The sequence below is a fragment of the Mesoplodon bidens genome (assembly GCF_964165515.1).
Source record: "Mesoplodon bidens genome assembly, chromosome: 6".
Taxonomy (NCBI): Eukaryota; Metazoa; Chordata; class Mammalia; order Artiodactyla; family Ziphiidae; genus Mesoplodon; species Mesoplodon bidens.
Window position 1 is genome coordinate 90,156,200 of NC_138162.1, and position 72,089 is coordinate 90,228,288.

The 72,089-nt window shown below is 41.6% G+C and overlaps 1 pseudogene across 1 annotated transcript; it reads left to right on the top strand.

Annotated features, from left to right (window-relative positions):
• Nucleotides 1-19,651: 19,651 nt before the first annotated feature.
• LOC308619306 (spermatogenesis-associated protein 31D1-like) lies at nt 19,652-53,774 on the top strand (annotated as a pseudogene). Its single transcript has 8 exons — nt 19,652-19,667; nt 32,092-32,342; nt 33,376-33,383; nt 34,045-34,210; nt 38,083-38,163; nt 38,506-38,610; nt 38,890-39,010; nt 49,362-53,774. The product of its transcript is annotated as a spermatogenesis-associated protein 31D1-like (transcript).
• Nucleotides 53,775-72,089: the final 18,315 nt, after the last annotated feature.

Here is a 72,089-nt window from a genome sequence, read left to right on the forward strand (position 1 = left end):
CCTTGTGTGTTATTTGTTGTTTTTGCCTTGCTGCTTTTAATATGTTTTCTTTGTATTTAATTTTTGACAGTTTGATTAATATGTGTCTTGGCATATTTCTCCTTGGATTTATTCTGTATGGGACTCTCTGTGCCTCCTGGACTTGACTGACTATTTCCATTCCCATATTAGGAAAGTTTTCAACTATAATCTCTTCAAATATTTTCTCAGTCCCTTTCTTTTTCTCTTCTTCTTCTGGAACCCCTATAATTCGAATGTTGGTGCGTTTAATGTTGTCCCAGAGGTCTCTGAGACTGTCCTCTGTTCTTTTCATTCTTTTTTCTTTATTTTGCTCTGCAGCAGTTATTTCCACTATTTTATCTTCCACCTCACTTATCCGTTCTTCTGCCTCAGTTATTCTGCTATTGATCCCACTAGAGTATTTTTCATTTCATTTATTGTGTTTTTAATCGTTGCTTGATTCATCTTTAGTTCTTCTAGGTCCTTGTTAACTGTTTCTTGCATTTTGTCTATTCTATTTCCAAGATTTTGGATCATCTTTACTATCATTATTCTGAATTATTTTTCAGGTAGATGGCCTATTTCCTCTTCATTTGTTAGGTCTGGTGGGTTTTTATCTTGCTCCTTCTCCTGCTGTGTGTTTTTCTGTCTTCTAATTTTGCTTATCTTACTGTGTTTGGGGTATCCTTTTTGCAGGCTGCAGGTTTGTAGTTCCCATTGTTTTTGGTGTCTGTCCCCAGTGGGTAAGGCTGGTTTAGTGGGTTGTGTAGGCTTCCTGGTGGAGGGGACTAGTGCCTGTGTTCTGGTGGATGAGGCTGGATCTTGTCTTTCTGGTGGGCAAGTCCACGTCTGATGGTGTGTTTTGGGGTGTCTGTGGACTTTTTATGATTTTAGGCAGCCTCTCTGCTAGTGCGTGGCGTTGTGTTCCTGTCTTGATAGTTGTTTGGCATAGGGTGTCTAGCACTGTAGCTTGCTGGTCGTTGAGTGAAGCTGGGTGCTGGTGTTGAGATGGAGATCTCTGGAAGATTTTCGCCATTTGATATTATGTGGAGCTGGGAGGTCTCTTGTGGACCAGTGTCCTGAAGTTGGCTCTCCCACGTCAGAGGCACAGCACTGACTCCTGGCTGCAGTGCCAAGAACCTTTCATCCACACGGCTCCTCAATTTGGGATGATTCGTTGTCTATTCATGTATTCCACACATGCAGGGTACATCAAGTTGATTGTGGAGCTTTAATCCGCTGCTTCTGAGGCTGCTGGGAGAGATTTCCCTTCCTCTTCTTTGTTCTCACAGCTCCCGGGTCTCAGCTTTGGATTTGGCCCCGTCTCTCCGTGTAGGTCGCCGGAGGGCATCTGTTCTTCGCTCAGACAGGACAGGGTTAAAGGAGCAGCCGCTTCAGGGACTCTGGCTCACTCAGGCCACGGGGGAGGGAGGGGTACGGAGTGTGGGGCGAGCCTGCGGCGGCAGAGGCCAGCGTGACGTTGCACCCGCCCGAGGTGCACCGTGCGTTCTCCCAGGGAAGCCATCCGTGGATCCCGGGACCCCGGCAGTGACGGGCTGCACAGGCTCCCCGGAAGGGGGGCGTGGACAGTGACTTGTGCTCGCACACAGGCCTCGTGGCGGCGGCAGCAGCCCCAGCGTCCCACGCCCGTCTCTGGGGTCCGCGCTTTCAGCCGCAGCTTGCGCCCATCTCCACTGATAGGGTTTTGATATGAGTCTGAAAGCAATTGATTTATCATGGTCTCTGTGCAGTCAAACCTCTCTGCTAATGAAAATCTGTATTTGCAGCCACTCCCCAACGCTAGCATCACTGCCTCAGCTCCACCTCAGATCATCAGGCGTTAGATTCTCATACGGAGCGGGCAACCTAGATCCCTCACATGTGTAGTTCACAGCAGGGTTTGAGCTCCTATGAGAATCTAATGCTGCCACTGATCTGACAGGAGGCGGAGCTCAGGCAGTAATGCGAGCCATGGGGAGCGGCTGTAAATACAGATGAAGCTTTGCTCACCCGCCCGCCTCTCTCCTCCTGCTGTGTGGCCTGGTTCCTAACAGGCCACGGAGCGGTACTGGTCCATGGCCCGGGGGTTGGGGCTTTATAAGATATAGCTAGAAACTACAGGGGTCTGTAATGCCAGCCAGGGTTGGAGCAACTTAGAATGCATTTAGTAGTTGCTTTGTGTGCCAGAGGTCTTTTAGATTGCAGACCCTGAGCTTTAGCTTTTTTGGTATTATTTAATTTACAAACAAGTCTAGCCCTCTGCCTTGGGAATAGCAAACACAAAGGAAGAATTGGATTCAGTAGTGTTTGCTTCCATATAACCTAACCAAACATAAGATGCCTTATTCTGATGCACTGCTTCCTTCTCGTTTTCCTAAAAAGATTCATGAACCCTCTGCCAATATGATAAGTGTTGGGGGAAATGAGTTTCTGAATTGTCATTCTAGGAATTGCCTTTTGCAGCTGAAACTTCACCACTTAGTCAAGCCTTCCCCTACCATCTGCTCAGCTCCAAAACTGCTGCAGAGGTTGAGAGGATCTGCTTAAATTACAAAGAATCATATCTATGATAGAAATTCCATGCCATGAAATCTTCTCTTATTTTCCCAGCTTGTCTGACACTGGCTCCAGAGGACCACACTTTTAGGATCACCAGGGTACTATCGCAAGGTATCAGGTCTTCAAAGGCAGCCTTTCATCAACAGATGATCGTTTCCAAATATTCATTGGAACTAACCTCATAATCCAAACTTGCAAACTCATCTTGTCCCCAGCTCTGGGCCAAACACGTCTGAGCGAATTTAAGGAAATCTCCATCAGTTTTGATGGCTTAATATCATCTTAGTCTGTTGGTATTTGTGGAAGTGACTAACCGGGCACACAGCAGGCATTGTCCTTCAGGTCTAATTGTCAGACTCTTCCCCAGTTTTTGTGAGTAAACCTGTCTTACGCCATTTTTCTAGAGCCTACATGCCTATCTTTTCTCCGTGTGCTCAAGCTGTTAGTTTAGCAAGGGCTGAAGTTCTTTATTATCAGTTCAGCCCTTGTAAAGGCCTGTGTATGTCTTTGATGCTTGCTTACATGTCTCTCTAACATTTATTCCTTCATTTGTCCACTCACTCATTCATTCAATATGTTCATTTATTAGACAGTTTTTGCCAGTTTGTTAATGCTGGTCATGGCAATTCGAAATGTCTCAGGTCATGCTCCCTAGAAGCAGAGATTGATGTGGGTATTCTTAGCAAGCCATTTAATCCTGAGGGAATGTTGTAAATGTGGTGGGGAAACAGAATAGGGCAGGGGAAGAAGCTAAGCTATGATGTGATTTCATGGGACACTCTGGAGAGTGAATGGTACCATACAAGTTATTCTCCCCATTGGCAAGGGGGCTGGGCTGTTACAACCCTGCTATCGGTCACTGGTTGGCTATGGACCACCCTTGGGTATGAGTAGAGGCTAATGTGAGCTCGCAAGCACCGCCAGACAGTTCTGTCAGGCAAGGACAGTTTCTCTGGGAGGCTTGGAGTGTGAGCCATGCACTCATGACATCTGAGACACGATAATGACAAAGTGGATCTAGGTGGAGCACCAATGGTATCTGCATCACAGTGATACCTGATATTGAGTCTATGAGTGACTCCATAGAAATGGGTCATTGTAAAACAACGTGGAGATGGAGTGATAGAGCTATGCACATAAGGAGCACATAAACCAAGCTAGGTGTGAGTACGTGGGGGGATGGAATAGGGGTGAGATGGAGGAGAAAATTTGCTCAAGGAAAATTTCCCCAAGACAAATGATTCATAAATTGAGGCCTGAAGGGTAATAAGATGGTTGATGGAAGAGGGAGGAAATTTCCACCAGAGAGCATGAGCATGAACATTGGTAAATAGGGCTGCATTACGACTTTTGTGTGCCTTAAGCACTTTAGCCTCTCCTGAGCCCCCTCCTCCATAAAAAATATTAAAAATTGTATGCTATGACTATACTGATATAAATATCAATATAATCCAGGTTGGATTATATTTATTTTTTCTTTAGATTCTAAAAGAGATTGAAACATTTTCATAGTCCCCTAAAGGTACCTTGACCCTGTGCTTCTTATGCCTAAATGGACGTGTGGGCCCTGTCAGTGAAGGTAGGAACATGTGGGAAGGCAATCCTGAATAGATCAGTGCTGCTGGATGCTAAGTGTGCAGCTGTTTCTGTCTCCTGGCCTTTGCTCCCATCTGCTGCCTGCCTGCATTTCAACTAACCCTTATCACCGCCTTCCCCTAAGACCATGCTCTCCTGAGACTGGACTGGGTTGGATAGTGTCTCCCCCAAATTAATATCCACTCAGAACCTTAGAATGTCATTATTTAGAGATAGGATCTTTTCAGATGTAATTAGTCAAATTCACGTGAACATCTTAGAATAGATTGAGCCTATAATCCAAGGACTGGTGTTCTTATAAGAAGAGATGACACAGAGAGAGGAAGACCATGGATGTTTGAGGCAGAGATTAGAACAATGCAGCTACAAGACAAGGAATACCAAGAATTGCCTGCAATTATCAGAAGCTAGGCGAGAGGCATGGAACAGATTCTTCCCTAGAGCCCTTAGAGGGAGCCTGGCCCTGCTGACACCTTGCTGTTGAATTTCTGGTCTCCAGACTGCAAAAGAATAAATTTATGTTGTTTTAGCCACCCAACTGTGTCATGGTGGAACTTAGTTATGGTAATCCTAGGAATCTGGTGTAGACGGTCTCTGTAGAATGTCTCACCTGAATCTCAGGTGTTCCTGGTTATGAGTGGGCACAGTCGGGCCCTGATTCGTCACCTCTTTTCCCCATTACTTTCTGAAGTAGCTGTCCACTTTCCAGCACTGATAGTTAGTCCCTGAGTACTGAAGAGCAAGGAGATGAGTGGACAGACCAGAGAAGTTGCTAAGCTAGCTTTTGTTTCACTGGGCAGTTTCCTTCATTTACTCATTGTATCACACTTACTTTCAGCAGTGCTGGTTGCTGGAAGAAAAGGGAGCATTGTTTTCAAAGTTTCAAAGAAAAATGTTCGCTTTGGGGGGCAGGAGGAGGAAAGGAAGCTAGGTACAGTAAATGTACTGTTTAATATTTTTCTTTTATCCCTAATTCCAAAAAGCCTGTCCAAAAAAAAAAAAAAACAGGCTTTCCCAGTTTCCTAGCCATTTAACAAAAAACTTAATGTGTAAAAAAATTGTTACATGTGTAATACATGTAAATGTGAGGATAACATGCTGCAACATCTCATAAACTATGTGCTACTGGAGGGGAGGGGCCACATCTTTCTCTTCTTAATGCTCAGAGTCTGGCACAGTACCTGGAACATCATAATCCTCCAGTAAATGTTTGCTGAATGAATTAATCTGCCATACATTCATTCCCAAGGTGATTTAGCTCATTGGGGTCATGGGGCAGATGTCCCTCATTGCATCACATGCACAAGACCTAAGGTTGCATCTTTTTTTGTGTGTGTGATAAATTTATTTATTTATTTATTATTTATTTTTGGCTGTGTTGGGTCTTCATTGCTGCGCACAGGCTTTCTCTAGTTGAGGTGAGTGGGGGCTACTCTTCATTGTGGTGTGTGGGCTTCTCATTGCGGTGGCTTCTCTTGTTGTGGAGCACAGACTGTAGGCGCACAGGCTTCAGCAGTTGTGGCACACAGGCTCAGTAGTTGTGGCTCGTGGGCTCTAGAGCACAGGCTCAATAGTTATGGTGCATGGGCTTAGTTGCTCCGCAGCATGTGGGATCTTCCTGGACCAGGGCTCGAACCCGTGTCCCCTGCATTGGCAGGTGGATTCTTAACCACTGTGCCACCAGGGAAGTCCCGTAAGGTTGCATCTTTTAGATGGGACAACAATTTTTTTGGTGCAAGTGTATGAATGAATAGCTATATTGTCTAGATATTACCTCCAAACAAGCTCACAAGATCAAATACTCTCCACTTACATGTCAGTATGCTCGACAAAGGTACTGTCCTTTATATACAGTAATACTAGTACAAAATTATAATTTTACAATGGAAATTTTTTGTTTATGATTGAAAACACATCATTTTTAGCAGGTTTACTGGATATGGAGAGTAATTTTAACATTTATGGAGTGTCTATTATGAACCAGGACTACGGTAAGCACTGTATATGCAATATCTCCTTCAGTCATCACAACTTACCTATGAGGTTATTATTATCACCACTTTACTGGGAAGAAAACTTACATTAGACAAATTAATTAATTAGCCCATAAATTTGCAGAGCTGGGGTTCAGATAGTTGTTTTTCTAACTGCAAAATGATTTGCTGTTGAATCTCAAGCTTTATTGTACTAAAAAACATCTAGGGGAGTTTAACAAAAATACAGATTCTTAGGTCTTACTACTAGAGAACCAACAAGTCTAAGGTAGGCTCAAGTATCTATATCTTTAAGTATCACCCAGGTGACTTGGATGCAAGTGGCCCATGGGCCACACTTTGAGAAACACTGCTTTGTACTATAAGATGTCAAATACACAGTGTGAATTATTCTTTTTTATGTAATGTCTTTGATTTAACATAATTTTCCCCCTTGTGGCTGTCTAGTTTTTCCAGCATTATTTATTGTAATGGCCATTCTTTCCTCACTTCTTGTAGTTTCATTTTTGTCATAAATCAAGTGTCCATATATATGGGTTCTGAACATGACCCTCCTGTTTTATTTTTTCTGTATAATTCTTATCATCCATTGTAAACACTCTTGGAGAAATTACACTGTAGACCAAAGGGTAAGAAACATTGGAAAACCTCATGGATCTTTTTGTGACTGGACACAATACCTGTAAAATTTAGAGATGGCCATTTGCAAAGCAATGCCCAGCATTTCCTGGAATCCTCATTTAAATGTATCTATTTGGTCTACCAAGTACAATTTCTAGTATTTTTAGAAATCTGTCTACAGTTCAGTAACACTCAGGAATTACTCTTTTTCCCTCTCCATATTTGTAGCTCTCACTCCGCAAGACCTCTTTTACCAAATAAGCATTACAACATTTGGGAAAGAAGTCATCTTTTTTTAAAAATTAAAATTTGTATGGAAACACAAAAGACCCCAAATAGCCAAAGCAATCCTGAGAAAGAAAAATGGAGCTGAAGTCAGGCTCCCTGACTTCAGACTATACTACAAAGGTACAGTCATCAAAACAGTATGGTACTGGCACAAAAACAGATATATAGATAAATGGAACACGATAGAAAGCCCAGAAAGAAACTCATGCACCTATGGTCAATTAATCTACAACAAAGGAGACAAGACTATACACTGGAGAAAAGACAGTCTCTTTAATAAATGGTGCTGGGAAAACTGGACAGCTACATGTAAAATAAAGAAATTAGGGGAATTCCCTGGCAGTCCAGTGGTTAGGAGTCAACACTTTCAGTCACAGGGCCCGGGTTCAATCCCTGGTCATGGAACTAAGATCCTGAAAGCCATGCCATGTGAACAAAGAAAGAAAGAAAGAAAGAAATTAGAACATTCTCTAACACCACACACAAAAATAAACTCAAAATGAATCAAAGGCCTAAATGTAAGGCCAGACACTATAAAACTCTTAGAGGAAAACATAGAACACTCTTTTACATAAATCACAACAATATCTTTTTTGATCCACCTCCTAGAGCAATGAAAATAAAAATAAAAATAAACAAATGGGACCTAATTCAACTTAAAAGCTTCTGCATGGCAAAGGAAACCATAAACAAAATGAAAAGACAACCCACAGAATGGGAGAAAATATTTACAAATGATCCAACTGACAAGGGATTAATCTCCAAAATTTACGAACAGCTCATGCAGCTCTATGTAAAAAAAAAAAAAAAAAACCCCGACAAACAACCTAATTAAAAAATGGGCAGAAGATCTAAATAGACATTTCTCCAAAGAAGACATACAGATGGCCAAAAAGTACATGAAAAGATGCTCAACATCACTAATTATCAGAGAAATGCAAATCAAAACTACAGTGAGGTATCACCTCACACTGGTCAGAATGGCCATCACCAAAAGTCTGCAAACAGGGACTTCCCTGGTGGCCCAGTGGTTAAGACTTGTGCTCCCAATGCAGGGGACCTTGGTTCAATCCCTGATCAGGGAACTAGATCCTGCATGCTGCAACTAAGAGCCTGCATGACGCAACTAAAAGAGCCTGCACACCGCAACTAAAAGATCCCATATACCGTAAGGAAGATCCTGCATGTGGCAACTAAGGCCCAGCACAGCCAAATAAATAAATAAATATTTTTTAAGAAAAGCCTACAAACAATAAATGCTGGAGAGGGTGTAGAGAAAAGGGAACCCTGTTGCACTGTTGGTGAGAATGTAAATTGGTACAGCCACTGTGGAGATCAGTGTGGAGATTCCTTAAAAAACAAAAAATAGAACTACCATATCATCCAGCAATCCCACTCCTGGGCATTTATCTGGAGAAAACCATAATTTGAAAAGATACACGCACTCCAATGTTTACTGCAGCACTATTTACAATAGCTAAGACATGGAAGCAACCTAAATGTCCATCAACAGTGGAATGGACAAAAGATGTAGTACATATATACAATGGAATACTACTCAGTCATAAAAAAGAACAAAATAATGCCATTTGCAGCAACATGTATGGACCTAGAGATTATCATACTAAGTAAATCAGATAGAGAAAGACAAATATCATATGATATCCCTCATATGTGGAATCTAATTAAAAATGATATAAATAAACTTATTGACAAAACGGAAAAAGACTCAGAAATTTCGAAAATAAACATGGTTACCAAAGGGGAAACATGGAGAGGAGGGACAAATTAGGAACTTGAGATTAACATACACGCACTACTATATATAAACTAGATAACCAACAAGGCCCTACTGTATAGCACAGGGAACTCTACTCAGTATTCTGTAATAACCTATATGGGAAAAGAATCTGAAAAAGAATGAATGTATGTATATGATAACTGAATCACTTTGCTGTACACCTGAAACTAACACAACATTGTAAATCAACTATACTCCAATAAAATTTTAAAAATTAATATTAAATTTAATATACATACGTTTTAATGTATCTGAAAACATGCATTATATTTCTTGAAAACATACATTACATTTCTTGAATGATCAGCCCATAATCCTCATTTTGAAAAGCTGAAAACTATAAGGCAACCATGATTATATTATCTGAAAACAAAGTAGCAGTCCTGTTTTGCCCCCAGCTACTCTCCTTTCTCTTCCCATCTATAACAATGTTACATGCTCTTCATTTCCCATTTAATCTTTAACCACTGTTATTTGCCCTCTGCCCTCACTACTCCAATTGATCACCTTCAACTTTGTGTCTTCAAAAGTTATCTTTTATTAAGAGCATCTTATTTTACATTCAAATGTCATTAGGAAAGAAAGATAAAATATAGACATAGTAGTATTTACCTCTCAGGTGTTCTGCTTTTGAACAAAATTTTCCCCCTCATGGCAATTTTCTGTTGCCTCAGATAGGGTGCCTATTGTAAATTTAGCTTCATTTAATTTGATTTATAAATGAGAAAAACAACAGATTATACATATTTGCCCACTGAAACATAAGGCTTTCCTTTAAATTTGATTTGATGCCAACATGTAATTTTGATATGCTGTCAAGCAAACTCTTAAAACCATCTTTTCTTTTTATAGTACTATATGATACAGGCTAAAAAGACAGCGTTTATGATGAATTGCAGGTGAGGAAACTGAGGCATAGAGATATGAAATTATTTAGCTAAAACCATGAAGGAAATTGTATAAACAACCCAGATTCCACTGTATTGCTTTTCAGTGAGTTCCAAGGTTCAAGGCAGTTACCCAGCTGGATCCCCAAGAAGGGCAAAAGCTTCCCATTAGAAGTGGTTCAGGGGGCTTCCCTGGTGGCGCAGTGGTTAAGAATCCGCCTGCCAATGCAGAGGACGCGGGTTCGAGCCCTGGTCTGGGAAGATCCCACATGCCATGGAGCAGCTAAGCCCATGTGCCACAATTACTGAGCCTGTGCTCTAGAGCCCATGAGCCACAACTACTGAGCCCACGTGCCACAACTGCTGAAGCCCATGCACCTAGAGCCTGTGCTCCACAACAAATGAAGCCACCGCAATGAGAAGCCCGTGCACCGCAATGACGGGTAGCCCCTGCTCGCCACAACCAGAGAAAAGCCCGCATGCAGCAACGAAGACCCAACGCAGCCAAAAATAGATAAATAAAATAAAAATAAATAAATTTATTTAAAAAAAAAAAGAAGAAGTGGTTCAGGCTTACAACACCCAAGTTTATATGTGCATCTACAATTGTGGATAGTCAGGTGATGGTCCAGCTGGTCACAGGAAATGTGTAGGCTAAATGAATAGCTGCTATTCAAATGATTACAGTATGGCCAACTCAAATTCTGAACACTAATACCTCAATAACACAGTAAGAGTTTTTTCCAGTACGGGGGATTGGGGGTGTGTGATAAACACAGACTGGGCTGTGTTACATAGTGTATATCCTTTCTCCATTCTCTGTCAGTGAAAACCTCAATGACTAAGCATTGAAATCATTTCAGTTGTTTTGTAGTCAACCACACAGCTCATGGGAACTCAACAGATGATTTAATTGATAGTCACTTGAAGAGAAGCAAATGGATTTGCAGACCTAAGAAATCAGCCACGTCACTAATGGAAGAAGTTCATGGGCTTTCTTCCTTCTACACAGAGTCTAGTTTATATTTGAGCATAATTAGTTGAAATTTTCCTCCAGTAGTGTATGCAGTTCTCCCAGTGATATGCTGATTACGCTTGTATTTTCCCTGTGCTAGCACAGTCATATTTTATCACTTTATTGGAAATAAGAGTCAGGCGATTAGCAATGTTAATTGCTAATTGAAGTTGATATTTTCTTGGACAGCCACATTCTTGACAGGCCAATGGGCAGTGCTGAAGAAAAGGATGGTGAGCCTAACTGAAGGTAGAATAGGAGTTCCTTTTGAAAATGTTTCTCATGTTCCCCTGATAATAAAAGTTACCTAGACTGTTGGTTAAACATTCAGAATTCCTGGTTTCTCCTTTGGGAACACTGATTCAGAAGGGTTGGGATATGTCCCTAGGATATGTACTTTAACAGCCGTGTGATTCTTGCCATTAGGGAAGTGTGGGAAACACTGTCCTATCAAGTATGATTTTGAAAAAGTGATCAGAGACAGGGAGTCCCTGATTCCCAAATATCCCATATCATTTCCATGAGGGTATTTCTCTCTTTCTTAGTACTTTCCCAAACCTTTGTTCTGTACCTCCCACTAACTGCCATTCAGTCCCATGTGGGGGGGTTGTTCCTACCTTAGATTTAACATGTCCTCATCGCTTCATGTCAGCCTACAATTTCCATCCCATGTCAAGTCATTCCCTTTCCATGAACTCTCAGTCACAGTGGTACAGAACTATTTGCTTTTCCATGCCTATCCTAAGCTCTTCAAACCTTTTGACTTTTTTCCCATTCTGTTTTCTCCATAGGATGCCTTCTCTCACTATTTTGCCCTTTGCACTTTTATTTCTTCTTGAAGAACTCAAATGTCAATTCCTTCGAAGTCTTCTTCAGCTTCCCCAAGCAGAGTTAATTCTTGCCTCTGTGCTCTCATAGCACTTTGGATTTCTCTTATCTATAATGAATGTTGTGTTGTAATTATTTGTTTACTCATCTGCTTCAGTAGGCAGCATGGATAGGGACAATGTCTTTATCTTTGTATTACAGTGCTGAGCAGAGTGCCAGGTACATAGTAGGAATTTTATAAATATTTGCTGAATGAACTTTAGACTTTTAATAACTATATATGGAATTATTATTATCAAATAAAAGATATAAATGAATTTATTTATAGAAGTCCAGCTATTCATTCATTCATCCATTCATCTAGACAAGTATCTATTGAACCACTATTATATGCTAAGCACTAGTGATTCAGTGATAAGCAAAAAATAGACATGATCTTTGCCTTCATGGAGCTTTGAGTAGAGAGAAATATATTAATAAAATAACTATGTAATGAATAAAAGATTTGCTACTGTGAAAAATATGGGGATAGGCACGTGGGGGCAATGAAAGCCTATAATGGAGGGTGGTGGTTACAATGGATCTGAGTGCTGATAGTGAAAGGAATTGTCTAGGGAGAAAGCAGATTGAAGACTTTTCCAGGCTCAGGAAAAAGCCTGTTCAAAGGCCCTGGGGAAGGAGGGAGAGTGGTAAGAATGAGGGACTGAAAGATGGATGGTATGTCTGGAGCAGAGAGGGAAAGTGGGCTTATAGCCAGAGAAGAGGCTGTCACCTAGAGCATATGGGTTTTCATGGGCCTGTTAAGAAGTTTTGTCTTTATTTTAAATGCAGTGGGAAACCAGTAGAAAAACAGTGATTTTGGTAAGTGTGTTATTGCACTTTTGTGGGGATTTGTACTGGCCAAATGATGATCTGCTTTACTATTTATTTTGACTATGCAGAATTCTTCAGAACAGGAAGCATGTCTTGTATTTCTTAGTATTCCCAGAATCTAGCACTATACAATAGAGTGGGTAACCAAGTGATGTTTGTTTCTTATTTCAGATTCTTGAGAGTGAGACATTATGTAAACATACTTAGAAAGAAACTTAGTTAACCAAATCCATTGGATAGCTTATCACGACATAATGATTTGTCTTAAAATTGTGAAAAACATGTTTGATATGGTGAATGGACAGCTGATTATCCACTAGTATCTTAATCAACAAAGCCTGTTTTTTAAGTGGTTTGGGAAACCGATAGTCAGGGTTCTTCCCATTTCCAATAAAGTTATTTTATCACTCATGATGCTGGAAGTTTTACCATTACTTTTTGGTCTTTAAGAGTCCTCTTTAAAAATGTAAATACCCAATTGGGAGTAAGAGATATATCAATATTTATCAACTGCTGTCTTTGGGATATTTTGATGGGGATTCAAATATAAAGGAACTATATGTATTGGGGATAGAGGAGGGGCATCAGTGATGTGGAAGTGAAGTTTGCCAGATGGCCAGTCCCTCAGTTTTGCTTCCACTGTCGCCTCCAGAAATTTAGTCATTTTGTGAATGATGGCAGTGATTGTGCTACTCACTGTAGCTTCATCTATCTGGACTTTGGTTTCACAATGGAACAGAGAGTAGTTTCCCCCATAACCTCTAGGACACTGAAGCTTAATGATATCATGAGGGACAATGCAATGAACTTTGGGAGATAAGTTGCTCTGTCATGCAAGCTGAGTCAGTGGCGGTACCTACCCGAAGTCTTTGTGTTTCAGTGGACTTCTGAAATCAACTTTTCAGAAACAAGTTCTTTTTGCAAGGCCAGAATTTCCTTAGAACATCAGTATCTCTAATAGTAAGATAGTGCTTTCTGATCTTCCATCAGATTTTCCAGACTTTTTATTTGCCCCACTGCTCAATGAATTTCTAGTTGCTGGAGGGAACATGAATGAAAAAGAGAGCCTTTGTTCTCAAATAAACAACCTAACCTTACACCTAAAGCAATTAGAGAAAGAAGAACCAAGAAACCTCCAAAGTTAGCAGAAGGAAAGAAATCATAAAGATCAGATCAGAAATAAATGAAAAAGAAATGAAGGAAGCAACAGCAAAGATCAATAAAACTAAAAGCTGATTCTTTGAGAACAAAATTGATAAACCATTAGACCTGGAAGAAATGGACCAATTCTTAGAAAAGCACAACCTTCTGAGACTGAACCAGGAAGATATAGAAATAGAAAATAGAAACAGACCAATCACAAACACTGAAATTGAAACTGTGATTAAAAATCTTCCAACAAACAAAAGCCCAGGACCAGATGGCTTCACAGGCGAATTCTACCAAACATTTAGAGAAGAGCTAACACCTATCCTTCTCAAACTCTCCCAAAATATAGCAGAGGGAGGAATACTCCCAAACTCATTCTACGAGGCCACCATCACCCTGATACCAAAACCACATAAAGATGTCACAAAGAAAGAAAACTACAGGCCAATATCACTGATGAACATAGATGCAAAAATCCTCAACAAAATACTAGCAAACAGAATCCAACAGCACATGAAAAGGATCATACACCATGATCAAGTGGGGTTTATCCCAGGAATGCAAGGATTCTTCAATATATGCAAATCAATCAGTGTGATACACCATATTAACAAACTGAAGGAGAAAAACCATATGATCATCTCAAGAGATGCAGAAAAAGCTTTTGACAAAATTCAACACCCATTTATCATAAAAACCCTCCAGAAAGTAGGCATAGAGCAAACTTACCTCAACATAATAAAGGCCATATATGACAACCCCACAGCCAACATCATTCTCAATGGTGAAAAACTTCAACCATTTCCTCTAAGATCAGGAACAAGACAAGGTTGTCCACTCTCACCACTATTATTCAACATAGTTTTGGAAGTTTTAGCCACAGCAATCAAAGAAGAAAAAGAAATAAAAGGAATCCAAATAGGAAAAGAAGAAGTCAAGCTGTCTCTGTTTGCAGATGACATGATACTATGCATAGAGAATCCTAAAGATGCTACCAGAAAACTACTAGAGCTAATCAATGAATTTGGTAAAGTAGCAGGATACAAAATTAATGCACAGAAATCTCTTGCATTCCTATACACTAATAATGAAAAATTTGAAAGAAAAATTAAGGAAACAGTCCAATTTACCATTGCAACAAAAAGAATAAAATACCTAGGAATAAACCTATCTAAGGAGACAAAAGACCTGTATGCAGAAAACTATAAGACACTGATTAAAGAAATTAAAGATGATAGAAGCAGGCAGAGAAATATACCATGGTCTTGGATTGGAAGAATCAACATTGTGAAAATGACTATACTACCCAAAGCAATCTACAGAGTCAATGCAATCCTTATCAAACTACCAATGGCATTTTTCACAGAACTAGAACAAAAAATTTCACAATTTATATGGAAACACAAAAGACCCTGAATAGCCAAAGCAATCTTGAGAAAGAAAAACTGGAGCTGTAGGAATCAGGCTCCCAGACTTCAGACTATACTACAAAGCTACAATAATCAAGACAATATGGTACTGGCACAAAAACAGAGATATAGATCAATGGAACAAGATAGAAAGCCCAGAGATAAACATATGCACATATGGTCACCTTATTTTTGTTAAAGGAGACAAGAATATACAATGGAGAAAAGACAGCCTCTTCAATAAGTGTTGCTGCGAAAACTGGACAACTACATGTAAGAGATTGAAATTAGAACACTCCCTAACACCATACACAAAAATAAGCTCAAAATGGATTAAAGACCTAAATGTAAGGCCGGACATTATAAAACTCTTAGAGGAAAACATAGGCAGAACAGTCTATGACATAAATCACAGCAAGATCCTTTTTGACCCACCTCCTGGAGAAATGGAAATGAAAACAAAAATAAACAAATGGGACCTAATGAAACTTCAAAGCTTTTGCACAGCAAAGGAAACCATAAATGAGGCAAAAAGACAGCCCTCAGAATGGGAGAAAATATTTGCAAGTGAAGCAATTGACAAAGGATTAATCTCCAAAATATACAAGCAGCCCTTGCAGCTCAATATCAAATAAACAAACAACCCAATCCAAAAATGGGCAGAAGACCTAATTAGACATTTCTCCAAAGAAGTTACACAGATTGCCAACAAACACATGAAAGGATGCTCAACATCACTAATCATTAGAGAAATGCAAATCAAAACTACAATGAGGTATCACCTCACACCGGTCAGAATGACCATCATCAAAAAATCTACAAACAATGCTGGAGAGGGTGTAGAGAAAAGCGAACCCTCTTGCACTGTTGGTGGGAATGTAAACTGATACAGCCACTACGGAGAACAGTATGGAGGTTCCTCAAAAAACTAAAAATAGAACTACCTTACGACCCAGCAATCCCACTACTGGGCATATACCCTGAGAAAACCATAACTCAAAAAGAGTCATGTAGCACAATGTTCACTGCATCTGTATTTACAATAGCCAGGACATGGAAGCAACCTAAGTGTCCATCGACAGATGAATGGATAAAGAAGATGTGGAACATATGTACAATGGAATATTACTTAGCCATAAAAAGAAATTAAATTGAGTTATTTGTAGTGAGGTGGATGGACCTAGAGTCTGTCATTGAGAGTGAAGTAAGTCAGAAAGAGAAAAACAAATACCATATGTTAACACATATATATGGAATGTAAAAAAAAAAAAAGGTTCTGAAGAACCTAGGGGCAGGACAGGAATAAAGATGCAGATGTATAGAATGGACTTGAGGACAAAGGGAGTGGGAAGGGTAAGCTGGGATGAAGTGAGAGAGAGGCATGGACATATATACACTATGAAATGTAAAATAGATAGCTAGTGGGAAGCAGCCACATAGCACTGGGAGATCAACTTGGTGCTTTGTGACCACCTAGAGGGGTGGGATAGGAGAGTGTGAGGGAGTTGCAAGAGGGAGGAGATATGGGAACATATGTATATGTATAGCTGATTCACTTTGTTATAAAGCAGAAAATAAAACCCCATTGTAAAGCAATTATACTCGAATAAACATGTCAAAAAAATTAATTAATTTTTTAAAAAAGAGAGCCTTTGTTGAGATTTTGGGGTGAGGATGTTTTTTCCAGAATATTTCATGATGATTTGAAAAATTAGGAACTCTGTGCATGACAGGGGCATATTTCCACTGAACACGTTCTGTAAGACTCTTCTTATTTCCCTCTAGGGCTTTCTCTGCTCTGCCCTGTAGGTTTCTACAACATCATTTTCATATTTAGCAGTTGCTCCTCATTGAATGAATTATGACTATAGAAAATCTTGTATTAAAAATATTTTAAAATGAATAAAATCATTCTATTATTCAATATAACTGCTTTATTTCCTCACATATTCATAAGAAATGCCATAGATCTTACTGAGAGTTATATATTTTTTATTTTTATTTTTAAAAATAAATTTATTTATTTATTTATTTATTTATTTATTTATGGCTGTGTTGGGTCTTTGTTGCTGCGTGCGGGCTTTCTCAAGTTGTGTCGAGCGGGGGCTACTCTTCGTTATGGTGCGTGGGCTGCTCATTGCAGTGGTTTCTCTTGTTGAGGAGCATGGGCTCTAGGGCATGCGGGCTTCAGTAGTTGCAGCCCGTGGGCTCAGTAGTTGTGGCACACGGGTTTAGTTGCTCTGCAGCATGTGGGATCATCCCGGACCAGGGCTCGAACCCTTGTCTCCTGTATTGGCAGGTGGATTCTTAACCACTGCATCACCAGGGAGGTCCCGTGAGATTTTTAATAAATTTAAAAATCACAATCAACGGATAAGGTTGTGATTATTCAAGCGACCACACTAACCAAAGACTGATCCCCACCCCCACCCCCCTTTTTTTTTAAACTCTTCCTCTGAGAGGTGCTCATCTCAGGTCCTAATACATCTAGTAGAGTCTAAGTCAGGGATCAGCAAATTAGAGGCCACACCTGACCAATAGCCTTTTCCTGTAAATACATTTTTATTAGAACATAGCCACACCCATCTATTTAAGTATTGTCTATGCTGCTTTTGTGCTTCAACAGCAGAGTTGAGTAGTTGCAGCAGAAAATATATGGCCCACAGAGCTGAAAACATTCACTATCTGGTCTTTCATAAAACAAAGTTTGCCGACCCTGGTCTAAGATATGTTTCTATATGTTCTTTGACTGTCATTAAGCTACAAGCTCCTTGAAAACACAAACCAAATGTGATTTTTCTTTGTCTCTTCAGTGTCTGTCACATTGTTGTGATGGAAGGAAGTGCTCAAGTTCAGAATAAATGAAAGTAACCTAATCCATCTGTATAATACTCATGCCACCCCGCTATTCCCAATCTTAAAGAACACAGGCAAGAACTATTGAAAACCAGGCATAGGATGATTTCCTATCAGGACAATTTTAGGTTGTTTTTTAGGAAAATCTGTATCTATCAGGCAAACTCAGATCTTGGTGTGCTGCAAAGGGTTGCTTCTTTTCTCATTCTAGCAATCCAGGGACGGGAAGGCAGGGATGTGAGGGAAGGACCAATGCAACTTTTCAGCTCCAAGAGAATTTTCATACCTAGTGATTTCCCCAAATATTTATAAGGATGTCCCAGTGTCAGGTGCTGGGCAGCTTGGCCACGGAAAAGCTAAGTGGTCATGCTGGGGATATTTGTATTCCCCACTCACTCATTCCAGTAGGTAGATTCTGTTTCGATGTTTGGTATTATGTGAAAAAGCAGGTTTTGGGGAAGGAAATGTAGGTTGCTCTCTGTTCTCTTTCTACCTTTGTTTGAATGCTCTTGGTTGACGTCCCTATATAGGTAAATCAGGGAAATGACTAGAAAGTAAATTGGTTTTTTAAAAAAATTCATAGATCTGATATCTTGTTTGAATAGGCATTGGAAAGGGCTCAGGAAAATACTTCTGGCTAGTTTTCTTAATAATCACACCAGAGAGCAAATGAGTTTATTACCAGTCTGACCCCTTCTCACCCTTCTGCTGTTAGATATCACTAACAGATCACTGTGTTCTTTCCAAGCCTCAGAATCCTCCTTAACATGTTCCAAGAAGCTACCACCACTTAGTCAGAATTGGCATATGAGATGGAAACTTATTTTCCAAAGTTGGTTTTATATATGTCAAAATGTGAGAATCTGATTTCTTCCTTAGCTCCCCATGTGGTAATTGTTCCAGGCCTTGAAGGTAGTAACTGGGGAGGCCTGGCAAATCAAAGCATTCTCAGCAGAGTACAGAGCACAAACAAAGGTGTGAGGTGACCAGATGGATAAAGCAGAGTGTGCAGTGGAAAGTCACATGAAATGAATTTGGAACAGCAAGGAGAAGCCAGATTTAGGTGGACATTGGCATCCAGGCCAAGACTCTTGAATGTGATTTGTAAAGTCAGTGTTCCCAAAGGATGGCCAAGGTTCTCCAGAGAAATAGAACCAATAGGATAGAGTGTATGAGTGTATATACACACACACACACACACACACACACACACACACACACACAGATAGACAGGGTGAGGATTTATTTTAAAGAATTAGCTCATGTGATTGTGGAAGCTTTCAAGTTCAAAAACTGCAGTGCAGGCCAGCAGACTAGAAATTCCGGCAGGAGTTGATGTTGAAGTCTTGAATCTGAAGGCAGTCTGGAGGCCAAATTCCCTCTTCTTTGGGGGACCTCAGTCTTTTATCTCAAGTCTTTCAACTGATTGGATGCAGCCCACACACATTATGGAAAGCCATCAGCTTTACTCAGAGTCTTCTGATTTAAATGCTAATCACATCTTAAAAAACCACTATAACTGTAACATTGACTGATGTTTGACCAAACAGTGGGACACCACATCCTAGCCAAGTTGACATTAAAATTAATCATCACAGTCAATATAGGTAATTTTCAATGGTAGACATATTTGTGTTTTAAATTTGTATTATACATTTAAATCTCATTTACATAAAACTTCTGATTTCATAGAAATTATTGGTTGGAACAAAGGTAAATTTATTTAAGTAAAACAGTTGATTTAACAAAAATTATTAAATAAATATTGGGTAGAGATGGCCTATGGATATGGTGAGTATGTGAAGGTTGTACTGAAAATGACTGACATTAGAGAATGGTAAACAACAGAGAATTGCTATACTCCTGCAAAGAAATGTCATAAGGAAATGGGGTTTTAGGAATATTAATTCTGTTGCCCTGAACAAAGGCCACATACAGAAAAAAAATTCATCAACAAATAATAAATGTGGAGACTTCCCTGGTGGCACAGTGGTTAAGAATCTGCCTGCCAATGCAGGGCACACGGGTTCAAGCCCTGGTCCAGGAAGATCCCACATGCCGCGAAGCAGCTAAGCCCCTGCAGCACAACTACTGAGCCTGCGCTCTAGAGCCCGTGAGCCACAACTACTGAGCCTGCGTGCTGCAACTAATGAAGCCCGCATGCCTAGAGCCTGTGCTCTGCAACAAGAGAAACCACCACAATGAGAAGCCCGTGTCCCACAGTGAAGAGTAGCCCCCACTCACCGCAACTAAAGAAAAGCCCGCACGCAGCAATGGAGACCCAATGCAGCCAAAGATAAACAAAAATTTTTTTAAAAAGTAAAAATAAATGTGAAAATGTTTTCTTTTGCTATAATAGTAAAATAATGCATTTTCTCAATCTGCTGTTGTTCTTTTTTAAAAAATTGGTTTTGCTACTCTTTTTTTTTTTTTTTTACAAATAGAAGTTTCAAATTTTATGTAGTCTGAACAGTTGGTCTTTTGTTTTATGATTTCTTAAAAGGATTTTAAGCTTAGGTAGTCATCCTTGGTTTTAAATTCACAGATCTAATACCTTGTTTGAGTGGGCATTTGGAAAAGGATGTTTTAAAAATATTTAACTTTTTAATATATCTGGGATTTATTTTGTTATACACTATGAAAGATGGGTCTAAATTAATTTTATTTCCCTTAAATTCCTACCCAGTTATTCCTGCACAAGTTAATGAATAGTTCTTCCTTTCTGGTGATGTCACTTTTGTTTTCTAGCAAATTCTTGTATGGAAAAAAATCAATTCTGGACTGTCTAGTGTGTGTTCTATATCTTTATATTTTTCCTTCTTTCTGTAGTGTCTTATTTTAATTATCATAGCCTTGTTTTTTTTCACCATAGAGAGTTTATTTTCCATATAAAAGGGCAGAAGCTAACATGTGAGCAAAAGGGTAAAAAGCGTGGAGCTCGTGTGGGAGACCATGACAGGTGACTTGAGGCTGAGGGTGGTGAAGGCTGGTCCAGGGGGAGAATTGGAGGTTGTGATGAAGAGATGGGATCAGATCCAGGCCCTGTCCTTCAGGCAGACCATGAGACATGTTGATGCCAAAATTTATGGGATATAGCAAAAGCAGTTTTAAAAGAGACTTCTCACAAAAACTGCTTACTGGTCTTGGAGAGTTTCCCAGAGAGGCATGGGGTGAGGGATGGTGACGACTGCTGTTCACCCTGGGGACAGAGTCAACTGGCGGCAGCCACCGTTGGAGCTCTCCCCACCATGTGGACACTGGTGCTGGTGGGAACCACTCCCTCCAGCTCAGCTTTATGCTGTATTTAAATATCTAGTGTGGCTGCTGTTCATATTCTTCATTCAAAAATTTCTTTGATAAACTTATCAATTTTTTCTTCCTGAGAACATCAGAATCTAGTCAGATTCTCCAAATTTTCATAGAATATTTATTGGACTTTGTAAATCATTATGAGGGTTGTAATGAGTTTGTGTATTATTTATGTATGAATTTACACCCATTTTCAATCAACTTTTGATGTTTGTGACGACAGAACACAGAGTAGAGTCAATGAATTAGTCTAAAATAGTAACAGACATTTTATCTCAGTTGCCTCCTTCACTTGAGCAATTCATAGCCAAATTAAATTTAATCCCCTTTCATTTTTGTACCTAAATGTCTGGTGGAGATGTAATCCAACAATCAAGGATCCAGTGACTGGCCTCAGGGAGCAGAATAAAAGACACAATGATAAACATTGTCAGTGAATGGATTTGGAAACACTTGAAGGGTAATTCACGTTTCAACTTTTATTTTAACTTTCATTTTAATTCCTCAGTATTTCAAATGGAAACCCATGATCCCCTTCTGCAAGAATTTTCACCTTGGGTGTTTACAATTTTTTTCTCTTACTTCCTTTGCCCTCTTCATGCTTGTGGTATCTGTACAGCAAGTTCTCCTGGCCCTAATTCTTAGTACTCTTGAAACTCTCCTGCCAGCAGAAAGCAGTGATCAGACAGGTTGAATGATTCAACGGAAATTTAATCTGATCTCATTTTAGCTACATGTAAGAAGCAACCTGCTGTGAACTAGAATTGTAATGCTGGAAATTATCTGATTCCTACAGGCCTCTCTTCCTTCTCTGCCCTGGTGAATGACTGCTAGAGGAATTTAAAGCATGTAAAACATGATAAACATTGATTTGTTGCCTTGGCCATTGAACTGGACATGTTGCCTTCTTGCAGGTAAAACTGAAGAGGAGTATGATAGATTCTAAATTTTATTTATAAGGGTGAAGCTTTTAAATGTACTCACTTAAGTTGCTTCTTGAGGCAGTAATGTCCTATTTCCTTTAAATTAGACTTCCAGCTTTGAACCCAGTTTATAAAGCAAAGCAAAATGAAACAAAAACCTAGACAAAGAAACCTCTGTCAGTAGAACACTTTAGCAAAGACTGATGACCTGAAGAATAGGGTTGACAAGATGCGATTGGTCAGTTCACTGCTCTGAAGGAGAGGCATCCTTTATTTGTGGCTGCCTAGGGAAGGCCAGTTACAATGCAGAAAAGCTAAGAAATGGTAGGAGAAAGTGGAGAAACAAACAGGAAAAGAGTGAAAAACTGGACATAAGAAAAATGGAAGATATAGAAGAAACAGCAACTTTTACAGTTGATTGTACCACAGTTCAAGAAGAGTATAGCGACCACTGTTACATTGTTGGCCCCCCGTGATCTCCCAGTATTTGCCTCTGTGTGGTCCTCTTTCTTAGAACCTGAGTTGGGCGTATGACTTATTTTAATTAACTGGAAGTGGCAGAGTGATGCTCTATCAGTTCTTGTTCCAAGCCTTAAGAAGTTCTGCTTTTGTTCTCTTCAGAGCCATGAACTGCTTTATAAGAATTCTGTTAGCCTGCTAGAGCTATGTGGAGAGGCTGTCAGAAAAGCCACATAAGAGGGAGAGGCCCTGAGAGACAAGCCTGGCCATCCCAGTGTCTCAGTCAAGCCCAGGCCCCTGCTGACCTGCCAGCTGGATGAATCCACATGAGTAGCCATCAGTAAGATCAACAGAAGGGTCACCCAGCCAAGCCCAACCCAGATTGCAGAATTATGAGCAAATAAAATGTTCATTGTTTTAAGCCACTAATTTTTGGGGTGGTTTGTTATACAGCAAAATACAGCTCCTGGCATGTTAAAATGAAGTCAGTGATCAACACCCAGTGACTCTACTCTCTGAGACAGTATTGTGTGGACTGAAGACGCACGTCTGGGACCAAAGCAAGCTTGGGTCAAATCCTTACTTTTTCACTTTTTAGCTCTTATGGCCTTGGGCAAGTTATTTAATCTTTCTGGGGCTCAGTCTTGTTATCTGTGAACTGAGAGAAATATTTCTTCTCTCACAAGATAGTTAAGAAATGAAATGAGTGAAAGTTTGGGGTACAAATTAAGTACCCACCAAATCTTATATTATTTGTTATATTCCATTTCCTTCCTGTCGTTCCCTCACCCCCTGAGGGGATAAAAGTGATCCAAACTTCATTAACTCTTTAGGGTAGCCCTGTGACCTGCTAAAGGCAGTTTTGTCATAGGTCGGTTTTGCACTGCGTATGTATATTTGACAAACAATTGTTGTGTTTATATGAAAAAGAGGTAAACTCCTAAAATACAGGTGGTGGATTTTTAAAATGATAGCAGGTTTGTGGGGCACTGCTGGAGACAATGCACATTAGTGTCCATGTCCCAGACCGCCTACACCTGCTCCTCTGCAGTATCACAGCTGTTTATTAGACTAAGCTGGGGTCACCAAAGAATACTGAAGTTACATTCAGCTTATTTTATTGCAGAAGGCATGAAGGCACATGCTGTATTTCCATTTGGTTTTCACAAAAATGCATTACTATCTCAATGGTTTGTGAAGTTCACTTAGGCAAAAATTGCAGATTTCAAGGTAGTACTGCATAAAATTTGGTGTTTGTTGAGTCCTTGTCTTCATACTGGAAAGAAGAAAGTCCTATATTGAGTGACTAAATTATGTGCAGACACCAAGAGAAAACACACACACGCACACACATGAAAGAAAGGATTAAGGAAAAAAGAAATAAACCTGCTCTGGCCTCAGTTTCCAATTTTTAAAATGAGAAAGCCAGACTAGAAGGTTCTCCAAGGTCACTTCCAGCTCTGAGTTTTAGCAGACATCTCAAATTCTGTGCATTTATTAGCCCTTTGTGAGATTAAAAACACAGGTTGTTCTCCAGCAAAACTTTAATTGCAGAGCTTTAATTAGAAAAAAATCAAAATACTCTTTCAGATTATGCTTTTTTAATTTTAGTTTTAATTGTGTTTTTATTGTTTCCATATTATTTTAAAAGAGAGATGAAAGCTGCAGTTTGACAAATTGCTACATCCGTCTGCTTGCCGTACAACTGCCCTAGCAAGTTAACTTAAAACAACTTTCTAAAATGTACTTTTAATGAGAAACTTAGACCCCTGAAATTTGTATAAAAATTTTTTTTCCTTCAGACTTCTTATAGGGCTGTAGAGTTTCCATACCTCAGTGCCAAGAGCATGGCAGAGGAATTTCGCTCAGCTTAGTAATTACCTTGTGTTAGTCTAGCTCAAAGTTGTTTTTCTCTTAATGGCTTAAGAGAGCCATTCAAATGCTTTGATTCTAGTAATAAAAGTTTTAATGGGCAAGGTAGGTGAATGCCCATGTAATGTTTAGCCTATTAAACTGGCCATATCCAAAGCTTATGCAGAGTAAATTCTTACTAGGGACTCTGAATAAGGGCAGGTCAACGCGGAAAAAAGCATGAGAAAATAAGAGAGCTAAAGTAAGTCTGGGAATGTCCTTCCTCTCTCCAACTAAGATCCCGATTATAGTGGACATTTATTTTTGCCTTCTTTCATGGCGAGGGGGAAAGAGCTCCCCAAAGTCTCCCTGTGTGCTTCCAAAATGTTGATTCACCCGCAGGATTCACAGTGGACCATGTATATGAGACCATGGTTTCTCAGACTATCTGTGGTGAAGGACCAGTTTGCTTCATCTCCCACACCCCCATCCACTGTGGACTGGTACTTGTGTAAAATATAGTAAAAATGAATCACTGGAAAAATGACACATGAACTATGACATACAAAATATAAGCCTCAGTTTTTATTATTAAATTTAATTACTCTCTCAAATTGCAGTACAAGTTTCTAACCATCCTCAGTTTCTATACTTACCTTTTTTTTTTAACATCTTTATTGGAGTATAATTGCTTTACAATGGTGTGTTAGTTTCTGCTGTATAACAAAGTGAATCAGCTATACATATACATATATCCCCATATCTCCTCCCTCTTGCATCTCCCTCCCACCCTCCCTATCCCAACCCTCTAGGTGGCCGCAAAGCACCGAGCTGATCTCCCTGTGCTATGTGGCTGTTTCCCACTAGCTATCTATTTTACATTTGGTAGTGTATATATGTCCATGCCACTCTCTCACTTCGTCCCAGCTTACCCTTCCCCCTCCCCATGTCCTTAAGTCCATTCTCTGTGTCTTTATTCCTGTCCTGCCCCTAGGTTCTTCAGAACCATTTCTGTTTGTTTAGATTCCATATCTATGTGTTAGCATATGGTATTTGTTTTTCTCTTTCTGACTTACTTCACTCCGTATGACAGACTCTAGGTCCATCCACCTCACCACAAAGAACTCAATTTCGTTTATTTTTATGGCTGAGTAATATTCCATTGTCTAAACTTATCTTGTTGCAGATGGTAACAAAAATGTGGAAATAGGCATTGGTCCATGGACCACACTTTGAGTAGCACTGACCTAGACTAGGCCAGTAGTATTCTCTGGTTCCCAGTAATTATTTCATGGGTGTTCTTATGACCTGAGCTGGTCCCAGTCACTTGAATGTTGGGACTTTGATTGAGAAACTGGGACAACAATTCTGTTTTTCCTGGCTGGATGCCACCTTGGGACTATAAGAGAAGTGGCTTGAGAATGAGTCAACACCAAGAAAGCAGAACCAAGAGGTAGCAAGTCAGAAACTGAATCTGCTCCTGTGTTATAGAGAAATAGAAGCCAATAAATTAAAAATTTTGCTCAAGCTAGAATTCATTAGGTTTTCTATCATCTGCAAGAGAAAGAGTCCTATGTGATATAATTTGCATGTTTCCCCCTAACTCTCAGTCACCTTGCCAGTCATCTTTCCAAAACAGAGATCTGGGAATGCCATTCTTCTGGTTATGAAAACCCTAGCTTCCCACTCCCTTGGTCCAGAGTTCAGGCTGCTTAAACTGTCATTCAAAGTCATTCACAGTTGAGTCCCCTTCTTTCTCAGCCTAATTTTTTTTGCTACTCTCATCCTCAGACACATGCCCAATGCTTTAGTGTGACCACACATGCACTTTTATATATGTTATAGGTTTGCTCATGTTCACTTTGGCTGGATTGCACTTTCTCTTCCCACACCCTCCTCTGATTTTCTAAGAATAGGAACTGGAGAACATAAGGTGTTCATTACTTTTAAATGTTAAGCATTATGCATCACCATCATTCCTGCTGACTCAAGGGCTAATTTTGAGAGTGTTGGCAGGAGGGCAAATTGATGCACCCAGACATTTGACAAACACTGCATTTAGACTCCAAAGCTTGCATTTCATAGGGAGTCTGATATGGTTATATTACCAAAATCTCAGAAAACAACAAACTTAGACAAAGTGTGACTTTAAGTTATTGCAAAAATGAATAAGCAAGAAATGAAAACATATGTCTGCACCAAAATGTGTACACAAATGTTCATAGCAGCTTTATTCATAATAGCTGAAAGTGGAAACAAACCAAATGTTCATCAGCTGATCAGTGTATAAACAAAATGTGGTATATCCATAAAATGAAATATTACTTGCCATGAAAAGAAGTGAAGTACTGATACATGTAACAACATGGACTAACCTTGAAAACGTTATGCTAAGTGAAAGAAGCCAGATATAAAAGGCCACATATTGTATAATTCCATTTATATGAATGTCTGGAATTGACAAATCTATAGAGAAAGTAGATTAGTGGTAACCTAGGGCTGGGGAGAGTGATGAGATTGAAGGGTGAAGGCTAGGGGGAACAGAGTTTCTTTTCTAGAGTGATGAAAATGTTCCCAAATTGATTGTAATGATGGATGCACAACATTGTGAATATACTAAAAGTCATTGAACTGTACACTTTTTTTTTTTTTTTTTGCGGTACGTGGGCCTCTCACTGTTGTGACCTCGCCCGTTGCGGAGCACAGGCTCTGGACGCGCAGGCTCAGCAGCCATGGCTCACGGGCCCAGCCGCTCCGCGGCATGTGGGATCCTCCCGGACCGGGGCACGAACCCGTGTCCCCTGCATCGGCAGGCAGACTCTCAACCACTGCACCACCAGGGAAGCCCCTGAACTGTACACTTTTGATGGGTGAATTATATGGTATGTGAATTATGCCTCAACAACGTGTTTTTTTAAGAAAAAGAGTTTATAGGAGCTTTATTCATAGGTGCCAAAACTGGGAAGCAACAAGATGTCTAAGGTGAATGGATAAATCAACTGTGGTACATCCAGACAACTGAATAGTATTTATTCAGCACTGAAAAAATGAGCTATTAAGCCATGAAAATACACGCAGGAACCTTAAATGCATATCACTAAGTGAAAGAAGCCAATCTGAAAAGGCTACCTACACACTGTATGATTTCAACTATATGACATTCTGGAAAAGGCAAAACACTGGAGAGAGTAAAAAGATTGGTGGTTGCCAGGGGTTAGGGTGGAGGGTGCAGTGAAGAGGCAGAGCACAGAGGATTTCCAGGGCAGTGAAACTACTCTGTGTGATACTACAATGGTGGAGACATGTCACTATACACTTGTCTGACTCATGTAAACTATGGGCTCTGGGTGATAATGATGTGTCCATGTAGGTATGATTGTAACAAATGTCCCACTCTGGTGCTGGATTTTTTTTTTTATTTCCTTCCTCCCTCCCTCCCTCCCTTCTTTCCTTTCCTTTCCTTTCCTTCCTTTCTGCTGTGTTGGGTCTTCTTTGCTGCACGCAGGCTTTCTCTAGTTGCAGTGAGCAGGGGCTACCCTTCGTTGCGGTGCATGGGCTTCTCATTGCAGTGGCTTCTCTTGTTGCAGAGCACGGGCTCTAGGTGCGTGGGCTTCCGTAGTTATGGCTTGCGGGCTCAGTAGTTGTGGCTCACAGGCTCTAGAGCACTGCCTCAGTAGTTGTGGTGCACAGGCTTAGCTGCTCCGTGGCATGTAGGGTCTTCCCGGACCAGGGATCGCACCCATGTGCCCTGCATTGGCAGGCGTAACCACTGCACCACCAGGGAAGTCCTGGTGCTGGATGTTGATAGTGGGAGAGGTTGTGTGTGTGTGTGGAGGGGTGTTGGGGGGGTCAGATGGCATATGGGAGCTCTGTGTTTTCTGCTCAGTTTTGCTGTGAACCTTAAACTGCTCTAAAAATTAAAGTCTAAAGAAAGAAGCAAAGGAGGGTGAGGAGGAAGGGGGGTGAGGAACAGGAAGAGGGCCAGGGCAAGGATGGAGAGGAGGAGGAGGTGACCTCACAAGGCCCATCTCAGTTGGCACCACGTCTGAAATTTTCCCTGCCTCTCTCTCGTCTCCCTCCTGGCGGAAGAATTAATTGCTCTTTCATCTGTATTTTCATTGTCTTCTTATTCCTACTTCTTTTATAGTTTATATCACTTTATTATAGTTGTTTGAAGGCCTTACGTACTGAACTATGACTTGCCTGAGGGCAGAGGCAATGCCTTATTTTCTTGATATTTCTACTAGAAATACTACATGGTAGAGTTCAATGAAAGTGTGGTGTGTGTATGAACATAAGAACATCTTAAAGCAGCCGTGCTAAGTTCAGTTTTAAAGGATTCTACTCTAGAATCTGTTGTCCTTCAGGCTTTTTGGTAACCTAAAAAAAGCTCCCTCTACGTGGCTCATCCCTGGGACCGTGGCCAGGATGTGAGCGAGAGCACTGAGGACATGTGACAATCCTAGACGAACGACTTATCCCTACTGAGTCTCCTCCAATAGGCAGCGTACTATTCTAGTAGAGCTTTTGGAAAATACTCTTTCTTGGGGATAATCTAACCATGTGCAGCCTGAAATCTGGGACCAGACTTCTGTGTAGTGACGAAGGTCAACTGGGAAGATGTCATTGGGCGGAGAGGAGAAGATCTCACTCTACTGAAAGCCACCACTGCCACCTCAGGATGGCTGCCTGAAATGCTCTGGTGAGAGCTTTATTACAAGGCTTTGGGGTTAGATATATGTAAAATGTGTGACATGTGTTCCTGGGAGGGATGACATTTTAAACTTTTATTATTCATTTATACCTTACTGAGAATCATATGTAATAGAGTTCTTGAAAGTAGGTTTTAAGAGGGCAATAGAGAAAACTTATCAAGATACTGGTGCTGAGAATGAAAAGGAAAAGGTACCTAAGAGGTGATAGGATGCCAAAAATAGCTTTTCTTTACTTCCCAAATTTGGCCTCATTTAATGGATAAAGTGAATATTCTCAATCACATAACCACTTTAATTTTAGTACCAGGGCATACTTTTTAAGAAGTCACTTATTTATATTGTTTAAAATAGTAGCATTGAGAATGTGGGGAATTTAGTAGGCAGGGCTCTACTACTTACTTGCTCAACGATCTAAGGAAGTTTCTTCCCGTCTCTGAGCTTCAGTTTTATTTACTGATAAAATGGGCACAATAATACCTGTACTGTTTACATCACAGGATGTTTGTGAAAATCCACTGAGATCGCTGAAAGCAAAATGTTTTATAAATTAGACAAATAAATTTATAATTTATCATTGATGTTAGTCTAGGAAGGATAAGTGCTGTGAACTTCTCCTACTAAATACCAATGGAGTTTATTTGTGGTTGGTACAAAAAGCAAAAAAAAAGCAAAAAAAAGTGCTGTACATTTAGTCCTTTGTTTCTTTCAATTTTGAAGGAGCTCTACCAGGTTCTGAAAAGGAATCTTATTAACATTTTGGGAAAAGCCTTTTTATTGAAACTTCTTGTAAGTTTTACACGCAAGGCACACACATGTATGTAAGGATATCTAGCCAACATGTGCCCTTTTAAAAGAGAAAAGCTCTTCTTTAACCATCTTCTCCAAGAATCGTTAATTTGTATCAGAAAATTGGAGAGGCATGCAGGGATACCTTCCTAAGGAGCATAAAATGTCTGAGCAGTTATCACCCACAGCATCTGTCCCTTCTCTGATCTATTCCAGAGATCACTTGCCAATTCACAAATGCCATGGGGGACCTCTCCTGTGCGGTTATGTAACTCTTGACCTGTGTAGGGCTTTCCCCTAAAACTGCACCACGAGGCCCTTAAGGACAGAGCCTGCGACTTACAGGTACTTGTGTCTCCTAGTTTCCAGTAGTAAATATTTATTAAATGAAAACTTGGCTGAGGCTGCATATCAAGGTCAGGAGGAAGTGGTGCCTCTTGGCAGATTTTATCCTCAGGGTAGGTTACCTGTTCCTGCATAATTGAGAGAAGACTCTGTGGGTTTGAAGGCTGTTTAACCCTTTCACAGGAGATCAAGTAACTGTGCTAGGCCATGGGTGTCAAATAAAGGGCATCACAGTTTAAGAAAGACATGAGAAATTAGGAGACAGTTCAGAGAAGAGCTATCATGAAGATAAAGAGTTTAGAAAGGAAGATGTAGGAAGAGGGGAGGGAAATACTGGGATTATTTAAACCTGACAAGAGGAGCCTGAAAAACATGGCAGGTAGTTGATTTTCAAACATTTATGGGGATGATTATATACAGCAGAGCTTCTCAACCTTTGTGGCAAGGCACACTTAAGAAAAGATTATATTTACAGGGCCCACAAGGATAATCAGGTAAGGCTGCTCAAGACTCGATTCTTCTCTAAGGCTTTGACATTCCTAGGTCCCACCGTGCCACCAGAGGACTTAGCACAGCCTTTGGGTAGTGTTATGGACAGAATATTTGTGTCCTACCACACTCATATGTTGAAACCCTAAGGCCAATATGATATCATAGTATTAGGAGATGGGGCCTTTGGGAGGTGATTAGGTCATAACAGTGGAGCCTTCATGAATGGAATTAATGCTCTTATAGAAGAGACCTCACAGAGCTCTCTCACCCACTTTTTCTGCAGGGTTGCTGGGAGAAGACAGCTGTTTACGAACCAGGAAGTAGGTCTCACCAGACACAGAATCTGCTGTTGCCTTCATTTCGGACTTCCCAGCCTCCAGAACTATGAGAAATAAGTGTTTGTTGTTTAAGCACCCAGTCTATGGTGTTTTGTTACGGCAGCCCAAAGTGACTAGGACAGGGATTTGTGCACATGTTAGAAAATTGATGTTCCCTAGTCAGGGACTGTCTGTATTTTAGGTAGAGTAGGAAGAAGTAGGGTCAAAACAAAAGATGGAAGATTGGAATAAAATGAGAAAACACTTTATTGTTAGATTTGAAAATACCAGATTGGTTTGTCAAAGGGTGTGTGTGTGTGTGTGTGTGTAGCATGTCCTAAAAGTCTTTATGCAGTTTAAGCTTTACTAACTTCAGAAAAATATGTGCTACAGACTTATCCTCAAGATCTCGTGAAAGTTTATTTACATTTATTTTATAGTAACTTTAGTTTTGTGAATGTTGAATAATGAATTCTTCATTTTAATTATTTGAGTCAGCCCCTCTGACTGAAGATGGTAACGGCTGACTGCAAGAAAAAGCAAAATTCCCTAGTCAACATTCACAAAACTGGATAAAAGAACTTTTAAGTTCTTTAGAACTGGGTTTGCGTAGTGAAAAGATTCTATAGGAAGGATGGATTTAAGGACATATATGATCCTGAGTATAAATGTGTGGGTACAAGCAAAAATTCCAGACAGTATTTCAGACACTTAAGGCAGTGGAATTGGTGAGACCCAAGTCAAGTTTCTATCAAACAGTAGAGGGGACCCAGGTAGTATCTGGGTTACAGATGGGACAAGCAGAAAATTTCATTACCGTAAATATATGAAACCATGAAAGGATGGAGTTGGAAAATAGGATGGCAGGGTAGGGCAGAGGGACCTGGAAGGCCCAGCAGGGGCGGAAGGGGTTGCTGGACTGGTGGGTGGGGGAGGGGCTGTGGACACACCCTCTCCATGTTGTCCCCTCCCCCACACTCAGAAACCCTTTGTGACTCTTCAGTGCTCTGTGATGCAGGCCTGGGACTGCTCAATAACTTCAGTAACTTCAAGCAGCCTTGTGATTCAGAAAACGGAATTCAGAAAATGGAACGCTCTCTCATTTTTGAACAGCTTACTGACCCATGTCTGAGCTTTGACTCAACATCCTTGGATATTGACCAAAACCTCGTCGTCCCGTGCGGGTTGGGGTTGCTTCTTCTGTTCCTGTGGTACCTGGTGCGCTTGCCATTTTCATCTATCTTTAGTAAAACCAAAGACATCCGAAAGGTAAGCAGCCCTGGGTGAGCCCCCAACGGAGATTCTTTATTGTTGTTTCCATTTCTATTCCCACATTTTAAAATGAGTTTGGTTGGCTCAGAGAGACACCTAAGATGGGAAGTTCAAGGAGAGGAGAGAACACCCTCCTAGGGAAAGAAGCCAGGCAGGGCTAGGGGTTCGGGGGGACCAAGGCTTCCAGTTGAAGCCCATGTCCCATCTGAGTGTTTGGAGGACTCCAGGATAAAATCCCAAACAGTAATTCTGCGGCCCTGGGTTGGGTTATTTAGAGAGTTTGGGATCTCTGCAGGAGAACAGAGTTCCCCATTGCTTGATCATGCCTCACATTCTCACGTCAGGCATCACTCGACAAAGCCTTTCTTTGTGCTGGGCTGATCAGAGCAGCAATGCTGAGCCTCTGAGCAGAGCCTGGAGCCTGAGCTCCAGGATACAGGGTCCTATCTGAGGGACATGGACGTGACTGTTGGCCTCAGATGCTAGGCCCTCCTTGGGCAGATGACTTCCGACTGAGAATATCAAGTGTGGACCTCATAGTCGAAAGTCCTTCTTTGAGTTTGTCAAAGAAGAAAAAAATCGAAAGCATTTTAAACCTTTAAAATTGATAAAAAGAAGGAACATAAAGTTGTTAATTAAAATAGAGTCATATTATTCATGGATAATGAATATCTGAGTTTCCTAGAGAAGAGTGAGAGAAATGAGCCCCAGCCCTTCATTCTTTTCTTTTGTTCTCAGCATCAGGGCAGAGCCAAGAGGAGAAGGAAAGGTGGAACACCAAAAGGTAAGGTTCTGCCTATCCCACCTGGACTCTCCAAGGGTGACCCTTCCTGCCTTTTCCATGAGATCCAACGTCCCTGATCTCTGAGGATGTCAACTGCTAGATACAGTTTCTCTCAGAGACCAGAGTTCTCAGAGGAGAGGCTTGTGGGAAGTCAGTCAGAGCCTGAGACATTTCTCAGATTCCCTGCTCTGCTCATCGCTGGGCATGAAGCAGTGATGGACCTGGGCAATGGGTGTTTCCCAACAGGTGGCCAGGTGAGATGTCAAGAGTCAGAACTTCTGTGTCCTGACTTTGTAAATGTCCTTTGACTTCCTGGATGATCAGATCCCTCTCTAAGGCAACACTGATCTCTGGGCTTCACATGGTGGTTTTGAGCATCACATGAGATAAAATGCATGTGAAAGTACTTTACAAGAAGCAACATACACATGTTAATATCATTGACCATTTGACCTCATCTACTAATTCTTGGGCCTTTCAGAGTCTAATATCCCAAGGGTTTCCCATAAGGGGACTCTTTTATTATACCTATGCTTCTACCTTCATTACATATAACCCACTCTCCTGGTTTCTCGGGTTGGAGATGTCACCAGACAGAAACAGAGGAGAAAACGCAGCTGATTTCTATTCTGAAAAGGTGACTCTTTCCTCTTCTTTCCTGATCCCCCCTTAGCATGTTCTATGCAATTCCAGGGATTCAGTGCAACCTGCTGTAGTCATGGCAGGGGGTAGCATAGGAATGAGTATGTGATGAAGGCCTTGAGGTGAGGGCTATTGAGCATGTTGTGAACTCATGGATGTGGAGCAATGTGAAGGGGCAGCAGGCTTCCAGTGACCCCACCCCTGGCAGGCCAGCAGGTCCCCCTTTCCTTGTTCTGGTCCTGGTTGCATCTTTGTACTTCCTGTCTTCTGCAGCCCCCTGGGCCGGCACGATGACACCACCCGCTTGCGTCAACTCTTATGTCCAGACCCCTTCTGTGAGGTGTGTAATAATGCAACTGCTGAGGTCAGTCGGCTGCTACTCCCAGAGGCCCTGGAAGATTCTACTTCCTCTGTGTCCCCGTTGGCTTCCACAGCTTCTGTGACTGAGTCATCGTTTACTCTGTCCCCTGCCTTCTCAACAGTCCCTCCAAGGGACCTCACACCAGCCTCTCTGCTTGAGCCTTCCCCACTGCCCCCCTCCGTTCTCTCCCCTAACCCAATGACCCCCTTAGTTGACTCTTTTTCACCCTCCCCATTGGGTCATTCTCTGGCACCAGAGCCTTTTCCTTCCTTGGATTCCAAATTCCCTGTGGACTATTCCCCACCCCAACCCCTTGCCTTTCCCCGTCTCCTACCACATGACACTCAGACAGCAGGTCCTGTTCTCCCACGAGAGGCCACTCTGTCTCCGGATACCGTTTTCTCTCTTGACCCCACCCTTTCCCAAGATATCAACCCCTTATCAGATTTGTCCTAGGCAATGAATCACCCTGATTCTTTTGCTTGTCATCATGCACCACCAGCTCTGTCTGTTTCACCACAGCCAGACTGCACTTTATCTGTCACTCAATCTAAATCAATTGCCATCTTACTGAAGCCTGTTCCTGAGAACTCACTTCCAGAAAGCCCTGGTGTAATGTTCCAGCTAGAGGAAGATGTGGGGAAAGATCTGGGACACAGCCTAGAGAATGGCCCAAAAGATCACCTGTTGAATGACCCAAAGAGCTCTTCAGGTAAGGATCTGGGGTATGACTCTGAGAAAGACCTAAACAGTCAGATAGTGAGTCTCTCAGAGAAAAATTCAAGGGTGTTAGCAAAGAGTCTAAGTCGGAGACAACTTGAAAATGTCCTAAAAGGACATTTGAGCAAGAAGTTGGAGGAAATAAATGAGGGTCGGCTCCCTGAGACTGTGCGTAATTCATGGCATGCTATCAAGCAAACATCACTTCTTTCTGTGAAATCCCACACCCAAACAAAACAGAGAAGTTTGCCATCATCAGTGTGTGAGGCCTACCCCCTGAATACCTTTCAGGACCTGACTTTTGATTCCAGTCCACAACAGATGCTGGAAGCCCATATTAAAAGGTTTTATATGAGGATGTTGTGGGCCCTTCCCCGCAAGGTCCTTGAATCCATACAGATCTTTAAATTGAAAGATGCCTCATACCAGTCCTTGTCTCATGCCAACTTGCCCTCCTCAACCAATGTGATTTCTGAGGCAGACTCCAAATCTGGGAGCTTCAAGTCCTTTAGAGGAAGCTCTAAATCTCTCCATGGAGACAAAGTGGGAACAACAAATTCAGCCCCTGACCTGGATCGTTCTCTCCCTGCCACCTCACCTGTGGGCAAAGGAGGACAGAGGGTCCTGAGACAACCACGCTCTGATGTCAACCGTGGGCTGGCAGAGGGTGTTCAGAGAATTAAGGATGCCAGACAGACTTGTCTGCCTGTCTCCCTCTGCATCACAGGGAAAGCAGGTCATAGACAGACTCAACTAGCCAACAGATATCCCCAAAAGCTGCTTGCAAAGCAAGCTGGGGCCAGATATGAGCCGAAGCATAAGAGTGTGAGTTCCAGTGATAAAGGAGAAATGCAACAGGGCAAAAAGGTGGAGAAGTCAGAACCTGTTTCAATGCCCAGATGGTCTAGGGAGGTATTCACGGCTGAGGAGCTTGATACTCTTCAATTAAAAACTAGTGACAGGGCTTCCCTGGTGGTGCAGTGGTTGAGAGTCCGCCTGCCGATGCAGGGGGCGCGGGTTCGTGCACCGGTCCGGGAAGATCCCGCATGCCGTGGAGCGGCTGGGCCCGTGAGCCATGGCCACTGAGCCTGCGCGTCCTGAGCTTGTGCCCCGCAACGGAAGAGGCCACAACGGTGAGAGGCCCGTGTACCGCAAAAAAAAAAAACAAAAAACTAGTGACATGTTGGCAACTAGCAAGCCAGGGAGCTCCCAAATGATAAATGTGAATGAGAATAAAGTAGAAACTACCGTGACCACTGGAAGCCCCCCACCCAAATTACCAGTTCCCCAAGATCCTAAATCATTAGACCTTAAAGAACAACTGTTCAGTGAGTTAAACTTTAAACTGGAGAACAGGGAGCACAGCCAGGCTCAAGGCCAACCCACTGACACATCCCTTGCTTCAGATAACTTGACTTACGAGGCCTCACTGACTCATGCCCAGGTTGTCTCAGGTGGGGACATGGGAGCTTCCCAGGTGCTGCATGTCCATTTGGAGGACAGAGGAATCAGGATGGAGCGGCAGCAGGAACCTTGGGTCCCTAAGCATGCCTTAAGGAGGTGCCAGGATAAGAATTTCCCACCAACTGCAAAGAGAGTGAGCCCTCTGGAGCCCAAGGCAGAAGAGCTTGATCGAGGGGATAAAGGGTTCAGGACATCCCAACTTAGGAGGAAGAGTTTCCCTACTCAGGAGATGGTACTAGAGAAGACACTTGCGAGCAAGTCTTCCCAGATCCTATCACAGAAGGGACAGCCTCTTCCTGAAGGCCATATCAGAAAAAGAATGAAGCACTTCTTGCAATGGCTTTTTTCTGGGATAAAATACAAAAGGCAAGAAGATGCCCAGGAAAAGGGCAGCCCCATATCAACTGTGCAGAACAGAGGCCTAGTTAAAAGTAGAGCTGCCTTTACTGGGACAACTGAAGCTCAGAAAATCGCGACAGACATCAGGAAGTTCCTAGATGAGAAACCGGGGTGTCAGTATGCAATGGATGTCACCTACTCTCAAGAGCCCCTTCCTTCCCCAGTGCAGTTTAGGAAAACTCAGCAAAAGGCGCAAGTGCAGGTCTGGACAGAGCCTGTCCAGGGGCATCCTTTCAACCACAGGGCTCCCTCCTGTAAACTGACAAATATCAAGTCCTGCCATCAAGAAGCTATCTTTGCTGGCCAGAGTTATCCTCCAAGTAGTACAAGACAGATCAGAGATAAGAAGAGACACCCCCAGAAAGTTGTGGCATTCAAGGACCAGCGACTGTGTCACAAACATCCCCCACCAGTGTCCCACAGGGAGCCTGTGCCCCATCCAAGCCCCACCCGCAGGCGTCAAGCTGGCCAGGCACCCACCACTGCGCTCAGCACTGCTGAAGGCCCTGTGTTCAGACATCTGTCTCTACTGTCTAGACAGAAAACACTTCCCCAGAATTTCCAGGGATGAAGACTTCCCATCCAGAAGTAACTCCTTCCTTGTAGAGATTATTGATTCTCCCCAATAAATATTTATCTAATAATAGTGTATCTTTTCTGTGTACTGTGTACTGTGTTGGGGGCATGGGTTTTGGGTAACTCAGGGCTTATGTGTAAGGGAAAGGAAGGAGATAGTTCAGCTCTTACTGATTGCTTCCTTTGGCTTTGGCTAAAAGGTGACCAGTCCTCTGGAGTTCTTGCTGAGAAATAGATATTGTGCCCCTTCCACCCCCGCCACCCCCCCGCCCCGCCCCAAAGCCCATTTCCTCCCTGATGAAATTTGAGGAGATGGGCTTTGTCTTCTGCCGCTTAGCTTAGCCTTAATGAAAATGTATAGCAGCCCACATCTCCCCCCTCACTGAATGTTTTATATCCTTTAGAGAAGTAGGGGAGATAGGTCTTTTATACCTGAGGAGTGTTAAGTGCAGGTATACTTTCTGAAAATAATGCTGAAGAAGAAACAACAGCTTAATCATTATTTAGAACTCAGTGACCAGAGGCTCCTACAGGGGGCTGAACCCTGAATGGCACTATTTGGGCGGAGGTGTTGCTCTACTGGACCCTGGGCTACTTGCCGTAGGGTCCAGGAACAGCACAGCAGCTGCTTAAGAATCTGTTATGTGGGTCATGTTAATGTATCGGGAGAGCATACTTTAAACTTGACATGGAGGTTTCCTTACTAGAAAGGCACCCTGGGGAAGTGGTTCCCCTCCCGGGGTATTTTTTCAGGCTGCTCAGTTGATGCCTGTTTTTTTTTTTTTTTGCAGAGGAAAAGCACCACTCAGCTGTCAGTGGTAGGAATGTTGACCAGGCAGCCACCTACCTCCCAGGGTAAAATACAGCTGAGAGTAAGCAAAAGATGTCTTAAAGTGAGTGGGAAAGAAAGAAAAAGTGAAGGGAAAGAATGTCCTTACTGGTGGAACAAAGTTCATGCCTCATCATTCCCATATTCTGACCCTGTCCTGCTCCCCCATTCCTCAATCTGATCCAAGCACCATGTCCTTGAGGCTGACCAGAGAACTGCACGGCACACTGATGCCTTATATCAAAAAGGCATGGGGGTGTCTTTGAGTACTAAAACAGTATCTCCAAGGATGTCATCAAGATGGCATCCCCCTCTTTGGGGAAGGTGATCATGGTGCTTTCCTTCCATCTATGCTTGATGGGAATATACAAGATACTGCCCTTAGTGTGTACAGTTCACCAATCAAGATGAAGGTGCCACCACTGATATTAATAGCCTTGGTGGAGCCGTGGTACACCTCCCCAGGATACCTGCAGCTCATGAACCAGAGGTGAGTCCTAGACTATGCACTGGGGTATCAGACATTTGGGGGCTTACCACGGACCTCCTTTTTTTGGCCAAGGCTGCACACATACCCACCCTTACAATGAGGTCTAGAGGGAAGGCAACTCTACTTGTACAGACTGGGACTCAAAAATAGGGTGAGTATCCTAGAGAGCACCTGAGGTAGTTTTTCCAGAAAGACTTATGGATACTGGGTGTTAAAACAAAAAAACAAAAGTAGATGTCCACTACAGCCTTCTCTCACTACTTTTATTTTCTTATCCAGAGTTATGACATTGATCCTACAATATCTGAAGCTTATGGTCACACAGAGAAGGCAGATTCCGTGGAGCCCCCGGGAGAGGGACAAAAGGTGGGAGGGGGCCCAGGGTGGGGAACAGGAAGAGGTGAGGAATGGTGGAGGGCTCTAACCTCCATGTGGATAGACCTGTCAGTAACCCAGCTTCCCTGTTCCTACATCATCTCATTTTTACTTCCATTCCAGTGCAGTCACTGCCACACTGTAGAGCTTATTACCAGGAACACTTCTGCCATCTGGAATAATACAGCCTGACATTCCACCCTTTGGCCTCATCCTCCATCCTTCCAGCTTATATACTACTTGTTAATTTTTCAACTTTAGGTCGTTTTTCCACTTACTCTTCCTCTATCCACCAAGCTCTTGTCTTCTTTTTCTTTCTCTCCAAGGTAGGCTTGGTGGTCTATCAGGTAAGCAACATTTAAAAAGCTCCACTACAAATAGGCCCCATCCAATCACCTTTAATCCTTCCTGTCTGGCAAAATCCCCTATCTCTGCCTTTTCCAGAAATACCTTCCCATAAGTAGCTGATGACTATTGGATTAAATCTCACAATCAAGTCTACTGATGCCATGATAAATTCAGCCCTCATGCTACCTGGAAATAATGCATCCATTCCACAAATTCTTATTCCATGCTTACTAACATGTGAACAAAACAAATGGAACTTAGGTCACAGTTTCCTTAGTCCATTTTCTCTCCAGTGCTACTCAAATCTATTTCAAATCTCCTTCACTTTTCTCAAATTTAGGCCATCTCCACTTGCTCAGCAGATGTGCCAAACCACCATTCACAGAGGAACTAGAAGTCATGAGATGGGAAATTTTCATCAAAATCCTTAAAAAAAAAAAATTTCCCATTCCTCCTTTCCTTCTTCCTTCCTGTTATATGGAAAGAAGTTTCTTTCCCAACGTCAAAGGAATTACACTTCCTGAAATTTCCTTATTGAGAGATAGCTAAACTCTAGTCTTGATGGACTGATCACCCTGGCCAGGTATCCTTTTGCTCCCTCCCTCTCCTTATGAGTCACTCTACATCTTTTATTATTTTTAAAGCTTTTTAGTACAAAAATGTTTAAACATGCACGAAAGCAGACAGAACAATGTAACCTCCCATACACCCCTCACCCAGCTTTCACAGTTATCATTTGGCATGTGTGATACATCCCATCTTTTACACTATGATTAAAGTGTAAAAGCCCATTTAAACATCTTGTCATCTATCTCTTAAGACATATGCTATGTGCCCATGTCAGAGCTCTCACATTTCTTTGATACTTGTCACCTGTGGTACACAGTTATTCACAACAGATGTACACAGCATTGGTGACAAAAAAGCATTGTGCTTTAGAGGCTCTGGCAATCAGTTCTGCTCTGCCTTTTAGTCAACCCTAAGGAGTCATTTGAATGAATTCCTCCCTCAACCCCATATAAGAAGTAATCTTACAGGTCAAATTCAGTGCACAATATTGCTTTCCCTTAATCACACAGTAACTATAACATGCAGAAGGAATATAAGTAGTAAACTGTGCATGTTGATAAAGACTTGACATTATTATATGTGTTTTCAAATATTTACAAGAAAATATTTTTCCTGTCACATAGTTAAAATGAGCTATTGTGTTTCGAGTTAAACACAGTAGATAAAACACACTTGTTTATCTTCTCTTTCCCCAAATGCCATTAAAAGCAAGAGTAGATGAAAAAAAAAATTAAGAGTAGGTGAAAAGAGGTTCAACATCTCTATCCATCAGGGAAATGAAAACCAAAGCCACTATGATCTAACACTTCACACACACAAGAATGACTAGAAACACAAAGTCAGATTAAAACAAGTGTTGGTGAGAATGCGGAGAAACTGGAACCCTGATACACTGCTTGTGGGAATGAAAAATGGTGCAGCTGTTTTGGAAAACAGTCTGGCAGCGCTTCAAAATGTTAAACATAGAATTACTATGTGACCCAGCAACTCCACTTCTAGGTGTATACTCAAGAGAAATGAAAACATATGTCCACACAAAAACTTGTAAACAAATGTTCATAGCAGTATTATTCATAAGAGTTAAAAGGCAGAAACAACCCAAATGTCCATCAACTGATGAATGGGTAAATAAAATATGGTATATCCATGCAGTGTAATATTTTTGGCATTAAAAAGCACTGATACATGCTACAACATGGCTGAACCTTGAAAACATTATGCTAAGTGAAAGAAGCCAGTCACAAATAACCACGTATGATTCCATTCATGTGAAATATTCAGAATAGGGAAACCAAGAGAGGACAGAAAGTAGATTAATGGTTGCTTAGAGCTGGGAGATGAAGGGTGGCGGGTAATAGCTAAAGGTTACGGGGTTCTTTCTGAAGTCATGAAAATGGTTTTAAAATTGTGATGCACATATCTGTGAGTATAGTAAAAATCATGGTATTACACACTTTAAATGAGTAAATTGTATGGTATGTGAACTATATTTCAATAAAACTATTCAAACAAAGGATTTAGAAAGAATAAGTGCTTAAGGATGACTAGAAGGAGAGAGGATACAACAAAAGATGTCAACACATTTTTGGAAGATGGAAATCTGGTGGAGGAATGGTAATTGGCGAGCAGAGCAGATGAAGTGCTGGCAAACCAATTCACACCACAAAACGCCAGAAGACGGATGACCTGGTGGCACCAGATCAGAAAAATTAGGGGTTCCATTCTGTAAACATGTTGATTTTTTTCCTTTTTTTTTTTTTTTGTATTGTGTTTAATTTAAAAAAATTTGTTGGTGGGGAGGGTGTGGTGCTCTTCTGCAGCATTTTGTAAAATCCTGTTGAAATGTGCAGAGGGTCCCAGGTTTCTTGCCTGGGACAGAATGTGAAATAACTTTTAAAGCTGGCATTACACATTTCTGGCGTTTGGGTATGGTGATGATGGTAGCTGCAAGAATCAAAGGCAGAAATCTCAAAGTTTAGGTAAAATCCAGGACAGCAGGCAATAGTCCGTTTTTTAAATGTATTTATTTGAAAATAACTAAACTTGTGGAAAAGATGCATGGATGGTAAAAACTATGTACCCTTTATCCAGACTTACCTACTAACATTTTGACCCATTTGAGATCTCTCTCCTCTCTGTGTCTCTGTTTCTGTCTCCTTCCCTTCCTGCCTCCACTCTCTACATATGAATACGCACACACACACACATATATGAAAAATATGCATACATTTCTGAATATTTGAAAATACATTTCATGCATCATCCACCTTCTCCTTGAATATTTCATTGTGTATTTAAGAAAAAGAAGATTCTCTTACAGACAGTACAGTTAGTTATCCCCTTCAGTAAATTTAACAATGACATAAAACTTTTAACTAATTTCCCATTCATATTCCATTTTTGTCAATTTATTGAGTAATGTCCTTTGTGGCTTTTTTTCAAAACCTCCATTACAGGATTCAGAATCACAGACTGCATTTAGTTGTCATGTGTTTTTAGTCTCCTTTAATCTGGATCAGTGTTTCTCAGTCTTTCTTTTTTTATGACAAAGCCACTTTTTGAAGAATATATTTGATGTGTCATTTTTATGACCCCTTCTATCCTGGAAATTCTTTTGGTGGAGCTTATATTGCTCAGACTTTAGAGGATGTTTTTACAGTTGTGAATCCTAGGGACCTCAGGGACAGTCAGGACCAAACTTTCTATAAAAAAAAAACAATACCAGAGATACAAACATATGTGGAGGGGTTCTTCTGAACAGATACACCTCCTGCAGTCAAGGGAGGAAGGTATGTGAGATGGAGTGGGCTTGAAATGGACCCTCCTTTTGGGTAGAGACAACAGGGGAGCTGTGGATGCAGGAGAAGACAGGTAAAGAAAGGAGCTGTCATTACTAGTATCCTCCTCATAGGGGAGGGAGAGAATTAGGTAACTGGGGTGAAGACTGATTCATCAGACTCAACGAGGGAATACAGGCAAGCAAAGTAAGGAAATGACACAGCTTAATTTCAGCAGTTTATAATCTAAATAATGAAGGTATAAGGGCTACAACTATTAAATGACTAGCACGGGGAGATGAAATAAATACATATACACATCAACAAAAATGACATCATTGTTTAAAAAGGTATGGAGATGCCAACAGGAATTTTGGTGGCAAGTAAGAAAGTAGATGGGGAAAAAAATCATAAAACTTTTCATAGAAGAAGTAACCATGAGTGTGATTCAAAAAAGTTAAAACATATTGCTAAATATTGTGCTCATTAGAAGTTATGTTAAAGAGAAGCCCACTCCTTAAATCAGGGTGTGTTTGGTCCTTCGGGTTGTGTTCTGTAAAATAAAGAAAAAAATTTTAAATGTTTTGAGAGGGATTTTTCAGAAGAGGGAGCAAGCAGCAGGATGAGACACTGTATGGGTGGAGGAGGCTAGATTTGAGAACCTTAGGGGGCTAATTAGCTTAATAGGGATTTTAGGAAAAAAAGAACTACTAAAGCTTTTTAAGTTGTTTGCCATAGTTTCATGGGTGTGCCATGCCCTTGTTTCCCTTTTTGTCATGCTTCCTGTACACTGGTACAGGCTACTCTGCACTCTTACACTTTTTGGTGAATGTGAATTCTTTTGAGGAGATATGGGGGCGTATATTTCTTCTGAGTATGTTTCTGGCTTCATACAGGTGAGAACACATTATGTATGAGGGGAAGCTGTAGTTGAAGGCTTGGAGGTAAAAATCCCTTGGCATAGCAGAGTTTTAAATATTATGTGGGGTCCAAAGGTAGATCACCAAGCAGTAAAATGGTCTCAGGTAATATCTGGGTAACATGTGGAATAAATAGAAATTTTCACTAAGGTAAATATATGGTATGTAAATGTGTGGGTTGGAAGGTGGGTTAGAGGTATCTAAAGGGCCCTGGAGGGATGGATAGATCTGCTGGGTTGGATGGTGGGGGAAGGATTGTGAGTTTATCTCTCTTGTGTTGTCCCCTCCCCCACCCTCAAGAACCTTTGGTGTTTACGCTTAACCTCTGTAATGTGGGTAGAGACAACAGTGGAGCTGTGGATGCAGGAGAAGACAGGTAAAGAAAAGAGCTGTCATTACTAGTATCCTCCTCATAGGGGAGGGAGAGAATTAGGTATCTGGGGTGAAGAACTCTACAACTCTAATCTAGAATGTGCACTTTCAATGCCCAGATGCTTGAGGCAGCAATGCACTTCTGATGATCTGGACCATCTTCTTTGTCTGAGGAGCCTTACTGCACCATGGCTGAGCTCCAGCTCAACTTCCTAGGTTTTCCCATCCTTGCCTTTGTGTGTTGGGTGGGGCTCCTTCTTCTGTCACTGTGCTACCTAAGGAGGAATTCATGTTTCCCAATACTTTGGAAACAGGGAGAAATCGATCAGGTCAGCAAACCAGAGTCCCTCAAAGATATTAAATCTTTTCAAATAGATGCATTCAATGGTATCAGTTTCCCTCTAAGTACTGCTTTTTCTGCAGCTCACAAATTTTGACAAGTTGTATTTTAATTTTCATTTAGTTTAAAATATTTTTTTCTCTTGATATTTCTTCCTTGACCCATGTTTTAGTAGCATGTTGTTTACTCTCTAAACATTTTGGCATTTCCAGCTGTTTTTCTGTAATTGATTTCTAGTTCAAGTCCATTATGGTCTGAAAATATACTTTGTATGATTTCTATTTTATATTTGTTAAGGTGTGTTTTGTGGCCCAAAGTGTGGTTTATTTTGGTCAGTGCTCCATGTGTGCTTGAGAAGAATGCATATTCTGTTGTTGGATGAAGTATTCTATAAATGTCAATTAGATCAAGTTGATTGATGGTGCTGTTTAGGTCAACTATATCCTTACTGATCTTCCGCCTGCTGAATCTGTCCATTTCTCATAGGGGGTATTGAAGTCTCCAAAAATAACAGTGGATTCACCTAATTCTCCTTGCAGTTGGACCAGTTTTTGCCTCACATATTTTGACAGTCTGTTGTTAGATTGTACACATGTTAAGGATTGTTGTGTCTTCTTGGAGAGTTGACCCCTTTGTTGTTATGTATTGCCCCTCTTTATCCCTCATAACTTTCCTTGTTCTGAAGCCTGCTTTGTCTGAAATTAATATAGTTCCTCCTGCTTTCTTTCATCAGTGTTAACATGGTACAGTTTTCTCTTTCCCTTTACTTTTAATCATCTGTGTCTTTATATTTAAAGTGGGTGTTTTGTAGACAACATATAATTGGATCTTGTTTTATCCACTGACAGTCTGTCTTTTAATTGGTGAATTTAGAACACTTACATTTAGTGATTTTTTTATATAGTTGGATTAATATCTGCCATATCTGTAACTGTTTAGTATTTATTATGTGTATTCTTTTTTTCTTCTTCTCTTTTTCTGCCTTTTCTGATTTTAAACAAGCACTTTATATGATTCCATTTCTCTCTTCTCTTAGCATGTCAAGTATTCTTCTTTAAAAAATATTTTCATGGGCTTCCCTGGTGGCGCAGTGGTTGAGAGTCTGCCTGCCGATGCAGGGGACACGGGTTCGTGCCCCAGTCCGGGAAGATCCCACATGCCGTGGAGCAACTAGGCCCGTGAGCCATGGCTGCTGAGCCTGTGCGTCCGGAGCCTGTGCTCCGCAATGGGAGAGGCCACAACAGTGAAAGGCCCGCATACCAAAAACAAACAAACAAACAAAAAAATATATATATATTTTCATGGTTGCCCATGAATTTGTAATATACATTTACAACTAATCTAAGGCCACTTTTATATATAACATTATACCACTTCATAGGTAGTGCAGGTTCCATTATAACAGAGTTCCCAATTCCTCCCTCCTGTCCCTTGTAACACTGATGTCATTTATTTCACTTATCCATATACTATAATCACCCAATACACTATCATTAGTATTATTAGGTCAACTGAGAATAAGAAAAATAAAAGTTTTGTTTTACCTTCATTTATTCCTTCTTTTCCCTTCCTTTATGTAGATCTGAGTTGTCCTTTTCCTTCTCCTTGAAGAACTTTTTTAACATTTATTCCAGGGCAAATCTGCTGCTGATGAGTATCTCAGTTTTTGTTTGAGAAAGTTTTCATTTCTCCTTCACTTTTGAAGGATAATTTCACTAGACACAAAGTTCTAGGGTGATTTTTTTTTTCTTGCAACACTTTAAATATTTCACTCAATTCTCTTCTTGCTTGCATGGTTTGTGATAAGCCCATAATTCTTATCCTTGTTCCTTTAGAGGTAGGATATTACTTTCTTCTGTATTCTTTCAAGATTTTATCTTTCAGCTTCCTACAGTTTTAATAAAATATGTCCAGGTATAGACTTTCTTCATATTTATATGCTTGTTGTTCTCTGAGCTCCCACAATCTATGGTTAATCCGTCATTAATTTTGGAAAATCTTGGGCTGTTATTTCTTCAAATATTTCTTATTCTCTCTTCTCTCTTTCTTCTCCTTTTGGTATTTCAATTACATGTATATTACACATTTTGAAACTGTCTCACAGTTCTTGGATATTCTGAGTTAAAGGTTTTTTTAAAAATTCTTTTTCTCTTTGCATTTCAGTTTGCAAAGTTTCTACTGACAGACATATTTTCAAACTCACTTACTCTTTCCCTGGCCATAGGCAATATACAGATGAGCCAATTAAAAGCATTCTTCATTTCTGTTATAGTGTTTTTGGTTTCCAACATTTCCTTTTGATTCTTTCTTAGAGTTTCCCTCTCTCTGCTTATTGCTCATCTGTTCTTGCATGTTTCTGCTTTTTCCATTAGAGCCCTTAACATGAAACGATGGTTATTTTGGATTCCATGTATGACAATTCAAAAATCTCTGTCATATCTGAATGTGGATCTGATGCTTGCTTTATCTATTCAGACTGTTTTTTCTTGCCTTTTTATCATACCTTGTAATTTTTTGTTGAAAAGCCAGACATAATGTATTGGGTAATAGGAACTGAAGTAAATAGACCTTAGTGTGAAGTTTTATGTTAATCCGGGTAGGTGTTGGTTGTGTTTAATATTTACTGTAGCTGTATATGTCAGAGACTTCAATTTCCTATAGTGTCCTTGTTTTAATCTCCCTTGGTGTCTTCAGATTTCCCTAAGTCTCCTCCTTATATAGAGCCTATGCCTTGCAGCTCTTTCGGCTATGATCCTCTGTTACCATACTGGAGCCCTGTTGATGTGGTAGTAAGGTGCTGGGGGGGAGGGGATATGATTAAATCTGTCTTTTAGTGGTCCTGTGTCCCTGGGTTATTCACAGATGTTTCTAACACTTTTCTCTCTTTCTTTCTTTTCACTTTTTAGAAGAGATAAGAAAGCTAGAGGGAAATGGAGTTGGATAACTTCCCTTCTCCCATGTGGGATAAGTCTCTGGTAGTCTTTTCCTTTGCTGAGTAAGCTTCTGTTATGGAGAACATTCAGGGGATATTTCAGAATGTTTTCAAAATTGTTACTTTTCTTCCCATTCCCACTCTCCTCCACCAGAAACATCAGAATTTTTCATGGCTCTTCACTGTGAGAACCTGGTGGGGTTCCCATAGGCGAAACCCATGAATAGGTGGAGGCCCCCCTAAGATAATGACCCTAGGAGTTTCTCGCTCTCATGTTAGCCCATGTGCATCCTCTAGCAATTTGTCAAAGTGTCCTTTTAAGTGTTCCTATCAATTTCTAGCTCCAGTGGCCTCTGCTTGAGGTAAGCGGACCTCAACTGTGATTCTCTGCATTCACCCTCTATGAAGATTTTGGAGTGATTTGCCCTGTGACCTTAATTCTCTAATGCTACAAGAAAAGTCACTGACTTTCAATTGGTTCAGATTTTGCTTCTTCTGAAGACTGGAGTAATGGCACTCAAGCTCTTTAAGTGTTGGAGCTGGAACCAAAAGTTGCCTCTCAAAGAATGATTCTTTATTTTCTTGTTCCCCCGCTCACATTTCTCAGTGAGATTGGTTGGGTCAGAGAGACACCTAAGATAGGAAGTTCAAGGAGAGGATAGAACATCATAGGCCAGGCAGGGCCAGTAGTTCTGGGGGGACTAAGGCTTCCAATTGAAGCCCATGGCCCATCTGAGTGTTTGGAGATTCCAGGATAAAATCCCAAGCAATAACTTTGCAGTAACTTTGTGGCCCTGGGTTGGGCTATTTAGAGAGTTTGGGATCTCTGCAGGAGAATAGAGTTCCCCATTGCTTGATCATGCCTCACTTCTCACATCAGGCCTCTCTCGACAGAGCCTTCCTTTGTGCTGGGCTGATCAGAGCAGCAATGCTGGGCCTCTGAGCAGAGCCTGGAGCCTGAGCTCCAGGATACAGGGTCCTATCTGAGGGACATGGACGTGACTGTTGGCCTCAGATGCTAGGCCCTCCTTGGGCAGATGACTTCTGACTGAGAATATCAAGTGTGGACCTCATAGTCGAAAGTCTTTCTTTGAGTTTGTCAAAGAAGAAAAAAATCGAAAGCATTTTAAACCTTTAAAATTGATAAAAGGAAGGAACATAAAGTTCTATTAATTAACATAGAGTCATATTATTCATGGATAATGAATATCTGAGTTTCCTAGAGAAGAGTGAGAGAAATGAGCCCCAGCCCTTCATTCTTTTCTTTTGTTCTCAGCATCAGGGCAGAGCCAAGAGGAGAAGGAAAGGTGGAACACCAAAAGGTAAGGTTCTGCCTATCCCACCTGAACTCTCCAAGGGTGACCCTTCCTGCCTTTTCCATGAGATCCAAGGTCCCTGATCTCTGAGGATGTCAACTGCTAGATACAGTTTCTCTCAGAGACCAGAGTTCTCAGAGGAGAGGCTTGTGGGAAGTCAGTCAGAGCCTGAGACACTTCTCAGATTCCCTGCTCTGCTCATCGCTGGGCATGAAGCAGTGATGGACCTGGGCAATGGGTGTTTCCCAACAGGTGGCCAGGTGAGATGTCAAGAGTCAGAACTTCTGTGTCCTGACTCTGTAAAAGTCCTTTGACTTCCTGGATGATCAGATTCCTCTTTGAGGTAAATAACCATTGACCTATATTCCTCAGAGGGTGGTTCTGAATATCACATGGGAGAATACATATGAAAGCCCTTTGTGAATGATAAAGCAACATATACTTGAGGTACCGCTAAAGGACATTCTACTAAGCCTCCTATAAGGTCTCCTTGTTTCTACCTTCATCACTCTCCTGGTGTCCCAGGTTGCAGAGCTTGCCAGAGCAAAGTAGAGGAGGCAAGCAAGGTGCTTTCTCTTCTGCAAAGGTGACTGAACATTACCTTCTTTCCTGTATCCCACTTTTTAGTGGAGTCTTTGAATTTCTAGGGCCTCATTGAAGCCTGGTATTGACATGGGAGGGAAAATCCTCAGATTCAGAATGTGAAAGCCTTGGGCAGGGGGATAAAAGATTTATTGTGAGATTAAGGAAGTAAAAGAATGTGAAAGGATAGTATACATTGGGCAGCCATACTTTTGCCAGACCTGCCAGGGTCTCATGTTTGTTCTGGTCCTGGTTGCATCTTTGTACTTCCTGTCTTCTGCAGCCCCCTGGGCCGGCACGATGACACCACCCGCTTTCGTCAACTCTTATGTCCAGACCCCTTCTGTGAGGTGTGTAATAATGCAACTGCTGAGGTCAATTGGCTGCTACTCCCAGAGGCCCTGGAAGATTCTACTTCCTCTGTGTTCCCTTTGGCTTCCACAGCTCCTGTGACTGAGTCATCATTTACTCTGTCCCCTGCCTTCTCAACAGTCCCTTCAAGAGACCTCACACCAGCCTCTCCGCCTGAGCCTTCCCCACTGCCCCCCTCCGTTCTCTCCCCTAACCCAATGACTCCCTTAGTTAACTTTTCTTCACCCTCACCACTGGGTCACTCTCTGGCACCAGAGCCTTTTCCTTCCTTGAATTCCGAATTCCCTGTGGACTATTCCCCACCCCAACCCCTTGCCTTTCCCCATCTCCTACCACATGACACTCAGACAGCAGGTCCTGTTCTCCCACGAGAGGCCACTTTGTCTCCAGATACCATTTTCTCTCTTGACCCCACCCTTTCCCAAGATATCAATCCCTTATCAGATTTGTCCCAGGAAGTGAATCATCCTGATTCTTTTGCTTGCCATCATGCACCACCAGCTCTGTCTGTTTCACCACAGCCAGACTGCACTCTATCTATCTGTGACTCAACCTAAATCAACTTCCATCTTACTGAAGCCTGTTCTGGAGAACTTATCTCCAGATAGCTCTGGTGGGTTGTCCACTTGAGTTTCAACACTCAGAGGCACTGAGCATTCAAGCCTGTCAATTTCAGACTTCTCCTCATGGCAAGCTAATGCCAAGAACGTGTTCCTCCCCACATTATCACACTCTGATTTTCAGAGAGACAATGTTTCCTTCCATCTACCAGACACCTGTCTCTGGGGAGACTCTGTTACCAAGCACGTGGAGGCCAATAGCCATTCTTTCTTTGGCTTTAACATCCAGGGACTCTTGGAGAGACAAAGAAAAAAGAAAATGGCTTTCCAGAGTTTAGAGAAGAAACAACAGGAAGAGGGACCATTTTCAAAACAAATGTCAGAATACCAACGGACATCTTCAGGGAATTCATTGCAATCACTTGATGTAAAGGACACTAGAGCCCCCCAAACTGGCTGGAACAGTGAAAGCAAACCAGAGCAGCTGCGCATTTGTCAGCAGCTCCTATATGACATGACTCTGGGGGAAAACTCGTAGCAGAAGTATAGCCAGCTCTTCTGGGGTCTTCCCTCTTTGCACAGTGAGCCCCTAGTGGCTACTCTCCTGGCTTCTAGTAGTAGTTCCCCACTAGAGTCTCACTCTGTTTTATTCAATGGAATCTGTAATGCTTCTGCATTCAAAATACGGGATCAAGAATCTCCACCACTCCTTTATTCCCATCCCCTTCTGCTCCCTCATGTACATCCACAACCCTTGCCTCAAACTAAACCCCAATCCCAGCCCCTACCTTTCACTCAGGTCCAGCCCCAGGCCCACCTTCAATCCCAAATCCCAATTCTACCATCTTCTTCTCCATCCCAGTTTAGGGACCATGGAGTGTCTTTCCATAGATTCCAGAATGAGTCAGACTTTCATATCGCGACTGGAAATCAACACCTGGAATGGCACGTGTTGCAGAAACAACAGGAAAGTTTGTGGGGTTTAGTTCCTGTGCTCCAAAAATCTCAATAAGCCACTTGTCCTCAAGCTCTTAACCTCCCATTGGTCAACCGGTCGTCCCATGCCTATGTACCAGTCTCCGTCCTTGGCCATTTTCATATCACCAGTGAACCCCAGGAGAAACTGGAGCTCCACATTCCAAGCAGGCTAATTCCATGATGGTGCCTCCAAGCTTGTAGGAATCTAGAGTCCCCAGCACTGATGGAGCCTCAGTATAAATTAACAGAAGTACCTCAGCAGAGAGGCACACATGTTCACTTACAAATCTCTGAGCTTCAGGGCAAGGATAGCAAGGTTATAGGGAAGACTGAATTGGGTCTCCCAGCAAATTTCCATGAGTGGGACCCAACGAAGTTTCAGCTAAGGGATGACATGAGGAAGAATCTTGGCTATATGCTAGAGAAGAGCCCAGAAGACAGTCCACAAGAGGTCTCAGAATGTTACCTAGTGCAGGGTCTGAGGGCTGCTTTGGAGACAAAAACTAACTGTGTGTGTCACTCAAGGAATCACTCAGGGAATGAATTATTAAATGTCTCAAGGAAGGACATAGATTGGAATCAAATAAAAACCATTCTTAGATTACACGTGAGCACGAAGTCTTGGTAGATCAGTGCAGGTAGGTTTCCTATAGGTGTGTGTCATTCGTGGCTGGCTGACGACAATACTTTGCCTCCTTCTGGGACCAATATGGAAGACGCAGATTCAAAAAGCGCAATGGTAGGTAAAGTCTACCACCAGATTAGTACTCTAGAGCTTTCTTTTCTTGATCCTAACACCCGAAAGGTGCTAGAAGCCCATATTTTAAGGTTTCGTGTGACTCAGAGATGGGGTCTACCCCTCAAGGTTCTTGAATCCATAAAATTCTATATGTTGAGAGAAGCCAAAACATGGCCTCTTCCTCAATTTGACTTTCCCTCCTCAACCACCCATATTTCTGGAGTCGATTCCAAAGGTAAGGTTTCCAAGCCCCTTGAAGGAAGTTCTAAAACTTCTCAGGGAAACAAGGTGAGAGCTACAAATTCATTCCTGGTGCTGGATCATCCTCTTCCTGTTATCTCATCTGTGGACAAAGAAGGACAGCAGGCCTCGCAACCATCACACTCTGATATCGACCAAAGGCTTGCAGAGGACGTTCAGACAATTTAGCATGGCAGACAGACTTTTCAGCTGCTCACACACAGAAACAAAGACAAAGTGAGTCAGAGTGAGACTCTACTCGACCACAGATGCAGCCCAGAGGTGCCCATAAGGCAAGCTGGGGATGGACATGAGCCAAGGGATGAGAACATGAACTCCAGTGATACAGTAGAAATGATTCAGGGCCAAAAGACAGTGGGGAAGAATTTAGAACATTCTTTCATGTCCAATGTGTCCAGGGGGATATTTAAGGCCAAGGAGCTGTGTGCTCTTAAATCACAATATTGTGACATCTTGACAACCAGCGAGTTGGAAAGCTCCCAAATGGCATATGTCAATATGGATAAAATAGAAACTACCCTGACCACCCAATGTCTCTCACCAAAAATAACTGTTCCCCAAGATTCTAAACTATCAGACCTTCAAAACCAGCTCCTTAGTGAGTTAAAGTTTAAATTCGAGGGTAAGGAGCATAGCCAGGCTGTACACTGTCCCACTGACATGCCGCTGATTTCAGGTAGGTTGCCTTCCAAGTCTTCACTGACTCATGTCCACAGTGTCTCCACTGGGGACATGGCATCTTCCCAGGTGCTGCATGTCCACTTGGAGGACAGTGGGATCAGCATGGAACAGAGGGAGGATCCCTCTAGGCATGTCTCATGGAACTGCCAGGATAAGAATTTCCCACCTGTTGCAAAGAGAGTGAGACCTCCAGGCTCCAAAGCAGGAGAATACAGAAGTGAGGATTCAGGACTAGGGACGTCTACAGGCAGAAAGAAGAGCCACCCTGTTGAGGAAAGAGAATTAAAGGACACTTCCCCACCTCTGTCACAGAATGAACAGCTTCCTCCAGAAAGTTACTTCAGAAAAAAGATGAGGTGATTTTTTCAGTGGATTGACTCCAAGAGGAAAATCAAAGACCAGGAAAGTCCCCAGCAAAAAGCCAAATTCATGTCAACCTTTGTGCAGTACCAAGACTCAGTTGAAAGTGCAGCTATCTTTGTGAGTTATGGGCCTCCTGAAGCTCAGGAGCTCATGACAGCCATTGGGAAGATCCTAGAGGAGAAGCTGGCATGTAGGTTCAAATCTGAGGCCTTGGAGTTAAGTCAGCACAAGAAGAAACTGCAGACCCAGGTACAGCCTGACAAGGGACATCCCTCCAACTCTGGGGCTCTCTCTGACCCACAGCAAGAGGAACAGGCATGTACCAAGTCCTCAAATCAAGAAGCTGTTTCTGTTGACCAGAGTTGTCTTACAAGTGTTAGACAGAACAGAGACAGGATCAGACATCACCAGAAAGTTGTGGCCTTTGAGGACTAGGTATTATGCCAGAGTCAACTCTCTTCCATGTCCTCCAGGGAGCTTGTACCCAATCCAAGCCCCACCTGCGTGCATCAAGAATGCCAGGTACCTCCGGCCACCCTCACCCCTGACGAAGGCACTGTGTTCAGAGATTTGACTCTTCTATTCAAACAGAAATTGCTTCTCCAGCATTTCTAGGGAGAAAAAATTTCTCCAAAGAACTCAGTCGTTGTTGAGAAAACCTCGCGGTTTTCACGATAACACATCCTCTGAGGAAAACAATCTTTCTTTAGTACAACTGAGAATACTGATCCTCCTCAATAAATGTTTCTTCTAATAGAGAAACATTAGTGCTCTCTGTGTACTGCACTGGGGGCATGGGTTTTTGGGTATCCTGGAACTTGTTTGTAGAGAAAGGAAGGAGTAGTTCAGCTCATACTGATTTCCTCTCTTGGCGTCTAAGAGATGACCAGTTCCTTGTAGGGAGCCTGATAGCAGCCTCCTCAGTTTCATCCTGGGGTCCTTTATTTGATCCTGCTCAAATGTCCCCTACTTAAAAAACTTTATTTTTCTATAAAAAAGTACAAAAAGTTTACTCTAGAAACTTTCAGGCTTTTCCAAAGTGAGAAAACCCCTTAAAGTCCAGAACTTGGCTCAAACTGTCTTCTTATCTGCTCTCAGACTATCCTGAACTGTATACAGCTATAGTCGGGTAAGTTACTCTGGCATAATGTAGCCAGAATTAACCCTTGTTCCTGCAGAAAGTTTTGGAGAGTGTTTAGGCCCTGAGGTTAGTGGAAGACAGAAATCTTCCTCTTAGATCTCTTGGTGAGGATTAAATGTCACCTGCAACTGAGAGCCCTTCTCTCCTTCATGAAGTTTGTAGTGATGGGCCATGTTCCCTACCCCTTAACCTTACCCTAATGAAAATGGGTAGCAGTTCACCTTTTCCCCTTCCTCTACCCTTACTGGAGCAGTAGGGAAGACTGAATTTGCAGCTCTGAAAAGGACAAGGGATATGAATATTTTCCTGAAGATGGTGACTTACTTTCATTTAGAAAAAGCTGCTGATTCCAGAGTATCTCATAGGTAGGTGGTCATTGAGTGGAGTGTATATAAATGGGCTTTGTGATTGTGGACACTGGATTGGCCAGGGCAGCGTCTAGGAACTGGGTGGGTCCGGCTTAACAATCTGCTACACATGGGGTGTTAATCTGTCTGGAAAGCACATTTTGAGCTTGACAATGAGGTCTCTGTGCTTGTGAGAACACCTTGAGGAACAGGAAGAGCTGCTCCTCAAGGAAATTTCTTCAGGATATGTAGCTTGATAGCGTCATTTACAGGAATGGTCATCAGGCAGTCACCCAGAATTTTGGGGAAAAGGAGAAAGAGAGTAAAGAAAATGTAATGGTGGAATGAATGGGAAAGGAAGAAAAAAATGAGAAGGGGAAAGAATGACATCATCATCACTACTCGTGATCCCATACTGGCCATCCATTCCACCCAACACAACCCTACCTATGCCTCCAGTACCTCCTGGATACTAATCAGGGCTCTGTAGAGCACAATGATACCATTTTAGCATAAGAGTATATTGGATACTCTTTGAGCATGAACACAGTATTCCCAGGGATGTCATCAGGGAGATGTTGTGCTATTCGGTGCCTGCCCTCCTAGTCATGCTACATTTTTCACCAAGATTACAGTAATTTAGGGGTGTATTAGTTATCTATTGCTGTATAATGGACACCCCCAAATTTAGTGGCTTAAAAAAGCACATATTTATTATCTCACAGTTTTTGTGGGTAGGAATCCAGGCAAGGCCTACCTGGGTTCTCTGCTTCAAGGTCTCTCACAAGGCTGCAATTAAGGTGTCAGTTGGGGCTGGGGTCTCATCTGAAGGCTTGACTGTGGAAGGACTCACTTCTGTGCTCACTTATACAGTTGGCAGGATGAAGTTCCTCAAAGCCTGTTGGACTGAGATCCTCAATTCTTTGTTGGTTGTTGGCTAGAGTCGGCTGGAGTCCCCCCTCAGTTCCTTGTCATGTGGGCCTCTCCAACATGTCAGCTTGCTTCATCAATGTCAGGAGACAGTCTGCTAGCAAGACAGAAGTTACAATCTTTTGTAAACTAATAATGGAAATGATATCCCATCACCTTTTCCTTATTCTATTAGAAGCAAATTACTGAGTCCAGCCTACACTCAAGGAGAGGAGTAATGACACAAGGGTGTGACTATCAGGATGTGGGGATCATTGGAACCATCTTAGAAGTCTTCCTAAGACAAGGGTTTCTTCTTGGACACCCCACTCAGTTCACTGCAGCAAAAGTGGCCAGAGGTATCCTTGCCCTCATTCACATTCATATCATCAAGGTCAAAGCTGTTTAATGGCTAAGTAGAGTGGTAGCTGGTAAGAAAAACAAAGAGGTTGGAGCATCCAAAGAAGGAGGGAAAGGTGGCATGCAGGTAAAGGTGGTGTGGGGTCACCATGAATAACCAAGTGAAAGGAGGCCTTAGAACCACATGACTCACCATTGCCAGTTTTCAGACTTGGGAGAGAGAAAAAATTAGGTGCAATATAGCTCATGCTGGCTCCCCCAGTCTCTCCCCTCTGCCCTAGCTTTCAGACCATAGGGCTAAAGAAGCAACCTTCAGCTCCTGTAGAGACAGCCACGCTTACAGAGGAAGCAAACCCTACAGATTGCAAGGTTTAGTTTCTGCTTTTATCAATATATTTAATATAGCACATCCATCATTTCAAATGTGCTTCTCACAGCTGAAACATCAGAGAAAATGAGTCACCCAATTGGTGGAAAAGCTGGTACTAGGGAACCCACAGCATTTAACTCCCATCCTGGGATATTTTCTATGTAACCATGGCCCGAGGACTTTTAACCAAGGGACAGGTGGTGGCTTAAAAGATGAGTTACTGGTGTGGGGTCACATAACAAGTCATACCCGGTGCCCAGATGTTTGCTTCCATTCAGAGAAACATTACATGAGGAAACGAGGCTGAGTTCACACCTTCAGAACATCTATGAAGTGACCTGTCCAAATGAGGGGGCAGCACCATCCGAGGGATCCCACACTCTTGTTCTGCTTCTAGGACTATTTTCCTTTTGCCCAGACTCCTGTTCCTATGGGAAAGGACTGTCAGAAAAGGCAGGAAAGTATATTAGCTGAACAATGACTGGAGAGATGAGGATCAATTTCTCTAGAAAAAGATTTCATGTGCTTTGTGCCCACACTCAGGATCACAGTGCTGGGCAGTTTCAGGAGGGGTCTCATACACATGATATTTTGTGGTACCTGAAGAAATGGTCACTGACATAGAATGTGACAGGAATGGTCTATCTGAATTTTTACAACCGCAAGCCCACACTCCAAACCTAATACCAGGGCAAACAAAATGGATGAATCAACTGGTACCTTGACGTGGATTGGGCACAGGAACCCCACATCACAGGTTCAGGCATCATGAATTTCTTTGGTGCCAGGTGCTACCTAAGAGGATCAGATTCCTTTAGGCAGCCTTCACAGGGATTAACACTGAGAACTGTGCCCCAATGTGCAGTCTCAATGAAGAGGTCCAGGCTATGAGATCAGACTCTTCTCTGAGGCCTTTCTTCTAGAACTTCTATTTGGTCCTGGATTAGAGCCTAAATTAGGCTGTTATTTTCCTGGGGACACAAGTACATGTTTGGTCTTCATTAGGGAGGCCAAGAGACAGTTCAAAGACTTGTGGAGGCTGCCTCCTTATCTCTCCCAGGAAACTCAGGGTTTATTCTTTCCTTCTATGAGGTGGGGTGGGGGTGGGCAGGCAGGGAAGGAACTGATTATTATGCAAGTTTAGCAGTGCTAGACTGCGGGATGGAGGTTGCGCTGACAATGACAAGGGTGGGTAATTTTCCTCTGTAGCAATGCTTGCCCAGCTTTAGGCATCCTTCATTTGAGGCAGGATAATTTCCCAAGCTATGGATTGCTGTTTCCACTCCCTGCCAGAGGGGACTCCAAAAGGAATAAAAGCTAACTTTCCCCTTCTGTTTTACAGGAAGTTCTGGGCTTCTGGTCTAAGGGGTTATTAATGGCTTTCATGTTTCCTGACCCCAAACAGAAGTTGTGAGATACCTATTGTACAGTCCAGTCCAGATTCTCATGTGGGAGGAGAATTTACCTGGGTGTTCCCAGGAGAGAGGAGATGGGGGTTGATATAAGTGCGGGGTTGAAAGAAGGAGAGTTGACTAAAGGTAGCAGTGGCTCCAATGACTCCATAATAAGGATGTAAAGATGAGTTCCTTATGTGGATGGCTTTTGTGTGGAAGTCCTCTAGGAGATAGCACGATTTTTTATGTGATGAAATAATGTTTGGTGAGATGACTAATCATCAAGTGCCATTATTTTGGCAGCTTCAGTAAAATACTGCACTGCCCATACTTAGCATAGAGGCTGTGAAGCCAAGGCCATTAATTTGGCCTTTTAATGGACCAAATGGGCCTGGACAATGAATATCCCAGTCCCACCATGGTGGACTTAAATCAGAGGCTCTTTCCTATATATTTGTTTGACAGTGAATACTAAACTAAATAGGCAAAAGGCCCCAAGTAATGACTAATACTGAATATCTTTCTACACTTTAAAATGGGGGCTTTGAGCCAGATTTAGTTTAATTTAGAAAAATTAAGTACTGCTTGTTATTGTACTTCAATGCTGTGAAACACATTTATGCTTTTATGTATATTATCCTGCTTAATCTTTACAGCTCTTTGAATCAGGTTTCTCTACCCCCTTTTATAGAAAGCAACCTGAAGGACAGAGAAGGTAATATACATTTAGTGTGGTAGCATGGAAGAAGGAGCCAGGGAGAGAGAGCTCCCTTACAGCGTGAGGAATTATTTGGATGTAAATGACAGCGAATACAATTCAGCTGACTTAAAAAAGAGACCGTTGCTAAGCTACCTGAAAGACCCTAGGAGTGAGGCTAGCCTTAGGCAAGAGGGTTCATACTGGGGCTCAGTGGATGTTATCAGTATTGTTTCTAGCCATTTCTTGGCTTTATATTCTGGACTGGCTTCATTGTGAGACTCTGATGGCAACTTCAAAGCTATATCTTCCAAGCTTCAAGTGCAACTAAAAATGGGTTATCTCTTCCACTAGTCCCTTCAAAAGTCCTATTGTGCCTTACTGTCTCTAGCTGGGTCCTATGCTCATCTCTCACCAATCACTGTTGCCAAAATCATGGAACAATCTTTTTGGCCAAGCCCGAGTGGTATACCCATCCTTAAAGTAGGAGAGTCAGGGAACAACTACTCCACTTGCACACGGACTGAGACTGAGAATGGGCTTAGTTTCCCGGAGGGCAAGAGAAGAACTGTTTCCAGAAGGTGAGTGAAGGCTGAGTGTCAAAATAAAAACAAAAACAAAACAGATGTCTGTCATAGCCCTCTCTCACAGCCCCATGTTTACCTTCCTGTCCAGAGTCATGCCACTGACTGAAGGTTAGAGTTGCAGGAAATACCAATTCCATGGAGACCTTGGGACAGGAAAGAGTCCCAGGAAAGGAACTCAAAGTGGGAGGAATCAGTCAGAGGCCTAATATTCATGTGGATAGACCATCCAATAATCTGGCCCCTCACTGTCATCCTAGAGCCCTTTACCTCCATTCCAGTTCAGTTACAGCCATATTCTAGAACTCATCACCAGGAATATATTTTCGTTCTGAAAAAATACAGTCGGACATTCCTCCCCCTTTTTTTTTTTTGCCGTACGCAGGCCTCTCACTGTTGTGGCCTCTGCCGTTGCGGAGCACAGGCTCCGGACGCGCAGGCTCAGCGGCCATGGCTCACGGGCCCAGCCGCTCCGTGGCATGTGGGATCTTCCCGGACCGGGGCACAAACCCGTGTCCCCTGCATCAGCAGGCGGACTCTCAACCACTGCGCCACCAGGGAAGCCCGGGACATTCCTCCCTTCATTCTTTCAGTTTATGCCCTGGGTTTGTCAATTCCTCACCCTGTTCAGGAAGTACAAGCCACTTGTAGTTCATCTGACAACATTCTGTCTTCATTCCCTCCTTCTCCAAGGAAAAACTTCATGGTCCATCACTTAACCCCACACCTAAATAGCTCTACTCTAAAGAGCCTTCCCCCTTCTCCTTTCATGTCCTGCCTGGCACAATCTAACTCTACCTTTTCTAGACCTGCCTTCTAATAAAGGACTGATTCCTCTTTGATAAAATCACACGGTTAAGTATGTTGGTACCACCACAAATTTATGTTCTACAACTAATGGTCAGCTTCAACATTGCCTGAAAATAATCCGTTCATTCTTCCCATGTTTACTACGTACTTGGCACTTAGGACACAGCAATGAAGGAAACAAAGTTCCCTGTCTTGGTGGTGCTCATATGATTGTTTTCTTAGTCAGTTCTCTTGCCTAAGTACTCAAAACTATTTCACTTTCCTACAACTTCGCCACACTCCTCACTCGTTGAGCATATGTGCTGGACCACCACAGGGGAATGAGAAGTCATGAAATGGGAACTTTTCACCATTAAAAACTTCAAAACAACAACAAAACCAAATCACGAACCCTCATCCTTTCTTTCCTCTTTCCTCCCTATTATACTGAAAGGTTTCCCTCAGATGCTTTCCTTGATCCTCCCACGCTGGGATCTGTCCTTGTTTTCCAATTCACAACACTTTCACACTCTGTGGAGCACTTCTGGCTTAATTATCTACCTTCTCAGAGGACAGAGACCACGTTTACCTTATCAAAGTGGCGGTCGTACGTAGCAGAGCTCAGAAACCTCTGCAGAAAATGGAAAAGGGAGCGATTTCTACACGGAGGCCCGGCCCAGTGTGCTCTGGGGGTGGGGTCACGCTCAGGGGCGAGGCCACGTTCAGAGGCGGGGCCACGTTCAGAGGCAGGGCCTGAGGGGCTGCGCCGTTTGGTGTCGTAATGGCGACTGCTCCCGGCTGTTTGGCAAGACGTCTTACCTCAGGCTTTGGGTCCTGTTTCCATCGCTTCTGGAAGACAAAAGTTGAGATTTAAACTCAAAGACAGGATCTGAGCAAGGTTTCTGGACGCCTGCGTGAGCTTCCCCCTTGCCCTGTCTGAAGAATCGTCCGCCATTTCCATCCCAGCCGGTGGGCTTCGAGGCTTCTCAGTCCGTGAACCCCCACCCCAAGCCACTGCCTCAGAAGCCCTGGAGGTGGGGCTGCGCCTGCGGGACACCCGCCCCCTTAGCACGGTGGACACTCAAGGGAACTCCACGGGGGTGATCTTAGCAACAAATGCAGTAACAGCATTGACTTCTGCTAAGTCGACACCTTGCCCTGGCCTTGCACAGGTGACCTAAGTCTCAGATCTCATCCATGATGTGCGGAGATACTAATATGAGCTAATGGGGTTGGCCTTGAGAACTGGAATGGACAAGTGAAGAGCTTTGAACACTGTTAAGGGTCGATGTTAAGGAATGGGCTGGGGGCCCTAATGCAGTTACCCTGTGAGCCTTGCCAGCCCCCAGAGAGGGCAGTGCCGTGGAAGTGCCTGCACAGGTCAGAAGGACGGCGAGACTTCAAGGTGCCAGTCCATACACTAAATTAAGAAGTCATCTCTGATTCTCTGCAGGACCAGTGAGTATAAGGAGGATGCTCACAGTCCTCTGGTGGTGGTTTTCAGGTGAGCCCAAAGTGCTTTCATTTCCCCCGGGACCCATCAGTGAGCAGTAGTTCGTGGGAACCCCGGGTGAAGGCCTATCAAGGCGTTAGTGTCAATGGACAGAGAGGGTAGAGGCAGAGCCATTTTTCACGCTTTGCAAGATCCAGGACGGCAGGACATGAGGCTCTCCCGCAGAAAGGGTTAGGCTTTTTACAGGGCAGAAAATCTCAGGTAAATGTCTTCAATTGCAGGTATTGATACATTCATGGATTATTGAGGGCCTACTGTGTGTCCAGGTTCTGTATTAATTAGGAACCGTAGCCATGTTTATGTTAATAAAAGGGAGGAGAATCCTTTTTTTGTGACTGTTTTCCCTATTAGAAAATATTATTTAGTGAATTTGAAAGATATGGAATAGTAGAAGGAAGAATCTCATAGATTCCCGCCTTCAAAATAATTACTGTTAACTTTTTGATGCATCTCTTCCCACATTTTGCTGTGCCTAATTGTACATTGCTTAAATAATATGTACTTTAAAAGAAAAACACCCACTATCATAAACATTTTAATGTTATTATAAATTTTCAGAAGTGACATTTTTAATGATGACATCCTAAGTGCTACAGTATTAAATTCTACTTCTTGTTGACATTTGGGTAGTTTATAATTTTTTAAAATTTTAATATTTTGCTCTCCATGTTTGGTCATAATTGTACTTGCTTATAAACTGTCCTATTACAAACAGCATAAAGCTTTTCCTAAATGTCTGATTAACCCAGGGCTGTGCCCTGGGCTGAATGCTTTTTTCTTTCTCCAGCTTCTTTCAATGAGTGGTTAGCTATTTCAGTGCTAGTGTCAAGCCAGTGAAAACAACTGCTTGCTAAACTGCTTGCTAAACATCCTCAATGTAAAATCTTCTAAACTTAACCCAGTGTCTTCCGTTGGTCCCAATCTTTGTTCCCTCCCTCTTATCCTCCCCATATCAATTAGTAGCATCTGGACACTCAAACAAGACACACAAGAGCCATTCTGTATTCCTCTCTCTTCATTTTCCCCGTTACTAGTGAGCTACTACGTGGATGAACTGAAAAATATGCTGGACAGAGAAATCCTAGAGTTCTCACAGTGAACTACACCCTCTCCAAATGGATTGTAAAATCCATCAGGTCATGAGCTGCATTTTTGCAATTAATTTAAATATCCCATTCCAAAACAAAAACAAATATTTCATTCCATGTCAAAATTTCAGTTTAGTTATTTACTTTCTTTTCTGCCTTAATTAAAAATTAAAAAAAAATTTTTTTTATTAATATATATTTTTAAAGTATATTAGTTCTCATTTTATTCATAGGAAAATTCTGGTTTGGAGAACCAGTATTACAGCCACTCTACTTTCCTATCTCATTTCCTTCAAACGTCCCATCTTCTAAACACTCTTAGGTGCTCACTGTCCTCAAATATTTTGCACAGTGCCCAACACATAAGACATAAAATTTCAAAAAAGGAGACAAATATGTTAACTTGATTGATTTCAAAATCATCCCATTCCTTAACGTTTTTTTCTTCAATTTTTGAGACTGAAAAGAGTTGGGAAACACCTTTATCTCTCCCTAGTCAAAGAATATTTTAATCTTACTCTCTGATCAAAACCAAAACTTTCTGTAACTCCTATCTAGAAATCAAACTCTGCACATCAGTCAAGGCTCTCTCAAAAGTTGCCTCTTCCATGAAGCCTGCTCTGAATGATTCAACCACAAGAAATCCTTCCCATGCCACATTTCATCTGAAGCTCTATGTACTGAGTTTTTTGTGGATGTTTTATCTTCCCAGTTACCCTATCAGTCTCCACATCCCTTTCAGCACCCAGAGATCTGACCAGCAACAGATCCTGCATTAGTGAATGAATGAGGCTGGAGCCTAGGGAAGGCGGACACAGTGCGGGGTGGAGTGGAGAACGTGGAGCTTTGTACTGGATCTGAGGCAGGCTAAGGACTCTGCCTCACGGAGGGTAAAGAAGACAGTGGTGAGGAGGGAGCAGATGAGACTGGCTGGGCACAGGGTCAGGAAGGAGACAAACTGGTATATCTGATTGCCAAACTGAAAAGGGTCAATTCCCTTCTGAACACAGTGAGAAAGGAGAGATTCTAGAAGCACACCGGGTTGCATCTAAAATCTACATGCAAGGGCATACACTCCTCTTCAACCTGCTGGCTGCCTTTTGCCTTGATTTAATTTTCCACTTTCTCCTTTCACATTGTATCCAACAGGGAAGCAGCCAATATTTGCTATATAGTAACATACACTAAGAAAGCTGAATAGAGTCAAATGATCAACTGGAGAAAATGTCCTGTGGGGATTTCCTTCTTTCTTTTTTTTTTACCCAACACAGCCAAACTTTAATTAATTAATTAATAATAAAAAAGAGTACATTTGATGTATAGGTATGTTGCAATGAATCACTGAAAAGCAGTGAGGTACCCATCCGACCGCCTAAGGAATAGAACTTCACCAATACCTCCTACTCATTTTTTTTTTAATTAAACACTTTTCATACAATTTTTAAAGGTTACTTTCCATATATAGTTATTCCAAAATATTGGCTATGTTCCCCATGTTGTACAATACATCCTTGAGCCTGTCTTATACCCAATAGTTTGTACCTCCCACTTCCCAACCCCTATATTGCCCCTCCCCCTGCTCCCCACTGGTAACCACTAGTTTGTTCTCTATATCTGTGAGTCGGTTTCTTTTTTGTGTTCACTACTTTGTTGTATTTTTTATATTCCACATATAAGTCATATCATACAGTATTTGTCTTTCTCTGTCTGAGTTATTTCACTTAGCGTAATGCCTTCCAAGACAATCCATGCTGCTTCAAATGGCAAAATTTCATGGCTTTTTCATGGCTGAGTAGTATTCCATTATATATATATGTATATACCACATCTCCTTTATCCATTCATCTGCTGATGGACACTTAGGTTGCTTCCATATCTTGGCAATTGTTTTTTTTCCCCCACCCCACCACAGTTTTCCCCCCTTGGTGTTCATACATTTGTTCTCTACATCTGTGTCTCAACTTCTGCCCTGCAAACTGGTTCATCTGTATTGGCAATTGTGAATAATGCTGCTATGAACATTGGGGTGCATGTATCTTTTCGAATTGGTGTTTTTGGGGTCTTTTTGCATATATATCCAGGAATGGAATTGCTGGGCCATATGGTAGTTCTATTTTTAGTTTTTTGAGAAACCTCCATACTGTTTTCCATAATGGCTGCACTAATTTGCATTCCCACCAACAGTGTAGAAGGGTTCCCTTTTCTTCACATCCTCCCCAACATTTGTTATTTGTGTTCTTTTTTGAAGATAGCTGTTATGACAGGTATGAGATGATGTGTCATTGTCGTTTTTTTTGTTGTTGTTGTTTGTTTGTTTGTTTGTTTTTTGTTTTTTTTTGCGGTACGCGGACCTCTCACTGCTGTGGCCTCTCCCACCATGGAGCACGGGCTCCGGACGCGCAGGCTCAGCGGCCATGGCTCACGGGCCCAGCCACTCCGCGGCACGTGGGATCTTCCCAGACCGGGGCACGAACCCATGTCCCCTGCATCGGCAGGCGGACTCTCAACCACTGCGCCACCAGGGAAGCCCTCATTGTCGTTTTGATTTACATTTCTCTGATGATTAGTGACGTTGAGCATCTTTTCATGTGCCTGATGGCCATTTGTATTTCCTCTTTGGAAAAATGTTCAGTTCTGCCTCTTTTTTAACTGGGTTGTTTATTCTTTTGATGTTGAGTTATATGAGCTGTTTATATTTGTTGGATATTAATCCCCTTATTGGTCATATCATTTGTAAATATATTCTCCCATGCAGTAGGTTATCTTTTCATTTTGTTTATGGTTTCTTTTGCTGTGCAAAAGCTTTTGAGTTTTATTAGGTCCCATTTGTTTATTTTTGCTTTTATTTCCTTTACTTTAGGAGATGGATCCAAAAAAATCTTGCTGTGATTTATGTCAAAGAGTGTTCTATCTTTTCCTCTAGGAGTTTTATCATATCCTGCCTTACATTTAGGTTTTTAATCCATTTTGAGTTTATTTTTGAATATGGTGTTAGAGAATGTTGCAATTTTATTCTATTACATGTAACTCTCCAGTTTTCCTATCACAACTTACTGAAGAGACTGTCTTTTCTCCATTGTATATTCTTGCCTCCTTTGTTGTATATTAACTGCCCATAAATGTGTGGGTTTATTTCTGGGTTCTCTATCTTGTTTCCATTGTTCTATGTGTCTGTTTTTGTGACAGTTCCATACTGTTTTGATGACTGTATCTTTGTAGTATTGTCTGAAGTCAGAGAGCGTGATTCCTCCACTTGTGTTCTTCTTTCTCAAGATTGTTTTGGCTATTCAGGGTCTTTTGTGTTTTTATACAGATTTAAAAATTTTTTGTTCTAGTTCTGTGGAAAATGCCATTGTTGTTTTGATAGGGATTGCACTGAATTTATAGATTGCCTTGGGTAGTATGGTCATTTTAACAATATTGATTCTTCCAATCTAAGAACACAGTACATTGTTCCATCTGTTTCTGTCATCTTCAATTTCTTTCATCAGTGTCTTATAGTTTTAGGAGTACAGGTCTTTTGCCTCCTTAGGTAGGTTTATTCCTAGGTGTTTTATTCTTTTCAATGTGATGGTAAATGATATTGGTTCCTTAACATCTCTTTCTGATACTTCATTGTTGTTGTATAGCAATGCAACAGATTTCTGTATATTAATTTTGTATCCTGCAACTTTACTGAATTCATTGATGAACTCTAGTACTTTTCTGGTGGCATCTTTAGGATTTTCTGTGTGTGGTATTATGTCATCTGCAGTGACAGATTTACTTCTTCCTTTCCAATTTGGATTCCTTTCATTTGTTTTTCTTCTCTGGTTGCTGTGGCTACTAGGACTTCCAAAACTGTGTTGAATAAAAGTGGTGAGAGTGGACACCCTTGTCTTTTTCCTCATCCTAAAGGAAATGCTTTCAGCTTTTTACCATTGAGTACGATGTTAGCTGTGTGTTTGTCATATATGGCCTTTATTATGCTGAGATATGTCCCTCTATGCCCCTCTCCACTTTCTGGAGAGTTTTATCATAAATGGATGTTGAATTTTATCAAAAGCTTTTTCTGTATCTACTGAGATGATCATGTGGTTTTGTTCTTCAGTTTGTTAATATGGTGTATCACATTGACTGATTTGTGGATATTTAAAAATCCTTACATCCCTGTAATAAATCCCACTTGATCATGGTGTGTGATCCTTTTCATGTATGGTTGGATTCAGATTGCTAGTATTTTTTTGAGGATTTTTGCGTCTATGTTCATCAGTGATATTGGCCTGTAATTTGTGTGTATGTGTGTGTGTGTGTGTGTGTGTGTGTGTGTGTGTGTGTGTGTGTGGTATCTTTGCCTGGTTTTGGTATCAGAGTGATGGTGGCCTCATAGAATGAGTTTGGGAGTATTCCTTCCTCTGCAGTTTTTTGGAATAGTTTCAGAAGAATAGGGGTTAACTCTTCTCGAAATGTTTGATAGAATTTGTCTGTGAAACCATCTGGTCCTGGACTTTTGTTTGTTGGGAGTTTTTAAATTACTGATTCAATTTCATTACTGGTAATTACTCTGTTCATATTTTCTGTTTCTTCCTGGTTCAGTCTTGGGAGATTGTACCTTTCTAAGAATTTGTCCATTTCTTCTAGGTTGTCCATTTTATTGGCATATAGTAGCTCTTAGTAGTCTCTTAATGATTCTTTGTATTTCCGTCGTGTTGGTTGTAACTGCCTTTACATTTCTGATTTTATTGATCTGGGCTCTCTTCCTTTTTTTCTTGATGAATCTGGCTAAAGGTTTATCAATTTTGTTTATCTTTTCAAAGAACCAGCTTTTAGTTTCATTGATCTTTTCTAATGTTTTCTTTTTCTCTATTTCATTTATTTCTATGCTGATCTTTATGATTTCTTTCCTTCTACTAATTTTGGGTTTTGTTTCTTCTTCTTTCTCTAGTTGATTTAGGTGTAAGTTTAGGTTGTTTATTTGAGATTTTTCTTGTTTCCTGAAGTAAACTTTTATCACTATAAACTTCCCTCTTAGAACTGCTTTTGCTGTCTCCCATAGGTTTTGGATCATTGTGTTTTCGTTTTCATTTATCTCTAGGTATTTTTTGATTTCCTCTTTGATTTCTTCAGTGGTCCATTGGTTGTTTAGTAGCATATTGTTTAGCCTCCACATGTTTGTATTTTTTGCAGTTTTTTCTTGTAGTTGATCTCTGATCTCATAGCATTGTGGTTGGAAAAGATGCTTGATACGATTTTAGTTTTCTTAAATTTACCAAGGCTTGTTTTGTGACCCAGCATGTGATCTCTCCCAGAGAATGTGCCATGTGCACTTGAAAAGAAAGTGTATTCTGCTGCTTTCAGGATGGAATGCTCTATAAATATCAATTAAGTCCACTTGGTCTAATGTGTCATTTAAGGCCAGTGTTTCCTTATTGATTTGCCATCTGGATGATCTCTCCATTGATGTAAGTGGGGTGTTAAATTCCCCCACTGTTATTGTGTCAATTTCTGTCAATTTCTCCTTTTATGTCTGTAACATTTGCCTTATATATTGAGGTGCTTCTATGTTGGTTGCAAATATATTTACGATTGTTATATCTTCTTCTTGGATTGATCCCTTGATCATTTTGTAGCGTCCTGTTTTGTCTCTTATGACAGTCTTTATTTTAAAGTCTGTTTTGTCTGATATGAGAATTGCTCCTCCAGCTTTCTTTTGATTTCCATTTGCATGGAATACCTTTTTCCATCCCCTCACTTTCAGTCTGTATGCATCTCTAGATCTGAAGTGGGTCTGTTGTAGACAGCAGATATATGGGTCTTATTTTTGTATCCATTCAGCCAGTCCTTGTATTTTGGTTGGAGCATTTAATCCATTTACATTTAAGGTAATTGTTGATATGTATGTTCTTATTGCCATTGTGTTAATTGTTTTGGATTTGTTTTTGTAGGTCTTTTTCCCCCCCCTTTTCTTCTTTTGTTCTCTTCTCTTGTGACTTGAGGACTATCTTTAGTGTTGTTTGGATTCCTTTTTCTTTTTTGTGTGTATTATCTATTATAGACTTTTGGTTTGTGGTTGCCTTGATGTTTTTGTATAGTGGTCTGTTTATATACATGATTGTTCTAACTTGTTGATCTGTTCGTTTCAGACCTTGCACTTTGTACTCTCTGCATTTTAAGTACCCTGCATTTGTACTCTCCTTCCCTCACAATTACTGTTTTTGATATCTTATTTTACATCTAATTGTTTTGTGTATCTCTTAACTGCTTATTACAAGATGATTTTAGTATCAATACTTTCATCTTTTCACCTCCCTACTAGCTTTGTGCGTGGATGATTTCCTACCTTTACTGTATGTTTATTTTTACTGGTTAGCTTTTTCATTCTGTAATTTTCTTGTTTCTTTTCTTGTTTCTTGTGGCCTTTTACTTCTCACCTAGAGAAGTTCCTTTCATATTTGTTGTAAAGCTGGTTTGGTGGTGTTGAATTCTTTTAGCTTTTGCTTGTCTATAAAGCTATTGATTTCTCCTCAAATCTCAATTGAGAGCCTTTCTGGGTAGAGTATTCTTGGTTGTAGGTTTTTCCTTTTTATCACTTTATTTTTTTTAACTTTTTATTTTATATTGGACTATAGTTGATTAATAATGGCACGTTAATTTCAGGTGTACAGCAAAGTGATTCAGTTATACATATACATGTACCCATTCTTTTTCAAATTCTTACTCAGCCATTAAAAAGAATGAAATAATGCCATTTGCAGCAACATGGATGGACCTAGAGATTGTCATACTGAGTGAAGTAAGTCAGACAGAGAAAGAGAAATATTGTATGATATCGCTTATATGTGGAATCTAAAAAAAAAAGATACAAATGAACTTTTTTACAAAACAGAAACAGACTCACAGGCTTAGATAACGAACTTAAGGTTACCAGGAGGGAAGGGTGGTGGGAGGGATAGATAGGGAGTTTGGGATTGACATGTACACACTGCTGTATTTAAAATGGATAACCAACAAGGACCTACTGTATAGAATAGGGAACTCTGCTCAATATTATGTAACAACCTAGATAGGAAAAGAATTTGAAATATATTGTGATATTCCCTTCTGGCTTGCTGAGTTTCTGCTGAACAAGTTCCCTTGTATGTTACTTGTTTTTTTTTTTTTACCTTGCTGCTTTTAGTATTCTCTCTTTATCTTTACTTTTTGTCCTTTTGATGACAATATCTTGGTGTGTTCCTCTTTGGGTTAATCCTGTGTGGGACTCTTTGTGCTTCCTGGACTTGGGTGACTATTTCCTTTCCCAGGTTAGGGAAGTTTTCAGCTATTATCTCTTCAAATATTTTCTCAGGTTCTTTCTCTCTCTCTTCTCCTTCTGGGACCCCCATAATGCAAATATTAGCACACCTGATGTTGTCCCAGAGGTCTCTTATGTGTCTTCTTTTCATTCTTTTTTTTTCTTTTTTTTTGTTCAATGGCAATGATTTCCACTAGTCTTACAGGTTACTGATTTGTTCTTCTGAATCATTTAGTCTACTATTGATTCCTTCCAGTGTATTTTAAATTTCAGTTATTGTGTTCTTCATCTCTGTTTGGTCATTCTTTATATTTTTTAACTCTTTGTTAAAAACTTCTAACTTCTTGTTCTGTGCATCCATTCTCCTCCAAGTCTTTGATCATCTTTATCATCACTACTCTGAACTCTTGCTCAGGTAGATTTCCTATCTCCTCTTCACTTAGTTCTTCTTCTGGGGTTTTATCTTGTTCCTTTGTCTGGAACATATTCCTCTGCTGCCTAATTTTGTCTAAGTTGCTATTTATATCTTTATGTTCTAATTTTGTCTAAGTTGCTATTTATATTTTTATGTAAGTGGTAAGTTAGTTACGTTTCTTCACCTTGGAGAAGTGGCCCTCTGTGGTAGGTGTCCTATGTGTCCCAGCAGTGCACTCCCCTCTCGTCACCCAAGCTATATGCTTTAGAGGTATACCCTAAGAGGGCTACATGGGTCCTTCTGTTGTGGTGGACTAACTATGTGGGTGGTCTGGTAGGCCCCAGGTCTAGTTGGTTGCCAGGCTGCCTTGTGCAGATGCTGCTGGCTGCTGTTTAGTGGGGTCTGGTCATGACGTGGCTGGCTGTGGAATCTTAGGGGGTCCTTGAGGCTAGTGCTGGCTCAGTGGTGGGTGGAATCAGGGTCCTGAAGGCTCTGGGGCTGTTGCCTACACACTGGCAGATGAAGCCAGATTCTGGGGTTAGTGCTGGTCCACTGGCAGGCAGAACTGGTTTCCTGGAGTCTGGCTGCAGGCCCCAGGGAAATCAGAACTTATTTGATGGGTGTCCATTTGATGGGTGTCCATCAAATAACTGGGAGGGGTGTCAGTTCCTGACACACTTGGGTATGGGGTCTGGGTGTCCCTGCTAGTGGGCCAGGCCAGGGCCCAGCTGGTACTAGGTACGGTGTATGGCCTGAGCTGTGGGATCATAGTGTTCATGGTTCTGGTGTCTGCCCTTTAGTGGATGAGGCTGGTCTAGTAGCTTGGTCTGGCTTCCTAGTAGGAGGGGCTGGTGCCTGTCCACTAGTGAGTGGATCTGGGTATTGGCCCTCTGGTGGGCTGGGCCATGTCTAGGGACAAACCCAGAGGTGGCTGTGAGCTCTTTAGTCTTTAGTTAGCCTGTCTGCTGATGAATGGGGCTGTGTCCCATTTTGTTGTTTGTCTGAGGTGTCTCAGCAGTGTCGCCTGCAGGCTGTTTGGTTGGTCCACGTCTTGGAACTAATGAGCCAAGATGTCAGCCATCAGCAATGTTCCCTAATATATCTGCCACCAGTGTCTATGTCCCCAGGGTGAGCCGCAGCTCCCCCCACCCCCCAAACAGGAGACTCTCCCAGACTAGCAGGTAGGTCTGGCCCAAGCTCCTATCAAATTAATTCTTTTGTCCTGAGTCCCAGTGTACGTGTGATTTTTATGCGCCCTTGAAGAGTGAGGTCTCTACTTTTCCCAGTCCTGTGGGGCTCCTGCAATTACGCCCTGCTGGACTTCAAAGCCAAATGCTCTGGGAGTTCATCTTCCCAGTACCAGACCCCCTGGCTGGGGAGCCTAACGTGGGGCTCAGAACTCTCGCTCCTGTGGGAGAATCTCTGCAATATAATTATCTAGTTTGTGGGTCACCCACCCAGGGACGGGTATGGGATTTGATTATATCAAGAGTCCACCCCTCCTACTGGTCTCGCTGTGGTTCCTTCTTTATGTCTCTAGCTGTAGAAGATCTTTTCTGGTAGGCTCCAATCTTTTTTTATCTATGGTTATTCTGCAGATAGTTATGATTTTGGTGTGCTTGTGAGAGGAGGTGAGCTCAGGGTCTTTTTACTCTGCCATCTTGGCTGCTCTCCCACAAAATTTTGTGGGCTCACCTTTATGATCAGAAAGGGACTAGGTTGATTTCCTCCCATGATAACATGAAGTGGGAATATCATTCTCAAATATCAGATGAATTGGATGGAAAAGTATGGTTGACAGAGAAACACTAGTGTTCTCATTGTCTGCTATACTCCCAAAATAGACTGTAAACTCATGGTCAGGAGTATTTTTAAAAATTATTTTTACTTATGTAAGTAATACATTATTAAATTATCTGAGTTAAAAAATTAAAACAGTCTCCATAAGTCTAAAGACTCCCACTGATCAGCCTTTCCTAGGAGGTAAACACTCAATTACTATTATCAGTTTGATATGCTATGCATTGACCTAGAATATGTATAGTTATAAAAATGTATCATATTGTATATGTTGCTCTACAGCATGGTTCTTTTATTCACCATGTGTCTTGTCAGT